This window comes from Papaver somniferum, chromosome 2 (assembly GCF_003573695.1).
Source record: "Papaver somniferum cultivar HN1 chromosome 2, ASM357369v1, whole genome shotgun sequence".
NCBI classification, from domain to species: domain Eukaryota; kingdom Viridiplantae; phylum Streptophyta; class Magnoliopsida; order Ranunculales; family Papaveraceae; genus Papaver; species Papaver somniferum.
Genome location: NC_039359.1, coordinates 137,896,744 through 137,958,691, shown reverse-complemented (window position 1 = coordinate 137,958,691; position 61,948 = coordinate 137,896,744). Strand labels below are relative to the sequence as shown.

Genomic DNA, 61,948 nt, shown 5'->3' with positions numbered 1-61,948 from the left:
GTTTTTATTTATTTATTTTTGTTCTTCTTTACGTTTTTGGGTTTTTGTCTTTTCCTTACAGAATTTGAAATTTGGAGCGAAAGAAAATTTTGCCAAAGCTTTTGGTGAATACTTAAAGACTTGGAGTAAAAGGCAAAGCGAAAGGAGCGAAAGAAGAAGATTTTTTTTATTTTATAAAAAAAGAGAGGAAAAAAAAAGAGACATTTTTATTTTTTTTAGATTTTTATTATTTTTCAGACTTTCCTTTTCTTTTGCACTTTATTTTTGGACTTTGGACTTTAAACTTTGGGACATTATTTTTAAACCCTACGGAAGGGTAGTTTAAATATAAATTGTGTGCAGAGAAGGACGACGATTACGATATCGTCTCGGCCCCTCGGGTTCGTACATTGACATCGGAGTCGGTGGCCCAAGTCAACTACAACGGTTCATCCCCTGTCTGGAACGGGAGGTAAGTTTGTCGAAGGACTTGCGAATCCCCTGTCAGCGAGTTGCCGTCTTCCTTCGTGTGAATATATGTTGAGGAACTGAAAACGGCTACTTTAATTTCCTAGTAAAGGGCAAGGACTGGCCATACAAGATAAGGGTTCGGATTTCATCACCGTTCTCTTCTTGCCCGCCTTAGGAAAACGATACTTAACGCGAACCTAAGCTTTAAAATTTGGAATAGAACGAGACTGATAGGGTAACGAGCTTAATAGGAAAGTCATTCAAAAAATATTGGTTACACTTTTTAGCATACTTCGAAGTTCATGATGGTTTCAGTGAGTTGAATGCGTGACTGCGCCGCCTTGTAATACCGGTGAGACCTTGGGTATCAAAGCTCCACTGAGCTTCCCTCGTCTCGATTCAACTTACTTTGATTCGGATTGATTCCAGAGGGGTTTGCTTAAATTGTAACGAATTCCCTTTTGAAGGTAGCATAAAGTCACACAAAGATCAGAACCAAAAACAAAAGTCTCCAAGTCTTCAATCTTCAAAACTAACCGCTGCAAACAACTTGATTCCACTATTGATCAAAAGAACAGATCAATGTATGTTAACATTGGTTAATCAACAATTTTTTGCCATAAATCTTGAATCACTAGATCTGTGCTAGGAAAATCTTCAACGAATTTGAGTGGCCTTATATCAGAAGAGAATTACCACGGAAATGATCCATCAAAAATACCTACACCGTTAGTTTATAACAAGTAATAAACATCGAACACCAAATAACAATCTAGCTTCCACCAATGGTAAGACTGCATGCTTCTTGATTTTTATGTATGTTATCGGATATCTTAAGTATGTTATCTTTATGACAAATGTACAAAACCTGGAAATAAATATGAATTTGGTTGATAAATTTTAAATCACTTGATAGGCTTATCCATAAGGGGATCCAATTGTTAAAATTCATTGGTCTAACTAACCTCGAAAATCGTATTTTAAAGTTAGAATTTTCCAAGGCATATACACTTCATAAATCCAGGTAACTTAGGCGACCTAGGACTATACTTAACACCCCTCCTCATACAGATCCTTGGGCCAAACAAAAGTCTTAGTGGATCACTCACGAGGAATAAGAAGAACAAGAAAAGAAACAATACCCTTACCGGGTCAAACAATCCCTTAACGGGCCAAACACACCTCGAAAACCGTATTTTAAGGTTAGGATTTTCCAAGACATATACACCTCAAAAACTCAGGGAATTTAGGCGACGTATGACTATACTTAACACCCCTCCTCACACAGAGCCGTGGGACAAAAAACTTAGTCGATGTGTTGGGGGCTATGGAGCTTAGTCTATGTAGGATTATACTTAAACCCCCTCTCACACAGGGGTAGGGGGAAAACAAGAGTCTTAGTGGATCAGTCACTCATGAAGAAGAAGATGAGAAGCAATACCATTACCGGGTCAAACAATCCCTTTACCAAGGGGCCAAACACAATGTCTACACACCACCAGAACAAAAACCTATCTAGTACCATGTTAAAGTCCATGAGATTAACTAAACTCGAAAACCATCTTGCAAGGTTAGGTTGGCCAAGGCATACACAATTCACAAATACAGGGAACTTATTATATGTGGGATTATACTTAACACCAATTACGACATCACTCTTTTACTCGATGTGGTAACGATGAAGAATCTTTTTTTCTTTTTGATGAGAAACAAATCATTGCATTAACTTAAAATAAGTTTACAAACATCAGTTAAAGGTTCTTTCCTCGACAAACTATCTAAAAAAAGAGGAAGAGAAACCCAAATATCTTTCAAACTGAACTTTCTAGCCCGACGTGCAAGCCGGTCTGCTAGTTTGTTCTTAAGACGCTTAATATATACAACTTTGAAACTATTAATTCTCGAAAGGGAAATCCTACATTCCTTTAAAATATCATTGCATCGCCAATCTACTGCACTTTTGCCTTCATTAACAAAATCCACCAATTGTAGGCAATCACTTACAAACAAGACTTTTGAAAGATTCATCTCCAATGCCCAGGAGATAGCCAAACTTAGGGAAGTTCACTCAGCACCAACAACACTTGGAATCCAACCAAAGTCCGCTCTAGACTGTTTTACTCTACCTGCAGTATCACAGAGAATAATACCAACACCCATATTAGAATCCTTGAAAGAACCATCAATAAACATAATATGATCAACATCCTGAAGTGAAGTTTTAACATCCAATCTTCTAGAATTTTTAGTCATAGGAGGAATAATATAAGTATTTATGAGTCTTTTAGCATCCATAATTACTCTGTCAAGATTTATCGAAATATTTCTAAATACTACATCACATCTGATTTTCCATATACACCACATTACTATAGCACCAATGCTTGGCCAACTAACAACATAAGGAGAAACACCCAATATTTTTTCAAACCATTTCAGAAAAATATCTTCAACCCAATCACAATTTGTAACAACTAAATGTTGCAGAGAAAGATCAAACCATATATGAGAAGCTATAGGACACAGGAAAAACAAATACATCACAGATTCAACATCATTTCTACATAATGAGCAGCAGTCATCAATAGCAGGATTATAAAGCATAATAGTATAACTAACTGGTAACATCTGAGCAAAAAATATCCACATGAAGAATTTGATCTTTGGAAGACAATTCAAAGACCAAACTTTCCTCCAGAAAGAAGCTTCCTCCACTGAAATAGACTCATTTGTATAAACCTTGTAAGCTGTCTTAACAGTGAAATCACCATTATTTATATGAGCCCACATAATACTATCTTTTTCATTAAAATTTAATCTTAGAGACCTTATCTTAATAACATCATCAGGAGCAAACAAAGAATTTAGAAGACCAATATTCCAGCTGTGATTCTGAACATCTATAAGTTCACTAACAAAAGTGTAATCATTAAAATTAGGACTAATCGAAACCGGAGGAGAATTACTACAAGGTAACCAAAATGAAGACCATATTTTTGTAGAAGATCCATCATTAATCTTACTCACAATATTATCTTTTAAGAAGACCAAACCCTTAACTATACCTTTCCAAATCCAAGAAGAATTATCAGCTCCTTTATCTATTTCCAACAAGTTTTGGTTACGAAAATATTTATCTTTAAGAAATCTAGAGATTAAATGGTCTGGGTTTCTACAAATTCTCCAGCCCAACTTTGCAATAAACACTCTGTTAGTAGCATGCGAATTTCTAATACCAAGACCACCACAAAGTTTTGATCTACCAATATCATTCCAAGAACGAAAATAAGCAGCTCGTCTTGGGTTTTTCTTCGACCACCAAAAAACTCTCTGAATCAAATCGATTTTAGATGTGATTTTCTTAGGGAAAGGAAAGCAAGTCATATGATAAAAAACTAAACTAGAGAGAACATGTTTAGTCACAACAGTTCTACCAGCACCATTAAGGTTTGTTCTTTAACAATTACTCAATCTAGCGTAGAATTTATCAATATGAAACTGAAAAGTCTTTGTTTTATTTCTTTTTACAAATAAGGGAGTGCCAAGATACTTTTCAGAGCTACTCAGAAATTTAATACCCAGAGTTTTTGAAAGCAACTTAACATGTTTATGATGCATTTTACTGCTAGTAAAAAACCCAGATTTTTCCAAGTTAATGGCTTGACCCGAGGCCTTCGCAAAAGTGTTAATAATCTTCATGAGATTTCTAGCAAAAGATAAAGAAGCTTTTGAAAAAAAGCATGCAGTCATCTGCGAAAAAAGGTGAGAAATCGACGGACTATTTTTCCTCAGTTTAAAACCTTTGATAACTTTATCATTTTCACCTTTCAACAAAACCTGAGATAAATTTTCCATATAAATGATAAAGATGTAAGGAGATAGGAAATCTCCCTGCCTAATCCCTCTAGTAGGATAAAAAACCTCTCCAGGTGAACCATTAAGGAAAACTGAATACGAAACTGTACTTATGCATTGAAAAATCATTTGGCACCAAGCATCCGAAAAACCAATTTTTTTTAAAAACAGAAAGTATGAAAGGCCATTTTAATCTATCGAAAGATTTCGACAGATCTAATTTTATTGCCATAAAACCATTTTTATTATTTTTTTCTCTTCCTATTTTTAAAAGAATGCAAGATTTCATGACTAATAATGATATTATCCTGAATTTGCCTATTTGCAATAAATGCGGATTGAAAAGGAGAAATCAGGGATCAAGAAGAGGTTTTAATCTATTTGTTAAAAATTTTGAAATAATTTTATAAACAATATTAGTTAAACTAATAGGTCGAAAATCATTAGGAGAGGAAGGATTGTTTACCTTAGGTATAAGCGTAATGAAAGAGTGATTTAACTGCTTGAAAAGAAACTTATTGCGAAAGAAAGATTGAACATGGTTTATGACCTCATCTGAAACTTCCTCCCAATTATCTCTGGAAAAACCACCCGAAAAACCATCAGGACCGGGAGACTTCCAAGGAGCCATGTTGTTAACAGTAGAGAGAATTTCTTCTATAGAAGGAATTTCTACTAAATTTGCATTCATATCTTCAATTATAATTGGCTGAACTTCTTTGAGGACTTCTTCAATATCAGCATTACTAGGCAATGAAGAAGTATAAATACATTTAAAATGATTCGTAAGAAGAGAAACAACTTGCTCTTTGCTCTCCAACCAATTACCCTGACCATCTCTTAGAGTATGTATTGTATTATACATATTTCTAAGTTTAACAGTGTTATGAAAGAAATTCGTATTCTTATCATATTGAGTAAAGTAGTCAATTCTCGATTTTTGTTTATAAAAGGAGTTTTCAATCTCATACCAAAAATCCAACTGTTTAGAGTAATTCAAAACATAAGAACCTATCTGAGGAGTATAATGCATAGACTGAAGCTTCTCAATTTCAGAATTTAGCTTATATATAGTATTTTTTATATGACCAAAAGAATTTAAGTTCCAATTGCTGAGATCTTGCTTAAGATTTTTGAGCTTACCCGCAACAATAAAACTTAATAAAACTTGGCGAACCATTAACTCCTTTACTCCAAGACTTAATAAGAACATTTTTAAAGTCGGGACTCAGCTGCTAGCATTTATAAAATTTATACGAAATATGAAGACCTTGTTCCTGATGAAAACACTTTAATAAAATAGGACTATAATCAGAAAAAACCCTTCCTAGGTTAGTAACTCTAGTATGAGGCAGAACAGAGACCCATTTATCATTCATAAAACCCCTATCTAGTTTTTTAAAAATTAATTCAGACGGATTCTTGAACCTACGATTACACCATGTGAATGGATTACCAAAAGAAAAAATTTCATTCATTTTTAACTACGTCAAACTATTTCTAACAAAATCCGGAGCAATGAAATTATCAGGATTACCACCCTGTTTTTCCAAAGCATGCAAAATAAAGTTGAAATCACCTAATAAAATCCAAGGTCTGTTAATATCTTCATACATATGATTTAAATAATTCCATTGATTCCTCATACCCAGAGCATTCAAAGAACCATAGATGAAAGAAACTAAGCAATTTTTGATAACTGGAGTTATGTCACATACAACATGTATCATGTTAAAGGCAGAACCTATCACTTCAATATTTGATTTTGCAAAATAACCTAAAGCTAAACCCTCAAATTTACCAACAGCAAGCACCACATACCACGAATCATAAGGAAGATGATGATTGAACTTATTAAATGTTTCAGTATCTACCATAGTTTCTAAAAGACATATTACATTAGGTTTAAATTTTCTATAAATGTTCAACATATGCAACCATTTTTTATCCGAGCAGCGGCCATTCATGTTCCAACAAATAAATTTCATGGTTCTAAATTAAAGTAAGATGCAAAGCAAGCAGAGTTTTTATGATCTTTTCAAAATAAAGACGGAAACAAAAAACAGTTCAAAGTAACTTCAAGGTTATCAGCAAAAGCAGGCTCAACATCCATAGGGTCCAAAGATTCAACCATCATGAGATTTACTTCATTTTCAAATTCTTCTTTAGTGATAAGAGGCTCAGGAGGCAATACTGCGATAGGAAAAACACCAGAAGAATGATTAACTCTTGACTGCTTGACTCTAAAATCTCCGAAGATTGATTAACAATCACCTCTAAAATAGATAAGTTCTGTGGAAATCACATCTTAAGTATAGCTAAGTTCTGTGGAAGAGATAAAATATAACACCAGAAGTAGAAAAACTGTTTGAGAAGCTGTGGTACACAAAGATGACCAGAAGACATTAGAATTCAAAACTTCCAGTCCAATTCTATTAGTCGTTTCCTGAGAAATCAGTGATTAGCTTACCCAAAAACCATAACTTCACTCCACAGATCGACATACCCTCTACTGAAAAAACAGAACCTAAATCTCTAATAACCAAACATACCAAGTGAAACAAGAATTCCTTAGAATTCTTCAAAATAAACAAGCAATCATAAGCCTAAACACCTTCTAAGTATAATAAACTCTTAATAAATCATCCAAGAAGTATACTAAGTTTAGAATTGAGAAACCAAATCCGTAAAAAAACTACATGAAGTAGTATCTCATAATGCTAAGCATAACATCTCCAAAATCTCTGAAGATTGATTAACAATCACATTAGAAGTATAGGTAAGTTCTGTGGAAGAGTTAAACAAAACACCAGAACTAGAAAATACTGTAAGAGAAGCTGAGGTACACGAAGCTGACCAAAAGACAATAGAATTCAAAATTCCAACCCAATTCTATTAATCTTTATCTGAGAATTCTGAGATTAACTTACTCTTAAACCCTAACTTCACCCCACTAACCGACATACCATCTACTGAAAAACAGAACCCAGTTCTTTAATAGCCAAACATACCAAGTGTAACAAGAATTTTACAAAATAAATAGGCAACCAACAAACTCTATAAATCTAAAGAACATGCAATCAAAAGACTAAACAACTTCTAAGTATAATAAAAAGCTTAATAATGCATCCAAGAAATAGATTAAGTTCAGAACTGAGAAACCAAATCCATAAAAACAAATCCCTATATGAAGTAGGATCTCATAATGCTAAAAATAACATCTCCAGTAACAATCTTCAAAGAGATTTCAAATAACCCAATAAAGCAACTTTGATAGAAGAACATAACCATACCCGGAAGAAGCCTCTATAATTCAAAATGGTCATTTATCACTTTGTCTAATCTCATGATGGTGAAAATCCAAACCCTATGTTGCCGCCTACCTCATCTCATAACCTAATCAGAAAAGAAAAGAAAAGAGTTAGAAATAGAAGAAATCAAGTTTAATCAACAGAAGAACACAGTGTCTAGACACAAAAACAATAAACATAATAATTTGAAATTAAAGATAAAAGGAGAAAATTGAGAATATTGAATTAATAAGACTAGACCATCAGAAAATTAGGGTTTTGAAAATCATAAACATAAAAAAGAAAACAAAGGTTACTACTTAGGACAAATAGATCGATAAGAAGATAAGGATTAAAGGAAAAACATAATTAACAGAGAGGATGAAGGAATCAAGAAAAAAGAACAAGATTTGATCGAAAAAGATGAAAATTTTTGAGATTGACTGAGCCAACGTCGCATGACCAATCGTCCTAAAATCTCTGGCCCTCGATCAAATATCTTCTTACCGATGAAGAATCTATTGATCATATTTTGTTGTGCTGCAAAGTGGCTAGAAGGGTTTGGCAACATATAACTTCTAGTGACAGACATGGGATTGGGTGTTTCCAAATTCTATGTATGATCTTGCTTTTTGTTGGCTCCCTAAATGTCTTTCTCCCCATGGTTGTAAAGTGCGGCTCCTCATTCACGCGGCTGTCTCTTGGGTGCTTTGGAGGCAACGTAATAGCCTAATAGGCGTGCTTTTGGAAAACGATTGTGTGTTTAAAACTAACGATAACTTATATTTTGAAGCAAGAACTTTGATTCTACCTTGGGTGAAGGCTCATGGTCATGCTTTACAGATAATTTTTTCCTTTTCTATCTTAAATTGGGATTCTATTTTCTTGTAATTTATATTTTTTCTCTTTTTTTCTTCTACTTCTTGTGAATGATGTAATTTTTGTACATTCTTTTAAATCTCTAATGAGCTTCAATACAAAAATAAAATAAAAAAAGAACATGGTTAATACTTTAATTGAATGATTGAAATAATTTCAGTGGTCATGACTCATGACTCAAGCTGGTATTCCTCGTGTGTTTCTTTCCAACATAGAAACGTACGAAATGAGGAAATTCTGAAATTTCCCAAAAACAAGATAAAGATCATAATTATACTCTACCACAATCCACAAGATATTTCGTAGTTACAGGATTACACAAGCTTAACTAAGAACGCGTAATTGGGGATATAAATTACTATTCCATCTAATGGTTTTTGGTAAGGTTTTTTTTTTTGGGGGCGAAACTACCATTTAAAAAAAATAAATCTAAATCAAACTTAAATATTCTCCACTCCCTTTCAAATTCTAAATATTCCCACTCACTTTCAAATTCTCTTCTCCTTCTTTTCCGGCTCTTCACTTTGAAAATATTTTTTTTTAATATTCGGAAGTGATGAAGACCGTGCCGGAATTGATGAAGAGCATACCGGAAGTGATGAAGACCACGCCGAAAATGATGAAGACCATGCCAGAAGTGATGAAGACCATGCCGAAATTGATGAAGACCACGCCGAAAATGTTTTTTTTTTTTACATTGCCGATATTGTATTAGTGATGAAAACTATGCCGGAAGTGATGAAGACCATGCCGAAAAATGGTGCTGGCGTGCTCGATAAATAACTTAACAATCCCGACATTGTATATTGGGAAAACCCCATTTTTTGGTATTGATTTTGTCGGCATTTTGTAAGTTGAGAGTACTCATTTTTTAACTAAATTCCTATTAGTACTCATTTTGGAAATAAGACGTTTAAAAAAAACTCTTCCTTTTCTCTCTCTTTTTCTCTCTCCGAAAGAAGGAAAAAAACCCAAGCTTTCTTCAACCTCTTGCTCAGATTTGGTCTTTTTGGACCAGATCTGAGCAAGATATTTTTTTTTTAAAACTTTAGTCATTAGTTAATCAAATAAAACATGTTTTCTATTGTTTTGATGTCTTTCGGCATATTTCTTCTCCATTTGGGGCAATTTTTCTTCGTCATTTTGGACGATTGTCTTTTCGCTTTGCGGACGATTTTTTTAAATCTTCATAGTTGGATCGTGGCTTGCTATTTTCGGTTCAAAAACATCAATAATTCAACACGATATCGCTTTGAATCTATTTTCAACATAAGAGATTAGGGCATCCAGGTTCGTTTGGGTATACAAGATTATGAGCAAAGTACTCCTTTCTTTCGGGAGCATCTCTTATCAAAGAAGAAGAAAATCAGATTAAGAACTTGTTTGTTTGCAGCTGACTCGGCGTCTGAATCTGAGTCAACCCCTGACTCGGACCGAGTCAGCAGTCAGACAATTTGTTTTCCATTTTGAGTCAGATCTGACTCGACCTCTGACTCAGATATAACCCCTGACTCGGACTCATTTGAGTCAGGTAACAAAATATCCCTGACTCATGGGACCAAACCACTGACTCACTTATTTCCGAGTCAGATGAGTCAGATCTGACTCAAAACAAACATATCGACTCAGATCCAGATGAGTCAGGTGATTTCACTCAGATCCAGATGATTCAGATCCAGACGACTCAGATGAGTCAGGAGTAAACAAACATGGTGTAAATGGTCGGGATTGATTCCGGATAATACCATCATTTTCCCTACTACATAAATAAAAATTGACTTGATTTGAATGAATTGAAATATGTTGATTGACCAATTAAAAAAAAAAAAATCCTGTATATGTATTAATAGAAAACCATGGTCCCAACTTGGGACAGTTATAATTAGTAATAAACTCCATGTTTTAATCTTAATAGATTTTTCTTGTCCCACCATAAGGAATTTACCTCCATATATTAATATAATCGACATAATCGGAAAATTATAGATCTTGTTACATCAAAATTTAAGATAAAGAAAAATATGTATCTGTAGTTGTTTAAGAAAAAGATATAATTTTTTGGATTGTTATCACATTTTTTTGATTTGCGTATGCATAAGACCTCGTTACTATGTGCACCTTCTCGTTGAAGTAAAATATTTCCAACTTTTTTTTTTTTTTTTTGGTACATAAAAATGGAAAAACACACCATCTATGACCTACATCAAGAGCAGAAGTGATAAAACTAGGGCAGTGATCAACAGTCCATTTATGTTGGACTTTGTTTTTGATAGCGTATGCAGCAATAAGATGTGTCGTTGCATTAGCAGGCTTTGGGCAAAAATTGAAGGATATTTGTGGAGAAGTTCTTGTCAGCGCTTTTATGTCGTCGATAGTTTTCCGGATTCTCCACGGAGATGATTGAGCTTCTCCTTTCAAGATCTTTACCATCACTTCACAGTCCCCTTCGATTATAACAATCTCAAAATTGAGCCACTTTGCTAATTCTGCAGCAAGTAAGAAACCTTCCGCTTCAGCCACAACAGGGATATTAGACCAACCAAGTTTTGTGCTAGCACCACATAATTTTTCTTCGCTGTCTCTTGTGATTGCAGGACAGGCAAACTGGCCATTTCGAATAGCTGCGTCGACATTTATCTTGATGGCACTGATTGGAGGAGCCAGCTATTCCGATGGGGAGATATTTACGGTTGTTATTTCAGACATGTGTGCAGGCTCGGTCTCCGCGGAATCTGAGAAGTTGTAATAGAGATTAAACCAATAGAAATCCACTGTAAGAATTCCTCGAACATTCACCTATTTGTTGTCAAATACCAGTTCATTCCTTGCCTTCCACAAGGCCCAAGAAGTAGTAGCTCCCATGGCAAAGGAGTATTCATTGTCCTGACATGTAAGCCATTGCTCTACAAGATTACCCAATGTGAGATGATGGTCTTCTTGTAGTCTAAGACCTAGAGGGGAGGCAAACCAAATAGGCTGAGCCGTCGAGCAGTGTAGTAACAGATGGTCGACACTTTCTTCACTGACATTACAGATTCTGCAGTCACTGGAAACACCTTCAACAAATTTTCTGATTCTTTTAAACACCCCAATTCCGTTGTGCAGAGCCTCCACATAAAAGTTTTGATTTTTGGAGCAACTTTCTTAATTTTCCAAAACTTTTTTCAGGGAAATGAAGACTCATTGTGTACAGAGGACTCACCAGCTTGATCAAGGAGGAGTTTTTGGAAAGATTGTGGTGTGAAATCACCATGTTTAGTAAGATGCCATATGAACTTGTTTTCAGCTTCTTTATGGATCTGAATGTTGTTGATTTGTGTAGCTGTAAAAGGGTCGAAGATTTGTTGAAGGAGCTGCAAGTTCCACTTACCAGTTTCAGTGTCTAAAAGCTGGTTAAGTTTAGTAATTTCTGACATGTTCTGCATTTCAAAGGAGGCAGTAAGATCAGGAGCAGTGGGAATCCAAGGATCTGACCTGATGTTAATGTGGAGACTGTTGCCGACTAGCCATAAGCAACCCTTCTTCAAGTGATTTCTCCTTGCAAGCATTGCAGACCAGGCAGTAGAACATTTGTTAGGCTTCTTTGCATCCCAAAAGGACACATTGTTGAGATACTTAGCCTTTAAGATTTTGCACCACAGTGAGTTATCATCATTTAGAAATCTCCATGATAATTTCGCCACTAAAGCTTGATTAAGATCGGTCAGACACCTAAGTCCCATCCCCCTTTTTCTTTTGGTAAATTGAACCATTCCCACTTAAGGAAGTGCATCTTCCTTTCGTCACCTGTGTGTCCCCACAAGAAATTTCTGATGATTTAGGTGAGCTTGTTGAGTACTGTTTTAGGAATGATAGATGTTGCCATGAAGTACACCGGGATGAGTGCAAGAACAACTTGTATCAGGGTTGTTCTTCTTTCATGAGTGAGAGAGTATTTCTTCCAGCCTGCTAAGTGCTAACTTCTCGTCGAATTTATCGATGAGAAAAGAGAAATTTGAAATGTTGTTTCCTTGTTGTAATATATTGACACCCAGGTATTTGTCATCTTTGCTCATTCTTGAAACCCCCAGAATTGTTGTTATCTCATTGCTTCTTTCATCTGACACACTCTTGCTAAAGTGTATAGAAGACTTGTTGTAGTTGACCAGTTGCCCAGAAACATTGTAGTAATGTTGCAGAATCTCGGTGATCGAGTTGATGGTGGTATCATTTGTGTTCCCAAACAACATCACATCATCCCCAAACATAATATGATTTATGGTTGGATCTCTTCTGTTCATCTGATAACCACTGTAGAGCCCGTCTCGTTCCATCCTGTTAATAATGCTAGATAGAGTATGAGAGCAGATGATAAAAAGGTAGGGTGAGAGTGGGCACCCTTGTCTGAGTCCTCTTTCACCATAGAAAAACCCTTCCGGCTGGCCATTTAGCAGAACAAAGTAAGAGGTAGTTTCAATACAACTCAAAATAAGATTATGAATTCTACCAGTTATGCCAAAAATATTAAGTGCATGCTTAAGGAATCTCCAATCTACTCTGTCATAGACTTTGCTCATGTCAAGTTTAAGGGCAAAGGAACCTTGTTTTGATTTAGAAGTGTACATATACTGGAAGATTTCTTTGGCAGTTACTATGTTGTCTAGGATTTGTCTACCGGGGATAAAGGCGGCTTGGGTTTTGTCAATAAGATTATCAAGGAAAGGGATAAGTCTGTTGGTGATGAATTTGGTCACAACTTTATAGAGGACGTTGCATAAAGCAATTGGCCTGTAGTCAGCAACACAAGCAGCATTTTTCTTTTTAGGGATTAATGCTAAGTAAGTGTGATTTAACCCAGGGGTATTGAACAATATCTAAAACAATCTTGCACTAGCTGGGTAACTTCCTGACTTACAATACTCCAACATTTCTTATAAAAAAGGGCTGGAAAACCATCAGGCCCTGAGGATTTTAAGGAGCCCATTTTTTTAATCACATTAAAGACTTCATCATCCGAGGGAATGATGCTTAAAGAGTTGCAATCATTTTGAGAGATAACATTAGAGTTTTCAAGACATATGGGGTTTGGTTTGATATTTGGGTCTTTGGAAAACATGCCGTTGAAGTGAGGAATAAGGATGCTTTTAATTTATCATGCTCAGATGTTCATTCACCCTCACTGTTCTTAATATCATAAATCCTATTTCTACTTCTCCTATGAATAACAGAGACATGGAATACCTGGGTATTTTTTCGGTGGCGGGGATCCATTTCGATTTATTGCCAGAACATTCTATTTCTCTTCTCCAGACTGGCAATCTTCTAACAGATTGCCTTCTCTTCTTCCCTTGTATCAACCAAGTGGTTTGTAATTCCACCAACTTTTGTCTCTCGATTTCAATTTCTATCTTAGTGTCACCGAAAGTGTCTTTGCTCCATTTCATGAGACATTTTCCAAGGGTGTCCAATCTGCTAATCATGTTTCCCGAAGAGTTATCCCATTTATCTTCAATGATATCATTGAACTGAGGATGGTCAGTCCAATAGAACTCAAATTTATAATTTGGTCTTCTTTTGGGAGGTTTCCTCATAGTGTTTAGAATGATGGGTGCATGGTCACTGTCGATTCTAGGAAGGTGTAGCACCGCAGCATCAGGAGAAAGAAGTCTCCATTCGGTGTTGCAAACAACCCTGTCTAATCTTTCAAATATTGGAGTTGATTGGACAGCGTTATTTGACCAAGTGAAAGCAGGTCCAGGAAATCCCAAATCAATCACATCTCTTTCTCTCACCAGATTTCGGAATTCATTGCAGCTGATGTCGGTATTTGGTGAATCGCCATGTTTCTCATAATGGTGCATGAGAATATTTAGATCCCCAATGATGCTCCAGGGATCAGTAATCGCAGCAATTGTGGAAGAGATACTTCTCCATAATGGGTCTCTAGAATGATGAGCTAGAGGTCCATAGATGCAGAGGAGATTCCATCTTGGAGTGGAAAGTTTAGGTTAAATGATGTAGTGGATAAGATTCTGGTTCTTTGTAACAATTCTGAGGTCGACATTGTCTTTCCATAAAACTGCCAACCCACCACTTCTTCCTTGAGATGGAATAAATTCAAAATGTCTGAAGTTCAGAGAGCTGAGAATACTTATATTATTTCTCTCATTGAGTCTAGTTTCAGAGAGAAAGAGGATAGACGGATTGCAGCTGCGCAGGAATGGGTTCAAAGTTAGAGCTGTCGTCTCATTCCCTAATCCACGACAGTTCCAAGATTGTACCAACATTTCCCTTGCGACTTTTGTAGGCAAGTCGCCATAGCCTTTTCTTCAGTACTTAAGTGCAATTTCTTGAGTGGGGGATCATAATCCACTGGACAAGGGTGTCTCTTGCTGCCAGCATGTTGTAGATTGTCAGGTTGATCATACTTCTGCGAAGTTCTTGCCATCCTTTTCCAGTGACGCATTTTCATGGAGTTATCATGATCAGCAGGAGAGGAACATGGGGAGGGGGAGGTTGATTGGTACACTTGAGTTTCTGTTGGTGGGGTGGTAACAGAATTGAGCTGGTTGTGTTCAGGTGGGGTGGTGCTAGAGGGTTTGATGTGTGTTGGTTTGTGAATGGTGTTCTCAGGGTTTTGGACACAGATTTTGGGGTGAATTGATTTGGTGGATTGGGATGATGGGTTTGTAAAGGCTTCCAATTTAGAGCTAGCCGAAGAGATTACGGGATCATCAATAGGAGGATGAGAATTATGGGTATTAATGATGATTGGGTTCTCTTCTGAATTCTCGGTGAGATTTGAAACTGAAGAAGTTAATGCTTTTTCCGTTACCTGGTAATGGGGAGATGGTGGGGAGTGATTGGTAGTAATGATTCTGTGGTTTGGTGGACTGGTTGGTATGACTGCCTGAATGGTCGGTTGGATTATGTTGTTGCAGGTTTCAACATTTTGACTAGTTCTAACAGGGGTTATGGTTTTGGGACGGGAATTGAATTGGCCTAGTTTTGGTTTGTAATTGACATTAATTTCTTCAATAAATCGAGAAAGGTTTGTGTCCTGCATCTTCTCCATGAAAATTTCAGGGGAGTAGAAACCCATCTTCTCAAATTCCTTCGATAATTCCGGACATTGTTTCATAATGTGGCCAAATTTACCACAGAAAAACAAATTTTTGGTAATCTTTCGTACCTGAAACTGACTTTGCACTCCTTCTTTGATGGTAGGGTGAACTTCATCTCCTGCTTTAATGCCTTGGTGATGTCAATTTTGACTCTGGCTTTTGCGAATTTCCCTCATTTAGATTGATCATCTGCAGAAATTGGGTATGGGTCTCCAATTTTGGAGGCAACGAATTCCACAATCTTCACTGTTTGAGCAATTATGGGCAAACCATGAATCTGAACTGTGAAATCCGCATACTTGAATTCGTATTCATTGGGTAATTTTTCTGGATCACATATCTCTCCAATTTGTCGAGCATGTTTAAAGCTTCTTGTCGAATTTTTTTTTGGTATACCTTCCTATATTAATATATGGAGTTTTTACTGTACTTCAAAATTTTTCCTTATGCTCTCACCCAAGGGAAGTGATTATGATTTATACTAATCATTTATCAAAAAATCTAATAACTTAACTAATATTGATTAACACTAAACCTGATTAGTGAAGAGTAGATTAGAAATTAGTTAAAATACATGGATAAAGGGTGACTCTGATTTACTATTTAAATCCCATTTTTATCTTTTTCCTATATCTCCAATAAGTTTTAGTATTCCTAATTGCGCGTTCATAACTAAGTCCTCGTCGGAAATCCAAATTGTTTTTGTTTGATACTTTTATCACGTACTTATTATCCCGAGTCTTTGAAGGGCCGTGCTCGAAAAATGGCCCAGGGCTATCTAGATGATTTTCCAGAGGTTGGTTTTTGGTCATAGAAGAATACCTTGCTTTTTGACGAAAATGGTCTGCCTATGCATGCAACGAGCAGAAAACTAGCAAAGCCATAAAGATTAACCTCTGAGTCTGAGGTTACGAAATCTTCCTTTTCCTTATCTTCCGGGATATAAAGTTGACTCCAAATTAAGTCTTCCAATAACATAACAGTGTCATTATAAATAGTGAACCTCCTTCGAACATTAACTTCATCGTGAAAACTGAAACAGTTCTTTGAAAATCAAGAAACTCAAAAAAATGTCGTTGGTAGCTATGTTGGCATTACTGTTACTTTTATTTCACAATGGTGATGTTTTTGCTTTCAATTCTTCATCTTTAACTTACGAAGAACAGTCACAAATAGCAGTGGAAGTAGAATCTCTTCTAACATGGAAATCAAACCTTGTTAGTCGAACCCAATCTCCACTCGATTCTTGGAAGAGAGGTTCTACTTCTAGTCCATGCAAGTGGTATGGGATCACTTGTAACCACAAGGGAAGTGTCACGAAACTAAGTTTATCAGGTTTACGATTACAAGGTGCGCTTGATAGTTTCAACTTTTCATCATTCGCCAACTTCGTTAGTCTTGATTTGAGCAACAATACTCTCTCTGGGCACATTCCCTCTCAAATTGGTAATCTTTCAAAACTGACTGAACTTAATCTTTCCATGAATTATTTTACCGGTCATATTGTTAGAAAAAACGGCTTTGTTATACCAAATTTGCATGGACTATGTTTTGATCTCTAGACCTATTGTCCACTACTTGTTTTTTCATTTGAATAGATAAAACAATAGTCCCACATAGACTAAAATCTAAAGAGTTTTAGACTTAAATACCATAGAATTGGCTAAAAGGGCATGGCCCTTGGGTCATTAGACTTTTGTGTGAGGGGGGAAGGCCTAGACTAGGGCAAGGTTTCTTTTCCCGTACACGCCGCCGCCGTCCGGTCGGTCGGTCGGGTGTGGCTTTCTTGTCTGCATGTGTTTGTCCTGGCTTTCTTGTTTGTACGTATTTGTTTAGGCAACACTGTTTTTAACCAACACACTGCTCTAAGCCTGACAAAAGCAACACTGTTTTTAACCAAACATTGCCAGTATTTCTGTCATACGCATGGTTTTGTTACATACATTTTCCCTCTCGTTTGTAACGTCTTAAAGACTATTTAAGGGAGGAGTCTTGAGCTCTTTTGATACAGAACAGAGAAACATCTCTTCTTCTGCTCTCCCTCTGCTTTCAGAAAATAAGTTTTCTAGTTTCTATGTTTTTAGCTTTTGCTAACACTGCCAAGCTCTAAGGGTACTCTCTTTGTATGCTACATTGAGGGGTACTCTCTACTGGTATCATCTCTATAGACTTTGTGAGGTATAAAGAGAATATTGCAAATCCTTTGACGAAAGGGTTATCTAGAGAGGTAGTTAAATCCACATCGAAGGGGATGGGACTCAAGCTCATAGAATAAATCTCCATGAAGGACACTCAACCTTGTGAATGGAGCTCCAAGAATAAGGTTCAATGAGATAACTAATATTTGGTGATGTCAAGAGAGCATTATCTTTGTCCCTCCCTATGGTGTAACCGTATGATAGTGCTACCTGCATGTTTTAGGATGATCTGTCAAGATCTTAATGAGTTCCATGACTTTGCTTAAAGCGGAGTGTGGCAGGACACTCTTAATGGACTCACCTATGTGGATGGTGGAAGTGGGGCCGCTTCCTATGAGAATTTGAGCTTTTTCTCTAGAGACATTCATTAAGTCCGGGATTTAGACCACGGCCAAAACGGGCACAACGGCAAGAGCTTGGCAGCTTTGTTTTTCTTTGAGACATCAAAGTGTGGTTGTTATTTCTAAATTGCACTTACTGTTGGCGGTTCAAGACATTGTGTTCACCGTAACAACAAGAAGTTCCGGTAACCTCTCACTAAGTTAAGGTTCAATCTCTGGGACACCTTAGCCTAATGTTGATGTATTATGTTTTCTCGAATTTCGTCGATATGTTTTATCATTCATGTGGGGGATTGTTAGAAAAACGGCTTTGTTATACCAAATTTGCATGGACTATGTTTTGATCTCTAGAGCTATTGCCCACTACTTGTTTTTTCATTTGAATAGATAAAACAATAGTCCAACATAGACTAAAATATAAAGAGTTTTAGACTTAAATACTATAGAATTGGCTAAAAGGGCATGGCCCTTGGGTAATTATACTTTTGTGTGAGGGGGGAAGGCCTAGACTAGGGCAAGGTTGCCTTTCCCGTACGCGTGGTGCTTCGCACAGAAGCACGCACGCCGCCGCCGTCCGTCCGGACGGTCGGGCTTGGGCTTGGGCTCGGGTTCGGGTGTGGGTGTGGGTGTGGGTGCATTAGATCTTATCTTTTTGCTAAAACTTTTGGTACGTGTTTTACACACATGTAGAAGAATCTTCTTATTTGTCTGCACATGTTTGTCTTGGATTTCTTGTCTGTACGTGTTTGTCTTGCCTTCCTTTTCTGCACATGTTTGTCCTGGCTTTCTTGTCTGTACGTATTTGTTTTGGCAACACTGTTTTTAACCAACACACTGCTCTAAGCCTGACAAAAGCAACACTGTTTTTAACCAAACATTACCAGTATTTCTGTCGTACGCATGGTTTTGTTGCATGCATTTTTTCTCTCGTTTGTAACGTCTTAAACACTATTTAAGGGAGGAGTCTTGAGCTCTTTTGATACAGAACAGAGAAACATCTCTTCTTCTTCTCTCCCTCTGCTTTCAGAAAATAAGTTTTCTAGTTTCTCTGTTTTTAGCTTTTGCTAACACTGCCAAGTTCTAAGGGTACTCTCTTTGTATGCTACATTGAGGGGTACTCTCTACTGGTATCATCTCTATAGACTTTGTGAGGTCTAAAGAGAATATTGCAGAACCTTTGACGAAAGGGTTATCTAGAGAGGTAGTTAGATCCACATCGAAGGGGATGGGACTCAAGCTCATAGAATAAATCGCAATGAAGGACACTCAACCTTGTGAATGGAGCTCCAAGAATAAGGTTCAATGAGATAAATAATTTTTGGTGATGTCAAGAGAGCACTATCTTTGTCCCTCCCTATGGTGTAACCGTATGATAGTGCTACCTGCATGTTTTAGGATGATCTGTCAAGATCTTAATGAGTTCCATGACTTTGCTTAAAGCGGAGTGTGGCAGGACACTCTTAATGGACTCACCTATGTGGATGTTGGAAGGGGAACGCTTCCTATGAGAATTTGAGTTTTTTCTCTAGAGACATTCATTAAGTCCGGGATTTAGCCCACGGCCAAAACGGGAACAACGGCAAGAGCTTGGCAGCATTCTTTTTCTTTGAGACATCAAGGTGTGGTTGTTATTTCTGAATTGCACTTACTGTTGGCGGTTCAAGACATTGTGTTCACCGTAACAACAAGCAGTTCCGGTAACCTCTCACTAAGTTAAGGTTCAATCTCTGGGACATCTTAGCCTAATATTGATGTATTATGTTTTCTCGAATTTCGTCGATATGTTTCATCATTCATGTGGGGGATTGTTAGAAAAAACGGCTTTGTTATACCAAATTTGCATGGACTATGTATTGATCTCTAGACCTATTGCCCACTACTTGTTTTTTCATTTGAATACATAAAACAATAGTCCCACATACACTAAAATCTAAAGAGTTTTAGACTTAAATACCATAGAATTGGCTAAAAGGGCATGGCCCTTGGGTCATTAGACTTTTGTGTGAGGGGGGAAGGCCTAGACTAGGGAAAGGTTGCCTTTCCCGTACGCGCGGTGCTTCGCACAGAAGCACGCACGCCGCCGCCGTCCGTCCGGTCGGTCGGTCGGGTTGGGCTCGGGTTCGGGTGTGGGTGTGGGTGTGGGTGCATTAGATCTTATCTTTTTGCTAAAACTTTTGGTACGTGTTTTACACACATGTTTGTCTTGGATTTCTTGTCTGTACGTGTTTGTCTTTCCTTCCTTGTCTGCACATGTTTGCCCTGGCTTTCTTGTCTGTACGTATTTGTTTTGGCAACACTGTTTTTAACCAACACACTGCTCTAAGCCTGACAAAAGCAACACTGTTTTGAACCAAACATTACCAGTATTTCTGTCATACGCATGGTTTTGTTGCATGCATTTTTCCTCTCGTTTGTAACGTCTTACACACTATTTAAGTTAGGAGTCTTGAGCTCTTTTGATACAGAACAGAGAAACATCTCCTCTTCTGCTCTCCCTATGCTTTCAGAAAATAAGTTTTCTAGTTTCTCTGTTTTTAGATTTTGCTAACACTGCCAAGTTCTAAGGGTACTCTCTTTGTATGCTACATTTAGGGGTACTCTCTACTGGTATCATCTCTATAGACTTTGTGAGGTCTAAAGAGAATATTGCAGATCCTTTGACGAAAGGGTTATCTAGAGAGGTAGTTATATCCACATCGAAGGGGATGGGACTCAAGCTCATAGAATAAATCTCCATGAAGGACACTCAACCTTGTGAATGGAGCTCCAAGAATAAGGTTCAATGAGATAACTAATTTTTGGTGATGTCAAGAGAGCACTATCTTTGTCCCTCCCTATGGTGTAACCGTATGATAGTGCTACCTGCATGTTTTAGGATGATCTGTCAAGATCTTAATGAGTTCCATAACTTTGCTTAAAGCGGAGTGTGGCAGGACACTCTTAATGGACTCTCCTATGTGGATGTTGGAAGTGGGGCCGCTTCCTATGAGAATTTGAGCTTTTTCTCTAGAGACATTCATTAAGTCCGGGATTTAGCCCACGGCCAAAACGGGCACAACGGCAAGAGCTTGGCAGCTTTCTTTTTCTTTGAGACATCAAAGTGTGGTTGTTATTTCTGAATTGCACTTACTGTTGGCGGTTCAAGACATTGTGTTCACCGTAACAACAAGCAGTTCCAGTAACCTCTCACTAAGTTAAGGTTCAATCTCTGGGACACCTTAGCCTAATATTGATGTATTATGTTTTCTCGAATTTCGTCGATATGTTTAATCATTCATGTGGGGGATTGTTAGAAAAAACGGCTTTGTTATACCAAATTTGCATGGACTATGTTTTGATCTCTAGACCTATTGCCCACTACTTGTTTTTTCATTTGAATAGATAAAACAATAGTCCCACATGGACTAAAATCTAAAGAGTTTTAGACTTAAATACCATAGAATTGGCTAAAAGGGCATGGCCCTTGGGTCATTAGACTTTTGTGTGAGGGGGGAAGGCCTAGACTAGGGCAAGGTTTCCTTTCCCGTACGCGCGGTGCTTCGCACAGAAGCACGCACGCCGCCGCCGTCCGTCCGGTCGGGCGGGCGGGTCGGGTCGGGCTCGGGCTCGGGTTCGGGTGTGGGTGTGGGTTCATTAGATCTTATCTTTTTGCTAAAACTTTTGGTACGTGTTTGTCTTGGCTTTACTGTCTCCACATGTTTGTATTGGCTTTCTTGTCTGTACGTGTTTGTCTTGCCTTCCTTGTCTGCACATGTTTGTCCTGGATTTCTTGTCTATACGTATTTGTTTTGGCAACACTGTTTTTAACCAACACACTGCTCTGAGCCTGAAAAAAGCAACACTGTTTTTAACCAAACATTACCAGTATTTCTGTCATACGCATGGTTTTGTTGCATGCATTTTTCCTCTCGTTTGTAACGTCTTAAACACTATTTAAGGGAGGAGTCTTGATCTCTTTTGATACAGAACAGAGAATCATCTCTTCTTCTGCTCTCCCTCTGCTTTCAGAAAATATGTTTTCTTGTTTCTCTGTTTTAGCTTTTGCTAATACTGCCAAGTTCTAAGGGTACTCTCTTTGTATGCTACATTGAGGGGTACTATCAGTAGTTGTATCCTGGAGGTGACTCGCCAACTGCTATAGCATCTCGGCGGAGTAGAAGGCGATATTGCCTTTAGGACAGCGTATCGTATACGTGCCTCTACATTTTCTGTGCATCTCCAGCAACATCGGTTTGAGCTAAGTATCTTTACTATATTATGAGTTCTATGTCCAACAATCTAAAGGAAATATCCTCTTTACTATATTTTTTTTAACAACATGGGAAAGAGTACTGTAGACAAACCCCCAAAGTTTAGTGGCAAAGACTTTAAACGATGGAAGTCCAAAATGTTATTCTTCTTAAAAGACCAAAGGCTAGATGAAGTTTCCTTAGAAAGACCCTCAAGAAGGATTCATGACCATGGCTATGAAGATAGACTGGATAGGTGGACTAGGAAGAATTACATGTGAAAAAACCACATTCTTAACTGTCTGGATGACTCCTTGTACGACTTTTATAAGCAAAAGAGAATTTTACTGCTTTTGATTTATGGGAAGCCCTAGAAGAAAAATATCTTGCAGAGGCTGCTGGAAGCAAGAATTTCTTGGTAGCTAGGTTCCTGGAATATAAGATGACTGATGAAAAGCCTGTTGTAGAACAATTCGTCGAACTCCAGCTACTCATCAACAAAATTCTTGCTAAAGGAATGCATATTGATGAATCTCTAAAAGTATCTGCAGTAATTGAAAAGCTACCACCCTCATGGAACGAGTACAAGAGGAGGCTGCGACACAAGAATCGCGAAATCACCATGGTGGAGCTGGGGAAAAAGATCCAGGTGGAGGAACTTTTGTGCTGCAAGGACAAAAGCCAGATGCTGAGCAAAGACATGTCCAACAAATCTCATGTCCTGGACGATAATGCTGCGTCAAAGAAAAAGCACGGAGAATCCAGCAAAAATGGTAAACGTAACAAACAACGTAACTCCAAAGGTAACCATCTTAAGCCAAAGGGTGGTGTCTCCAAAAACACCATCAAAGGCGACAGCTATAACTGTGGGAAAACTGGTCATATGGCCAAAGACTGTAGGGCACCTAAAAAGACCAAAAATGATCCTAAACAGAAAAATAAGGCAAACGTAGTAGATGATTCTGGATATTTTACTGGACATATGCAAGAATCTTATCTCAGAAACCATCTTACATGGGAAAGGTTTTAAATTTGTAGCTGAGTCTAACAAAGTTGTAATCTCTAAAGGTGGTGACTTCGTAGGAAAAGGATATGTCACTGAAAACATGATTAAGCTTAGTGTACTTTCTTTGAACTTGAATGACAATGCATCTTCTTCTGCTTATGTTTGTGACTCCTCACATGTTTGGCATGATAGACTAGGACATGTTAATTTCAAATCCATTGAAAGACTTGCTAAATTAGGATGCATTCCTAAAATAAACTTTGACAGAGGTCATAAATGTGAAATTTGTGTTGAATCTAAATATGCTAGAAAAACCTTCAACAAAAGGGTCGAACGTAGTACAACTCCCCTAGAATTAATCCACTCGGATTTGGGAGATTTGAAATCAACACCAACTAGAGGAGGTAAAAAATGGTACATCACTTTTATAGATGATCACTCAAGATACTGTCAGGTTTATCTTCTTAGAAGTAAAGATGAAGCCTTAGACGCTTTCAAATTATATAAACTTGAAGTAGAAAACCAAAGAGGTGTTACTATTAAAACTCTTAGGTCAGACCGAGGTGGTGAGTATGTGATACCTATAGGAGAATTCTGCAAACTTAATGGCATCATTCATGAAACTAATGCGCCTTCTTCACCTGAGTCGAATGGAGTAGCTGAAAGGAAAAAACGAACACTCATAGATATGGTGAACGCTATGTTAGCTAGTTCAGGGCTACCTTCGAACCTGTGGGGGGAAGCAATTCTCTCTGCATGCTATATCTTGAACCGAGTTCCATTTAAGAAATCCGACAAAACTCCATATGAGTTATGGAAAGGAAGACAACCGTACTATGCATACTTTAAAGTGTGGGGGTGTTTGGCCAAGGTGGCCACTCCTCGTTCCAAGAAAACCAAAATAGGACCTAAAACTGTAGATTGTGTTTTCTAGGATATCTTGAGGACACTAGTGCTTATAAGTTCATGGTAATTGGTGAGAACACCATAATGGAATCCAGAGATGTAGTGTTTTTCGAACACATTTTCCCTTTAGGGTCTGGACCTCATAAAAGGGTCCGCGATGATCTCTCAGATGTTCCTTCGACTAGTCAACCCCCGTCTCTAGATGCTGAAACCGAACCTAGAAGAAGTAAGAGGGTCAGAACCGAGAAAAGTTTTGGTCCAGATTTTGTGACTCTTACGGTAGAGTCTGAACCCCAAACTTATAAGGAAGCTATGACCTCTACGGAAGCTACCTTCTGGGAAGAAGCTTCAAATAATGAGTGGGATTCCATTCAACAAAATGAAACTTGGGACCTTGTAGACTTACCTCCTGGTAGTAAAACCATAGGTTGCAAGTGGGTCTTCAAAAGGAAACTTAGAACAGATGGAACTATAGAAAAACACAAAGCTAGGTTGGTATCTAAGGGGTATAGACAACAGGAAGGATTAGATTTCTTTGATACCTATTCACCGGTCACAAGAATCACTTCTATACGGATGCTGATTGCTATTTCTTCTATTTTTGATTTGCATATACATCAGATGAATGTTAAAACTGCTTTTTTATATGGTGAATTGAATGAAGAAATTTATATGGACCAACCTGAAGGTTTTGTTGTGAAAGGTTATGAAGATAAAGTATGCAAACTGAAAAAATATTTGTATGGTTTAAAACAAGCACCTAAACAGTGGCATGAAAAATTTAATCATGTAATGATATCTAATGGCTTCAAGGTTAATGAATCTGATAAATGTGTTTACATTAAATCTGTGGATGATTCTCATGTTATTGTTTGCCTATATGTTTATGATATGATCATATTAGGTAGTAACCTTGATAGTATTAATACCACTAAAAGCATGCTTAACGAAAACTTTGACATGAATGACTTAGGCCCTGCTGATGTAATCTTAGGGATGAAAATCAGAAAGATGTCTGATGGATATATCCTTAGTCAATCTCATTATGTTGAAACTGTTCTTAAGATATTTAATCATGAAAATGCTAAACCTGCAACTACTCCTTATGATCCCAATTGTAAATTGAAAAAGAACAAGGGTGAGGGTATTTATCAACTTGAGTATTCTCGTGTTATTGGCAGTCTTATGTATTTAATGAACTGTACAAGACCTGATATTGCCTACACTGTGAGTAGATTAAGCAGGTACACTTGCAACCCTGGGCAGGATCACTGGAATGCTCTCTACAGAGTTCTAAGGTACCTGAGAGGAACTTCAAACTATTGCTTAAGTTTTGGGAAGTATCCTGTTGTGCTATAAGGGTACTGTGATGCTAACTGCATATCAGACTCAGATGAGTGCAAATCCACTAGTGGGTACATCTTCACACTTGGTGGTGCGTCTGTGTCATGGAAGTCTTCCAAACAGACATGTATTGCTCGATCCACCATGGAGTCTGAGTTTATAGCCTTGGAGAAAGCTGGGGAGGAACCTGAATGGATACGAGGTTTCCTGGGAGGAATTCCACTCTGGCCCAAGCCTGTGTCTTCGATCGCAATCCACTGTGACAGTCAAGCTGCTATTGGATGCGCAAAGAATAGTGTATACAACGGAAAATCTATACATCTTCAAAGAAGACAAAAGACAGTGAAACAACTACTCTCTACTGGTATCATCTCTATAGACTTTGTGAGGTCTAAAGAGAATATTGCATATCCTTTGACGAAAGGGTTATCTAGAGAGGTAGTTAGATCCACATCGAAGGGGATGGGACTCAAGCTCATAGAATAAATCGCCATGAAGGACACTCAACCTTGTGAATGGAGCTCCAAGAATAAGGTTCAATGAGATAACTAATTTTTGGTGATGTCAAGAGAGCACTATCTTTGTCCATCCCTATGGTGTAACCGTATGATAGTGCTACCTGCATGTTTTAGGATGATCTGTCAAGATCTTAATGAGTTCCATGACTTTGCTTAAAGCGGAGTGTGGCAGGACACTCTTAATGGACTCACCTATGTGGATGTTGGAAGTGGGGCCGCTTCCTATGAGAATTTGAGCTTTTTCTCTAGAGACATTCATTAAGTCCGGGATTTAGCCCACGGCCAAAACGGGCACAACGACAAGAGCTTGGCAGCTTTCTTTTTCTTTGAGACATCAAAGTGTGGTTGTTATTTCTGAATTGCACTTACTGTTGGAGGTTCAAGACATTGTGTTCACCGTAACAACAAGCAGTTCCAGTAACCTCTCACTAAGTTAAGGTTCAATCTCTGGGACACCTTAGCCTAATATTGATGTATTATGTTTTCTCGAATTTCGTCGATATGTTTTACCATTCATGTGGGGGATTGTTAGAAAAAACGGCTTTGTTATACCAAATTTGCATGGACTTTTTTTTGATCTCTAGACCTATTGCCCACTACTTGTTTTTTCATTTGAATAGATAAAACAATAGTCCCACATAGACTAAAATCTAAAGAGTTTTAGACTTAAATACCATAGAATTGGCTTAAAGGGCATGGCCCTTGGGTCATTAGACTTTTGTGTGAGGGGGGAAGGCCTAGACTAGGGTAAGGTTGCCTTTCCCGTACGCGCGGTGCTTCGCACAGAAGCACGCACGCCACCGCCGTCCGTCCGGTCGGTCGGGTCGGGCTCGGGCTCGGGTTCGGGTGTGGGTGTGGGTGTGGGTTCATTAGCTCTTATCTTTTTGCTAAAACTTTTGGTACGTGTTTTACAAACATGTAGAAGAATCTTATTCTTTGTATGCACATGTTTGTCTTGGCTTTCTTGTCTGTACGTGTTTTTCTTGCCTTCCTTGTCTGCACATGTTTGTCTTGGCTTTCTTGTCTGTACGTATTTGTTTTGGCAACACTGTTTTTAACCAACACACTGCTCTAAGCCTGACAAAAGCAACACTGTTTTTAACCAAACATTACCAGTATTTCTGTCATACGCATGGTTTTGTTGCATGCATTTTTCCTCTCGTTTGTAACGTCTTAAACACTATTTAAGGGAGGAGTCTTGAGATCTTTTGATACAGAACAGAGAAACATCTCTTCTTCTTCTCTCCCTATGCTTTCAGAAAAAAAGTTTTCTAGTTTCTTTGTTTTTAGCTTTTGCTAACACTGCCAAGTTCTAAGGGTACTCTCTTTGTATGCTACATTGAGGGGTACTATCAGTAGTTGTATCCTAGAGGTGACTCGCCAACTGCTATAGCATCTCAGCGGAGTAGCAGGCGATATTTCCTTTAGGACAGCGTATCGTATACGTGCCTCTACATTTTCTGTGCATCTCCAGCAACATCGGTTTGAGCTAAGTATATTTACTATATTATTAGTTCTATGTCCAACAATCTAAAGGCGATATCCTCTTTACTATATTTTTTGTAACAACATGGGAAAGAGTACTGTAGACAAACCCCCAAAGTTTAGTGGCAAAGACTTTAAACGATGGCAGTCCAAAATGTTATTCTTCTTAAAAGACCAAAGGCCAGATGAAGTTGCCTTAGAAAGACCCTCAAGAAGGCTTCATGATCGTGGCTATGAAGATAGACTCGATAGGTGGACTAGGAAGAATTACATGTGCAAAAACCACATTCTTAACTGTCTGGATGACTCCTTGTACAACTTTTATAATGCAAAAGAGAATTTTACTGCTTTTGATTTATGGGAAGCCCTAGAAGAAAAATATCTTGCAGAGGCTGCTGGAAGCAAGAAGTTCTTAGTAGCTAGGTTCCTGGAATATAAGATGACTGATGAAAAGCCTGTTATAGAACAATTCGTCGAACTCCAGCTACTCATCAACGAAATTCTTGCTGAAGGAATGCATATTGATGAATCTCTACAAGTATCTGCAGTAATTGAAAAGCTACCACCCTCATGGAACGAGTACAAGAGGAGGCTGCGACACAAGAATCGCGAAATCACCATGGTGGAGCAGGGGAAAAAGATCCAGGTGGAGGAACTTCTGTGCTGCAAGGACAAAAGCCTGATGCTGAGCAAAGACATGTCCAACAAAGCTCATGTCCTGGACGATAATGCTGCGTCAAAGAAAAAGCACGGAGAATCCAGCAAAAATGGTAAACGTAACAAACAACGTAACTCCAAAGGTAACCATCTTAAGCCAATGGGTTGTGTCTCCAAAAACACCATCAAAGGCGACAGCTATAACTGTGGGAAAACTGGTCATATGGCCAAAGACTGTAGGGCACCTAAAAAGACCAAAAATGATCCTAAACTGAAAAATAAGGCAAACGTAGTAGATGATTCTGGTTATTTTACTGGACATATGCAAGAATCTTATCTCAGATACCATCTTACTTGGGAAAGGTTTTAAATTTGTAGCTAAGTCTAACAAAGTTGTAATCTCTAAAGGTGGTGACTTCGTAGGAAAAGGATATGTCACTGAAAACATGATTAAGCTTAGTGTACTTTTTTTGAACTTGAATGACAATGCATCTTCTTCTGCTTATGTTTGTGACTCCTCACATGTTTGGCATGATAGACTAGGACATGTTAATTTCAAATCCATTGAAAGACTTGCTAAATTAGGATGCATTCCTAAAATAAACTTTGACAGAGGTCATAAATGTGAAATTTGTGTTGAATCTAAATATGCTAGAAAACCCTTCAACAAAAGGGTTGAACGTAGTACAACTCCCCTAGAATTAATCCACTCGGATTTGGGAGATTTGAAATCAACACCAACTAGAGGAGGTAAAAAATGGTACATCACTTTTATAGATGATCACTCAAGATACTGTCAGGTTTATCTTCTTAGAAGTAAAGATGAAGCCTTAGACGCTTTCAAATTATATAAACTTGAAGTAGAAAACCAAAGAGGTGTTACTATTAAAACTCTTAGGTCAGACCGAGGCGGTCAGTATGTGATACCTATAGGATAATTCTGCAAACTTAATGACATCATTCATGAAACTACTGCACCTTCTTCAACTGAGTCGAATGGAGTAGCTGAAAGGAAAAACCGAACACTCATAGATATGGTGAACGCTATGTTATCTAGTTCAGGGCTACCTTCGAACCTGTGGGGGGAAGCAATTCTCTCTACATGCTATATCTGGAACCGAGTTCCATTTAAGAAATCCGACAAAACTCCATATGAGTTATGGAAAGGAAGACAACCGTCCTATGCATACTTTAAAGTGTGGGGGTGTTTGGCCAAGGTGGCCACTCCTCGTTCCAAGAAAACCAAAATAGGACCTAAAACTGTAGATTGTGTTTTCCTAGGATATCCTGAGCACACTAGTGCTTATAGGTTCATGGTAATTGGTGAGAACACCATAATGGAATCCAGAGATGCAGTGTTTTTCGAACACATTTTCCCTTTAGGGTCCGGACCTCATAAAAGGGTCCGCGATGATCTCTCAGATGTTCCTTCGATTAGTCAACCCCCGTCTCTAGATGCTGAAACCGAACCTAGAATAAGTAAGAGGGTCAGAACCGAGAAAAGTTTTGGTCCATATTTTTTGACTCTTACGGTAGAGTCTGAACCCCAAACTTATAAGGAAGCTATGACCTCTACGGAAGCTCCCATCTGGGAAGAAGCTTCAAATAATGAGTGGGATTCCATTCAACAAAATGAAACTTGGGACCTTGTAGACTTACCTCCTGGTAGTAAAACCATAGGTTGCAAGTGGGTCTTCAAAAGGAAACTTAGAACAGATGGAACTATAGAAAAACACAAAGCTAGGTTGGTAGCTAAGGGGTATAGACAACAGGAAGGATTAGATTTCTTTGATACCTATTCACCGGTCACAAGGATCACTTATATCCGGATGCTGATTGCTATTGCTTCTATTTTTGATTTGCATATACATCAGATGGATGTTAAAACTGATTTTTTATATGGTGAATTGAATGAAGAAATTTATATGGACCAACCTGAAGGTTTTGTTGTGAAAGGTTATGAAGATAAAGTATGCAAACTGAAAAAATCTTTGTATGGTTTAAAACAAGCACCTAAACAGTGGCATGAAAAATTTAATCATGTAATGATATCTAATGGCTTCAAGGTTAATGAACCTGATAAATGTGTTTACATTAAATCTGTGGATGATTCTCATGTTATTGTTTGCCTATATGTTGATGATATGCTCATATTAGGTAGTAACCTTGATAGTATTAATACCACTAAAAGCATGCTTAACGAAAACTTTGATATGAAAGACTTAGGCCCTGCTGATGTAATCTTAGGGATGAAAATCAGAAAGATGTCTGATGGATATAGCCTTTGTCAATCTCATTATGTTGAAACTGTTCTTAAGAGATTTAATCATGAAAATGCTAAACCTGCAACTACTCCTTATGGTCCCAATTGTAAATTGAAAAAGAACAAGGGTGAGGGTATTTATCAACTTGAGTATTCTCGTGTTATTGGCAGTCTTATGTATTTAATGAACTGTACAAGACCTGATATTGCCTAAACTGTGAGTAGATTAAGAAGGTACACTTTCAACCCTGGGCAGGATCACTGGAATGCTCTCTACAGAGTTCTAAGGTACCTGAGAGGAACTTCAAACTATTGGTTAAGTTTTGGGAAGTATCCTGCTGTGCTAGAATGGTACTGTGATGCTAACTGGATATCAGACTCAGATGAGTGCAAATCCACTAGTGGGTACATCTTCACACTTGGTGGTGCATCTGTGTCATGGAAGTCTTCCAAACAGACATGTATTGCTCGATCCACCATGGAGTCTGAGTTTATAGCCTTGGAGAAAGCTGAGGAGGAAGATGAATGGATACGAGGTTTCCTGGGAGGAATTCCACTCTGGCCCAAGCCCGTGTCTTCGATCGCAATCCACTGTGGCAGTCAAGATGCTATTGGATGCGCAAAGAATAGTGTATACAACAGAAAATCTATACATCTTCAAAGAAGACACAAGACAGTGAAACAACTACTCTCTACTGGTATCATCTCTATAGACTTTGTGAGGTCTAAAGAGAATATTGCAGATCCTTTGACGAAAGGGTTATCTAGAGAGGCAGTTAGATCCACATCGAAGGGGATGAGACTCAAGCTCATAGAATAAATCGCCATGAAGGACACTCAACCTTGTGAATGGAGCTCCAAGAATAAGGTTCAATGAGATAACTAATTTTTGGTGATGTCAAGAGAGAACTATCTTTGTCCCTCCCTATGGTGTAACCGTATGATAGTGCTATCTGCATGTTTTAGGATGATCTGTCAAGATCTTAATGAGTTCCATGACTTTGCTTAAAGGGGAGTGTGGCAGGACACTCTTAATGGACTCACCTATGTGGATGTTGGAAGTGGGGCCGCTTCCTATGAGAATTTGAACTTTTTCACTAGAGACATTCATTAAGTCTGGGATTTAGCCCACGGCCAAAACGGGCACAACGGAAAGAGCTTGGGAGCTTTATTTTTCTTTGAGACATCAAAGTGTGGTTGTTATTTCTGAATTGCAATTACTGTTGGCGGTTCAAGACATTGTGTTCACCGTAACAACAAGCAGTTCCGGTAACCTCTCACTAAGTTAAGGTTCAATCTCTGGGACACCTTAGCCTAATATTGATGTATTATGTTTTCTCGAATTTCGTCGATATGTTTTACCATTCATGTGGGGGATTGTTAGAAAAAACGGCTTTGTTATACCAAATTTGCATGGACTATGTTTTGATCTCTAGACCTATTGCCCACTACTTGTTTTTTCATTTGAATAGATAAAACAATAGTCCCACATAGACTAAAATATAAAGAGTTTTAGACTTAAATACCATAGAATTGGCTAAAAGGGAATGGCCCTTGGGTCATTAGACTTTTGTGTGAGGGGGGAAGGCCTATACTAGGGCGAGGTTGCCTTTCCCGTATGCGCGGTGCTTCGCACAGAAGCACGCACGCCGCCGCTATCCATCCGGTCGGTCGGGTCGGGTCGGGATCGGGCTCGGGTTCGGGTGTGGGTGTGGATGTGGGTTCATTAGATCTTGTCTTTTTGCTAAAACTTTTGGTACGTGTTTTACACACATGTAGAAGAATCTTCTTCTTTGTCTGCACATGTTTGTCTTGGATTTCTTGTCTGTACGTGTTTGTCTTTCCTTCCTTGTCTGCACATGTTTGTCCAGGCTTTCTTGTCTGTACGTATTTGTTTTGGCAACACTGTTTTTAACCAACACACTGCTCTAAGCCTGACAAAAGCAACACTGTTTTTAACCAAACATTACCAGTATTTCTGTCATACGCATGGTTTTGTTGCATGCATTTTTCCTCTCGTTTGTAACGTCTTAAACACTATTTAAGGGAGGAGTCTTGAGATCTTTTGATACAGAACAGAGAAACATCTCTTCTTCTGATCTCCCTCTGCTTTTAGAAATTTTTTTTTTCTAGTTTCTCTGTTTTTAGCTTTTGCTAACACTGCCAAGTTCTAAGGGTACTCTCTTTGTATGCTACATTGAGGGGTACTATCAGTAGTTGTATCCTGGAGGTGACTCGCCAACTGCTATAGCATCTCAGCGGAGTAGCAGGCGATATTTCCTTTAGGACAGCGTATCGTATACGTGCCTCTACATTTTCTGTGCATCTCCAGCAACATCGGTTTGAGCTAAGTATCTTTACTATATTATTAGTTCTATGTCCAACAATCTAAAGGCGATATCCTCTTTACTATATTTTTTGTAACAACATGGGAAAGAGTAATGTAGACAAACCCCCAAAGTTTAGTGGCAAAGACTTTAAACGATGGCAGTCCAAAATGTTATTCTTCTTAAAAGACCAAAGGCTAGATGAAGTTGCCTTAGAAAGACCCTCAAGAAGGCTTCATGATCGTGGCTATGAAGATAGACTCGATAGGTGGACTAGGAAGAATTACATGTGCAAAAACCACATTCTTAACTGTCTGGATGACTCCTTGTACAACTTTTATAATGCAAAAGAGAATTTTACTGCTTTTGATTTATGGGAAGCCCTAGAAGAAAAATATCTTGCAGAGGCTGCTGGAAGCAAGAAGTTCTTGGTAGCTAGGTTCCTGGAATATAAGATGACTGATGAAAAGCCTGTTGTAGAACAATTCGTCGATCTCCAGCTACTCATTAACGAAATTCTTGCTGAAGGAATGCATATTGATGAATCTCTACAAGTATCTGCAGTAATTGAAAAGCTACCACCCTCATGGAACGAGTACAAGAGGAGGATGCGACACAAGAATCGCGAAATCACCATGGTGGAGCTGGGGAAAAAGATCCAGGTGGAGGAACTTCTGTGCTGCAAGGACAAAAGCCAGATGCTGAGCAAAGACATGTCCAACAAAGCTCATGTCATGGACGATAATGCTGCGTCAAAGAAAAAGCACGGAGAATCCAGCAAAAATGGTAAACGTAACAAACAACGTAACTCCAAAGGTAACCATCTTAAGCCAAAGGGTGGTGTCTCCAAAAACACCATCAAAGGCGACTGCTATAACTGTGGGAAAACTGGTCATATGACCAAAGACTGTAGGGAACCTAAAAAGACCAAAAATGATCCTAAACAGAAAAATAAGGCAAACGTAGTAGATGATTCTGGATATTTTACTGGACATATGCAAGAATCTTATCTCAGAAACCATCTTACTTGGGAAAGGTTTTAAATTTGTAGATGAGTCTAACAAAGTGGTAATCTCTAAAGGTGGTGACTTCGTAGGAAAGGGATATGTCACTGAAAACATGATTAAGCTTAGTGTACTTTCTTTGAACTTGAATGACAATGCATCTTCTTCTGCTTATGTTTGTGACTCCTCACATGTTTGGCATGATAGACTAGGACATGTTAATTTCGAATCCATTGAAAGACTTGCTAAATTAGGATGCATTCCTAAAATAAACTTTGACAGAGGTCATAAATGTGAAATTTATGTTGAATCTAAATATGCTAGAAAACCCTTCAACAAAAGGGTTGAACGTAGTACAACTCCCCTAGAATTAATCCACTCGGATTTGGGAGATTTGAAATCAACACCAACTAGAGGAGGTAAAAAATGGTACATCACTTTTATAGATGATCACTCAAGATACTGTCAGGTTTATCTTCTTAGAAGTAAAGATGAAGCCTTAGACGCTTTCAAATTATATAAACTTGAAGTAGAAAACCAAAGAGGTGTTACTATTAAAACTCTTAGGTCAGACCGAGGCGGTGAGTATGTGATACCTATAGGAGAATTCTGCAAACTTAATGGCATCATTCATGAAACTACTGCACCTTCTTCACCTGAGTCGAATGGAGTAGCTGAAAGGAAAAACCGAACACTCATAGATATGGTGAACGCTATGTTAGCTAGTTCAGGGCTACCTTCGAACCTGTGGGGGGAAGCAATTCTCTCTGCATGCTATATCTTGAACCGAGTTCCATTTAAGAAATCCGACAAAACTCCATATGAGTTATGGAAAGGAAGACAACCGTCCTATGCATACTTTAAAGTGTGGGGGTGTTTGTCCAAGGTGGCCACTCCTCGTTCCAAGAAAACCAAAATAGGACCTAAAACTGTAGATTGTGTTTTCCTAGGATATCCTGAGCACACTAGTGCTTATAGGTTCATGGTAATTGGTGAGAACACCATAATGGAATCCAGAGATGCAGTGTTTTTCGAACACATTTTCCCTTTAGGGTCTGGACCTCATAAAAGGGTCAGCGATGATCTCTCAGATGTTCCTTCGACTAGTCAACCCCCGTCTCTAGATGCTGAAACCGAACCTAGAAGAAGTAAGAGGGTCAGAACCGAGAAAAGTTTTGGTCCAGATTTTGTGACTCTTACGGTAGAGTCTGAACCCCAAACTTATAAGGAAGCTATGACCTCTACGGAAGCTACCTTCTGGGAAGAAGCTTAAAATAATGAGTGGGATTCCATTCAACAAAATGAAACTTGGGACTTTGTAGACTTACCTCCTGGTAGTAAAACCATAGGTTGCAAGTGGGTCTTCAAAAGGAAACTTAGAACAGATGGAACTATAGAAAAACACAAATCTAGGTTGGTAGCTAAGGGGTATAGACAACATGAAGGATTAGATTTCTTTGATAACTATTCACCGGTCACAAGAATCACTTCTATCCGGATGCTGATTGCTATTGCTTCTATTTTTGATTTGCATATACATCAGATGGATGTTAAAACTGCTTTTTTATATGGTGAATTGAATGAAGAAATTTATATGGACCAACCTGAAGGTTTTGTTGTGAAAGGTTATGAAGATAAAGTATGCAAACTGAAAAAATCTTTGTATGGTTTAAAAGAAGCACCTAAACAGTGGCATGAAAAATTTAATCATGTAATGATATCTAATGACTTCAAGGTTAATGAATCTGATAAATGTGTTTACATTAAGTCTGTGGATGATTCTCATGTTATTGTTTGCCTATATGTTGATGATATGCTCATATTAGGTAGTAACCTTGATAGTATTAATACCACTAAAAGCATGCTTAACGAAAACTTTGACATGAAAGACTTAGGCCCTGCTGATGTAATCTTAGGGATGAAAATCAGAAAGATGTCTGATGGATATATCCTTAGTCAATCTCATTATGTTGAAACTGTTCTTAAGAGATTTAATCATGAAAATGCTAAACCTGCAACTACTCCTTATGATCCCAATTGTAAATTGAAAAAGAACAAGGGTGAGGGTATTTATCAACTTGAGTATTCTCGTGTTATTGGCAGTCTTATGTATTTAATGAACTGTACAAGACCTGATATTTCCTACACTGTGAGTAGATTAAGCAGGTACACTTGCAACCCTGGGCATGATCACTGTAATGCTCTCTACAGAGTTCTAAGGTACCTGAGAGGAACTTCAAACTATTGCTTAAGTTTTGGGAAGTATCCTGCTGTGCTAGAAGGGTACTGTGATGTGGTAGGCTTTGAAAGGGGACAGAAAATAAGAGCAAGAGGAAGCCTACTTGTTAACCGCAAGTGCACGGTGTCGATTGTAGCTTGTGAAAGAACGGGTCATTTCCACAGGGACTAGGGTGTATAGTTGAAGTTTTTAATCTAGTTATCTAAATTAACAAGGCAGTAAGTAAAGCAATGAGATAACAGTGACAGAGAACAAAGAAACAGTGAAACAAAGACAAAGAAACCAAGGTTGTGAGCCAAGGGCAGTGATGGAAGCTAAGGGATAAGGTGAGAACTAAGGCTTCAATTCCACCCCTAGCTGCATATAATTATCTAAGATGATATACTAGTCTTATCCTATCACAGCGATGCGTTAATCTCAGCTATCATATGTCAATCCCCTAGCATTACTTGTCTTTCTAAGGTACAAGCAATCTAAGATTATACTACATTCAGTTCATATAGCCTTTTCGGAAATTAAAACATGCTTGTCATCAAACTGTCATGGACAAGAAGTGCTCATACAATAGGGTTATATTTATCTAGAGTTTCATCTCTGCCTTAGTAGTAGAATTAAAACATGATGAAGTTCTTAAACATGTTGTTTGTCAGACAACAATGTATAAAACTATCCTACTGATGCTAACATAAGAACATAACATGAACATGAGCTTAATGAAAATTGTAACAATCACACAATCACATTCAAAACATGTTGGACTTCTGAACAACAAATATTTAACAGTGCATTTGAATTGAAAATTGTGGAACTGAAAGATTGACAAACCCTAAAACTAACAGTTCATGGAAATGTAAATTACAAAATAAAACCTAAACTATTCCTATTGATGCTCTGGCTAATCCAGGCATACCTTCTACAACACCCACACATCCCTATTTATAGTTGCAACATAAAAATATCAAAATCCCCAAAAATTAGGGTTTCACCTAAATCGAAATTAAATCATACCAACTCTCTGAAATTTGATTTTGATTTCGACCCATCCCTCTTGTGCGTCTCCTACATCTCCTGTTGCTTCCAATTTCATCTTTAACCTAACCTATTTCATCAACCCCTAAAACTAGGGTTTCAAAGAGAAAAAGATCGAGAGGTTGATGTAATAGGTAGATAGAGTGATGGGTGTTGGTTGTTAGAGTGATATGATGAAGGTGGTGGCGGTATGGAAGGTGCAGACGGAGTTGGTGGTGGCAGTGGAGTAGTTGCAGGGGGAGTGGGAGGAAGAAGATGGGTTCGATGGAAAAAAGGAGGGGAGTGTTTGGCGATGGGTATAGGTGTAGGTTGTTACAGTGTGAAGCGGGTGTAGCCAATTCGATGTCCAGCGAAGCTGAGCCGTGGGATGCGGAAATGATAGATAGATCTAACGGCTACAAGTGAATAGGCTGGTATCGACCGTCGGATGCCTGATACAACGAAACTGACGGCTCAAGATGGGGTTAGGTGATGTAGTGTTAGACAGGAGCTTCAGACTTTGATGTACTGACAATGCTGCGACCGTAGGATGCTGAGATGATCCAATCTGACGGCTAGAAAGGGAAACGGGTATGGATATAGGAAATGGGTTTGGGTAAGGGTTTTGGACCTTGGGTATGCCAAGCCCATATCTTCTTTAAGAACAATTCTTCCTTGTTAAGCCCATTTCTAGCCTTTTGGTCTTGTGCACAACATTCCTCGCGGCTTCCTTGCGTAATTCCTCTCGGCTTCCACCATTTTTCTGCTCTTTTCGCTCCGTAATTCCATCCAAACTTTATTTAGAACCTAAAAATACAAAATTAATTAAGAAAAGTATTTATTCTTGAAAACAATGAAAATACAGAATATGGGATAAAATGGAGAATTAGAGCACAAAAGATGAGTTAATTGCCAAGAAAAAGATATAGAAATATGCACTTTTTAGCACTCATCATGATGTTAACTGGATATCAGACTCAGATGAGTGCAAATCCACTAGTGGGTACATCTTCACACTTGGTGGTGCGTCTGTGTCATGGAAGTCTTCCAAACAGACATGTATTGCTCGATCCACCATGGAGTCTGAGTTTATAGCCTTGGAGAAAGCTGAGGAGGAAGCTGAATGGATACGAGGTTTCCTGGGAGGAATTCCACTCTGGCCCAAGCCTGTGTCTTCGATCGCAATCCACTGTGAAAGTCAAGCTGCTATTGGATGCGCAAAGAATAGTGTATACAACGGAAAATCTATACATCTTCAAAGAAGACACAAGACAGTGAAACAACTACTCTCTACTGGTATCATCTCTATAGACTTTGTGAGGTCTAAAGAGAATATTGCAGATCCTTTGACGAAAGGGTTATCTAGAGAGGCAGTTAGATCCACATCGAAGGGGATGGGACTCAAGCTCATAGAATAAATCGCCATGAAGGACACTCAACCTTGTGAATGGAGCTCCAAGAATAAGGTTCAATGAGATAACTAATTTTTGGTGATGTCAAGAGAGCACTATCTTTGTCCCTCCCTATGGTGTAACCGTATGATAGTGCTACCTGCATGTTTTAGGATGATCTGTCAAGATCTTAATGAGTTCCATGACTTTGCTTAAAGCGGAGTGTGGCAGGACACTCTTAATGGACTCACCTATGTGGATGTTGGAAATGGGGCCGTTTCCTATGAGAATTTGAGCTTTTTCTCTAGAGACATTCATTAAGTCCGGGATTTAGCCCACGACCAAAACGGGCACAACGGCAAGAGCTTGGCAGCTTTCTTTTTCTTTGAGACATCAAAGTGTGGTTGTTATTTCTGAATTGCACTTGCTGTTGGCGGTTCAAGACATTGTGTTCACCGTAACAACAAGCAGTTCCGGTAACCTCTCACTAAGTTAAGGTTCAATCTCTGGGACACCTTAGCCTAATATTGATGTATTATGTTTTCTCGAATTTCGTCGATATGTTTTATCATTCATGTGAGGGATTGTTAGAAAAAACGGCTTTGTTATACCAAATTTGCATGGACTATGTTTTGATCTCTAGACCTATTGCCCACTACTTGTTTTTTCATTTGAATAGATAAAATAATAGTCCCACATAGACCTAAATTTAAAGAGTTTTAGACTTAAATACCTTAGAATTGGCTAAAAGGGCATGGCCCTTGGGTCATTAGATTTTTGTGTGAGGGGGGAAGGCATAGACTAGGGGAAGGTTGCCTTTCCCGTACGCCCGGTGCTTCGCACAGAAGCACGCACGCCGCCGCCATCCGTCCGGTCGGTCGGGTCGGGTCGGGCTCGGGTTCGTGTTCGGGTGTGGGTGTGGGTGTGGGTTCATTAGATCTTATCTTTTTGCTAAAACTTTTGGTACGTGTTTTGCACACATGTAGAAGAATCTTCTTCTTTGTCTGCACATGTTTGTCTTGGCTTTCTTGTCTGTACGTGTTTGTCTTGCCTTCCTTGTCTGCACATGTTTGTCTTGGCTTTATTGTCTGTACGTATTTGTTTTGGCAACACTGTTTTTAACCAACACACTTCTCTAAGCCTGACAAAAGCAACACTGTTTTTAACCAAACATTACCAGTATTTCTGTCATACGCATGGTTTTGTTGCATGCATTTTTCTTCTCGTTTGTAACGTCTTAAACACTATTTAAGGGAGGAGTCTTGAGATCTTTTGATACAGAACAGAGAAACATCTCTTCTTCTGTTCTCCCTCTGCTTTCAGAAAATAAGTTTTCTAGTTTCTTTGTTTTTAGCTTTTGCTAACACTGCCAAGTTCTAAGGGTACTCTCTTTGTATGCTACATTGAGGGGTACTATCAGTAGTTGTATCCTGGAGATGACTCGCCAACTGCTATAGCATCTCAGCGGAGTAGCAGGCGATATTGCCTTTAGGACAGCGTATCGTATACGTGCCTCTACATTTTCTGTGCATCTCCAGCAACATCGGTTTGAGCTAAGTATGTTCTTCTCGGTTACATTATTAGTTTTATGTCCCACACATATTCCAGTAGAAATTTGTTTTCTTACAAATCTGCAAACTTTACGCATTTCTGAGAATCAAATTAGTGGATCCATCCCTCAGGAAATAGGTAATTTGCGTTTACTCACTGGTATAGGGTTCTATACAAACAATCTTACTGGTCCGATTCCTACTTCTATATACAATCTGACCAACTTGATCTATTTTCTCACTTTACGAAAATAGCCTTTCTGGTATCATTCCTCACGAAATCGGAAGGTTAGCAGCATCTTTAAATTTTTGGTATTGTACGATAATAATCTCAGGGGTGCGATCCCAACTTCTTTATGTAATTTGACTAACCTAAGCGCTATAAATTTTAATGGTAATCAATTATCTGGTATCATTCCTCGAGATATCGGAAAACTAAAGCTTCTTAGGGTATTTGGGTTGAATAGTAATAATCTTATCGGTTTTATTCCTGTTTCTTTGTGTAACTTGAGTAGTCTAAAAGGTTTATGTCTGTTTCAAAATCAACTTTCTGGTGCTATTCCTAGAGATATCGGAAGATTAAAGTATCTTAATGACTTTGAAGTGTCTAGAAACAATCTCAGTGGTCCAATTCCTACTTCTATATGTAACTTCAGTAACAATCATAGACTAATCCTTTATCAAAATCAACTTTCTGGTCCAATTCCTCGAGATATTGGAAGACTTGTGTCTACTATAAGTCGCTTAACTTTGAGCAGAAATAATCTCAATGGTCCAATTCCTTTTTCTTTGTTCAACCTCAGCAAATTAAATGGCCTAGTTCTCCATTCTAATCAACTTTCTGGATCTATTCCTCCAGAATTAGGAACGCTAAAATAACTTAAAGTCATTTCACTGTCGGAAAATAATCTTGTTGGTCAAATCCCTACTTCTATATGTAATCTGAGCAATCTAAACGGTTTATATCTGTTTCAAAATCAACTTTCTGGTGCCATTCCACAAGAAATCGGAAGGCTAAGGCTTCTTATTGATTTTTCACTATCTGGAAACAATCTTGTTGGTTCGATTCATATCTCTTTGTGCAATTAAACCGCTGGCATATTACCCACCTTGCAAAACCTCGATTTTCATGATAACAAGCTTAATGGACCAATACCCAAACAACTTGGAGAGTGTTCCAATTTAGTTTACCTGGATTTGAGTAGTAACGGTTTTAACGAAAGCATTCCATATCAGATTGAGAACTTGATTTCGTTGCAAAGCATGATGAATCTTAGTCGAAATGAACTTAGAGGAGAGATTCCGTCTGATTTTGGAAAATTGGACAAACTAGAAACATTAGATTTGTCCCACAACAAGCTTTCTGGTTCAGTTCCTTCTTCATTTGATAAAATGTTTAGCTTGCTTGACTACAGTCAATATTTCATATAATGAATTGAGTGGTCCTATTCCTAACATTAAAGCTTTTGAGGATGCTTCTTATGATGCGCTGAAGAATAACAAGGGTCTATGTGGTAATAACTCTGTTTTAAAACCATGTAACTCCTCTGTCATGAATGGAAGAAAAGAAGCCAACAAGCCCAAAACTAATCTTCTGGTGATGATCCTGGTTCCTGTGTTTGGTTCTTTGTTTCTTTTATTCGCATTTCTTGCCATTTTTTTCCAATTTCGGAAAAGATCAATAAGAAATGCCGAGCAAACGGGACAAACTAGAGGTACCAGTGCTGGAACAAATTTATTTTCGATATGGAATTACGATGGCAAGTTGGTGTTTGAAGATATAATTGAAGCGACGGAGGATTTTGATGCGAAGTATTGCATTGGCGTGGGAGGATATGGCAGCGTTTACAAAGCCGAGATATCAACAGGGCAAGTTGTTGCTGTGAAGAAGCTACACTCATCAAACGAAGGTTCAGAAAAAATTGATCTTAAATCTTTCGAAAGCGAAGTTCATGCACTGACAGAAATTCGACATAGGAATATTGTAAAACTTTTTGGTTTCTGTTCTAGTTTAGAACGAGGAATTTCATTTTTAGTTTATGAGTTCGTTGAAAGAGGGAGTTTGAAAAGTGTTTTGAGTGATGGGGAACAAGCAGTGGAGTTCGATTGGATAAAGAGGATAAGGTTCATTAAGGGAGTAGCTAATATACTTGCTTACATGCACCATGATTGCATACCGGCATTAATCCACAGGGACATATCTAGCAACAATGTTTTGTTGGATACTGAATACGAAGCTCTCGTTTCTGATTTTGGTGCTGCTAGGATTCTAAAGCCAGATTCATCCAATTGGACTTCGCTTGCAGGAACCTACGGATATATTGCTCAGGTGCAATCCTACTCGCAAATTTAATAGCTAATAATAATACTGTTTCTATTTACTGAAACACAGATATTAGGAAATAATATATATGAGAGTCTATATATGAGATATATTGCTCATATATATTATTTCCTAATAACAGACAATTTTTTTATCTTATTTCCCTTATTAATAAATATATTTTGTTACTGCAGAGCTCGCTTACACAATGAAGGTAACCGAGAAGTGTGACGTTTATAGCTTTGGGGTAGTCATGTTAGAAGTACTGATGGGCAGACATCCGTCTGAAATCATCACATTACTATCTAATGTTCTCCTCCCATCATCGTCTTCGACTATCAATACTGACTAGAGCTGGTAAACGGGCGGGCCGGGGCTGGCTTATTACGGGTTATACGGGTTCGGGTTAACACGGGCCAAAACTTGCGGGTCGATATTCTTCAGGGTGGTCATTTCTTCAACCCGCACCCGTAACGGGTAAAGCTTGCGGGTTCACGGGTTACCAGACTTGTTTAGTTAAAATCAAAATTAAAGCTCAATTTTAATTAAAAATAAAATGAGTACAGATTACATCTTTTTGCAATTGCAACATCTAAAACAATAAACCTAGTTTACTCCAGAAGCGAAATTAAAGCTTAATTTTAAAGGAAGACAACAATGGGGCTTTCTAATCATTCATCTAATCCCCAGCTTCAACAGCATTCCACTTTCATTTCATTCATAGATCCAAGACCAACTCTTTCTTCCCTGTTTTTTCTTTCTACAATACAATCACAATCTCTTCCAATTCCTCCCTTCAATTCACCAAAAACAAAATTCAAAAAAAAATCACCAAAATTGAACATAAATAGACAGTGATTTGCAAAAATTGAAACCTTGAGCAACTTACTCTTTAGCACCCTTTTTTTTTTCTGACAACTAAAACCACAACAAAAATCAAAACCTAGAAAAAAAATTCAATTTGAAACTAAAATTGAAAAAGAGGGGTCAAAATTACGGCATACCCTTTTAACATTCTCTTCTTTTATCTTCTCAAATCTCAATTAACTGCAACAACACATTAAATCAAATGAATCAGATCAAATCCTAGAAAACTAATCAAACCCCTAAACAATAATCAAACCAAATCCCCAAATCAAACTACCGATCTAACAGGATTACGGGAACTTCTTCTTCTTCAACTTCTGGCTCTTCATTCTTAACCTTTATAGTAGCTCTCTTTGTGTTCTTCACTGCATGTTTCCTCTTCTTCACCTTCTTCTCAATTTATGGATTATTTTCTGGTTTTAAGTAACCAAATACCACCAGCAACAAACCCATCTCAACTTCGATTACAGTCACTAGATTTATATCCAGTGAATCATTGAATCATTCGCATCTTTTCTTCAGCAACACACGAGAAAGGACAAAAGAAATATTCTCTTCTTATCAATTAATTCGACCAACAAGAAAAGAAACTTAGCAACAACAGCTGATACTTAATCAACAGCCGGACAAATGATGGAGGTGGTGAGGAGGCACAGCCACAGAAGAAGATAATATGGGGAGAAGAAAGAAAAGAAAGAGGAAGAAGAAATGAAAAGATATCTGTCTGCTCGGATTTTTGATGTTTTTATACCTTAAACGTAGAGATATGATTAACCCTAGATAATCCAACGGCGATAATGAAATGTAGTTTATTAATTATTATTATACACGGGTTAACAGGTTTACCCGCGGGTTTACGGGTCGGGCACGGGTTAACTCGTTTTCCCACAAACCACCAATTCTCTAACCCGAACCCGGATTGTTTATAACCCAGCCAAGCCGGGTTCGGGTTTTCACGGGTCGGACACGGATTAATTCGCGGGTTTCGGCTTGTTTGCCGGCTCTAATACTGACGGGCAAAAAATAGGGCTGAAAGATATCTTGGACAGGTGCATTGGAGAGACAACGGACGTAGTAAAGAAAGAAATAATGTACTTTGTGAAGGCTGGATTTTCATGTTTACGTGGTGATCCACATACTACACCAACTATGCAAGAAGTATCGGTGGAGCTATCTTTAATGTCAACTTCGAGTAGGCCATCTTTTGCGAAGTCCTTTGAAACGATTGCACTAGAAGACCTATTGAGTATTGATAACGTCTTAAAAATAATGATGCTGTACCGAAATCATCTTTCTATCAATAATATTACTTCTTGATTCGTGGGATGCACACAGGAAAAGCGGTACAAAATAGCATAAAAATCTAATAAGAAATAACCGTGGGATAAACTATTAAGGCAGGTTGAAATCTTGTATTCCTAGGTTGCTTTGCAAGGTAGATATACAAAGACATTTGATAATGTGAAGTGGAATAACTTCGGTTGTGGTCATAATATGGGCGGATCCTTACACGAAATGATGTCTGGTTTAGTTGGTCTTGATGGCGGTGAATTTTCTTTGATTTCACAGCTGGGTTCAATAATTGATTCAAAATTCTATTACTGTTTAGTTCCTTCTTATAATGCAAAGTTGTTGTCCAATCAATCACAGATGTATCTTCCAATGTGCGTTGGCATAGGCAAATGTAGTAGAAGAAATAAAGACATTGTTATAGATAAATGAAGATACATTAGTTGTTAATTTGAATGGAATGAAATGCGGTGCTTAGACCACCGACTTCATTTTGTACGTGACTATTCAAGCGTCCCAACGGGTCCTAAATGACTGGACCTAACTGTAAACATACAAAACCTGTTACTATCACCGGTCGACATGCACATACACGTCCACTGGATATCTCGAATCTTATCTAGCCAAGGGACTGTTATGACACTCTAAAAATTAAAACTTATATTTCAGAGCTTAGATATTTGATAAAATAATATATTAATATTCTCACATGGGCCTAATAAAAATAGATGCATGGTCCTATATTTTCTTCCACATGATTCCTGGAACGTGCATGTTATTAATCAGCATTGCTGGATACTTATATAAGTAGGCACCATTTGTTGCGGAAGGTTGCAAATAATCTCCTCAATTTACTTGCAAGTCGAGTAACCATGGCAACCACAACCCATTTCTATCTTGTCTTCACTCTTTTTCTTTCTGTTTCAATTTCTGTTCGGGGTAATGGTTTTAGTGTTAATCTAATTCATCGTGATTCTCCTCAATCTCCGTTCTATAACCCCTTAGACGCCTTATCTGATCGAATGCAAAAGGCTGCTCGTCGTTCAATCAACCGTGCAAACCACTTAAAGAAATTGTCATCATCAACCTATTCTGCTAACTACGCGGATGGTACAATTAGTACAAGTTCGTGTGTTGTTGGTATTGATTACGTAATGAATATTTCAGTTGGAACTCCACCGCGTAATGTACTCGTCATTGACGATACCGGTAGTGATCTTACATGGGTTCAATGTGAACCATGTGAAGTTTGTTATACACAAATATCTCCAGTCTTTAATCCCAAAACATCTTCGACTTACAAAGATGTTCCTTGTGCTTCAGGAACTTGCAAAAGACTTGTTGAGGAACGTAAGGACACTTGTGAAAATAATCTTTGTGAGTATTTTGCCAGTTATGAAGATGGTGATAATAGTACTGGAAACCTCGCACTTGAAACTCTAACATTTGCTTCAACAAATGGTCGATCAGTTCAACTTCCAAACATTGCCTTTGGTTGTGGTCATAATATGGGTGGATCCTTGAACGAAATGGTGTCTGGGTTAGTTGGTCTTGGCGGCGGTGAGTTTTCCTTGATTTCGCAGTTGGGCTCAAAAATTGAGTCAAAATTCTCGTACTGTTTAGTTCCTCTATATAGTGTTTCAAGTAAGTTCATATTTGGTAGTAATGCTGAAATGACAGGAAAAGATGTTGTTTCAACTCCATTAATATCAGAACCATCACGAAAAACATTTTATTATCTAAAACTTGAAGGTATTAGTGTTAATAAAAACATGGTTCCGTTCAGAAGCAGCGCATCCTCAACAACGGAAGACGATTACATTATAATCGATTCTGGAACTACTTTCACATATCTTCCACAAGAAATGTATTCAGAACTTGAATCTGAAATTAAGAAAGCGATCAATGTTGAACCCATTATTGGTCCTACAGGACTCGATTTATGTTACCCATTCGATGGATCCATGAGATTTCCGGATGTAACTGTTCATTTTACCAATGCGGACATTAAACTTGAGCGGGAGAATTATTTTGTTCCTGTTGGCAACAATGTTGTTTGTTTAACTTTCGCTCCTTCGGATTTTGGTGCATATATTTATGGGAGCTTATCTCAGATCAATTTCCTTATTGAATACGCTCTTGAGGAGAAGAAGGTTTATTTCAAGCCAACTGATTGCACCAAGCAGGGCTAATTAATATTTCGTTACACGGTTGTACGTCATTACTAGATATCTTATTATTTTGTTGCTCAGAAGACCATAAAATATTGTTTATGGAGGAGGCTCTCATACTCGAGGTAAGATGTTAGAATTTCTGTGATTCCGCGATAAACTATAAGCTTGGTGTGTGTTTTAGAGTTTTCCTGCGTGAGATTTGTAAGTTGTCATTGTGTGGGTGTTATTAATTGCATTATGTGGCTGATAGTTACGTGTTGCAGTGTCTTTTTTTCTTCTTTTTGTTTTCAATGGAACTTGTTATAATTGTCCTTTGTTGTGATTTAATGTATGCTGTTTGACACCTGATGTTTTTCACTAGATGACATGGATTTTGTACCAGTTCGAGTGTGCCATGTGCTGTGTTGGACATGGATCCCATGAGCCCATGACACATTTTAACTGGTACGAAAGCCTTGACACATTTAGGTCAGGTGTCTAACGGTAACACATGCCAATAATGTAAGTTTTTTAGAACTTCAAAGTTTAGAGTACCTACTTAGCCAGAAGGTTTGACAATTGAAATCCTCCTATCGATGGTGCGCCAATACAGATTTTCAACTCATATTCTCACTGGGTGTTTGATCAGATAAAATGTCTAACTACATATCTGTTCATGGTATTGGTAAGATGGTAGTTAAGTCTCATATAATTGGGTTATCTGTTGTACCAATTCTAGTACTGGACAATCATTTCATGACTTTCATCAGTTCTTGCAAATCCTTCAAGTTCCACATCAAATACTGACTCTAGCTAAAAATGGGTGGGCACCATTTAATGAAGGAGAACATGGAGTGGAACACACAGGTTATGTGATAACTGATGTTGGACAGTCGACAACCATCGAGACACTCAGAAGAATGATTATTGATCGAGTCAGGTACTGAATCAGATTCAGATTCCGAGTTAGCGGAAAAATAGGTTGTAGCCTCACCTTGTTCAACTTAGTCGAGGCCCTCCCCCATGCGGCCATGCTGCAAATTTTGTATGTAGAAAAATTTGTTGTAAAGGATAAATTAGACTTCCACAACTCTAAGCAAATCCAGAGGGACATATTTACAGGTAAGGATGTCTCTCTACCATATCATTTGAGTCCAAATCTTTTTTCCTATGTTCTAGTATTCTCCTTCGAAGTTGTATCAAATGAGTTTCGGAGATAAAAGATCTCCCAGTTACTACTCCGACAAGATAACCAGTTCTTCATAGTAGTATTTGGAAGAAGATCTAACACTTAGTCTTATCAGCGTATACATTGATTATGGAGGTGATGGTGCCATCTGAGTACAACAACGAAAAAGGGGATACTTCCGGCAAAATTATTAGAATAATTCGGAAAATTGTATAATGACCAAGAAAAAAGAATCCGTAAATACTAATCTGTTACTATTATATGTGGCATGATTAAATCACAAAGCTCTAAATCCTGACCTCAAAGATGAAAGAGATTATTATTTCAGGAACAACATAACGAGATATATATCTAGGTAGCTTAGTTATAATGATATATTTATTTAGCGTTGCGTGGTGCAATCAGTTGGCTTGAAAGAAACCTTCTTCTCCTTCAGAGCATATTCAACAAGGAAATTGATCGGAGCTACGTTTCCATAAAGGTAAGGTCTCTTGGAGGTAAAGAAACATAAACAAATAACACTCCGGCCAACAGAAACAAAATAATTCCCCAAGTTAAGTTTGATATCCGCATCCGTAAAATGAACAGTAACCTCCGGAAATGTCATAGAATCGTCGAACGGGTAACTTTTTGGATAAAAATTAACCACCACTTGCTGGTACATATCAACACAAGCTTCAGTAAGAGCTTCTTCATCAAGATCGATCGCCTCAGATAATACTTCCAGTAATTTGCAAGCCAAATATGTTTCTGTCACTTCTTTCCACCCCTCTGGCTTGTCGGGTCATCTCGAGTAGTCCCTGTTCCTAATTGAGTACGTAAAAGTGAGTTACAATTTCACGTCAATCTTGAACAGCATGTCCCTGTAATTCATTTTCATTAACTGAAAGGCTTCTTCCGAGCATTGATGGTGCACATTTAGCTGGAAATGGTTCTCTGGCGACTGTCTTTCTTGAAAGATCAGATCTCAGAATGCTCGTCAAATTTTTCAACTGTGTTTTCGGCAGCCACTGGCTCCGTGTTTGTACTAGCATTGTCTTCCTCATTATATCTGTCAACACTGTCTAGAAAGATTCCAATCAACCATATAGCTGCTGCTACACCAAAGATAGACGTGAGAATAAGAGCAGTCGTCCTCCAATTGTGGATTTGATCTTGGATACGTCCAACAAGTGGTGAAGAAGGAACGTCACCAAAGATATGGATAGCTACTGTAGAGATCGCCAGAGAGATTGGTCTTAAACTAGGCTTGACGCTATGAAGACAAATAAAGGTCACTGGTGCTTGTGCAGCAAAGAGAAACAACTGGCCCAATACGAAAAATGCTAAGAAACCATACATGCTTTTGAAACAAAAGGCACCAAAACAGCATGCGCCTCCAAGAGCTGTTGTTGCAGTAAGAAGCTTAAACCCGTTCTTGATTGAGCAATTTATGCGATCAAAGAGATAAGCGCCAGCCAGCGTTCCACATGTTCCACAGAAAACCGTAATCACCCCAAAAAACATATCAGGATTAGTCATATGATAAATATCGGCACCAGCCTTCGGCCCCCAATACGAATAAGCCCCTATTACGAAGGTATATGCTACGTAGCCCAGAACGCTAACGACATACACCTTTTCAAACAACAGGACTTTTATGTCTTTCCAAATCATGTCCTTGCAAAATCTTGAAATCCGTTTGATTGTGCGCTTTGACAGACATGTTTTCCTTGAGATCTTGTTATTGGACAACCCTCCTCCAGATGAGACGTAGACAACATCTTTCCCCTGCTCAGAAACTTCTGTAATTTTAACCTCGTGCAGTTCAATTTGCACAGATGTTGTTAACGTTGCTTCGCCAGATTCGAAACCTTTTAACTGCAAAGGCTCCATGAAAAAGCATAAAAAGACGAACGGGAGCATTAGAATTGCTTCTCCAAAGAAAGCACAACGCCAGTTAAGATGACTAGCGACAAATCCACCATAAACATACCCGAATGCAATTCCAACTGGTATACACATGTAAAAGAGCCCAAGACAGAACGTTTTCCTTGCGACAGGAGCATTGTCATCGATAAAAGGAGCCGCCAGACTCATGAACGAAGCCTCGCCAACACCAACTAACATCCGACAAACAACAATATTCCAAAAATTAGATGTAACGCCACAGCAAGCTGTAGCAATGGTCCAAATCAATAATCCAACTCCAATTAACCTAAAGGGTTTGTTGTAATTCTTTGCAAAGGATGCAAATATTGGTGAGGCTACGAGAAGTCCAACCATGAACGCAGTAGACAATGCACCATCCTGGAAATTTGTCAGGTTGAAAGCTCCTTGAATTCCCTTACCAGCAATACACTCACCACTTGCGTTGCATACCTTAGGCGTTCCGTTAACACCAGTACTTGCAATAACTCCCCGATCAACATAATTCAACAAATTCATCAAACAAAAAATCAAAAGCAACACTTTTGGTGAGCACCAAGTAGTTTTTTTCTTCGGATATGCACATTCTTTACCTGAATTGGTGGTACCTAATGCGGATTCTGTATTTTCGGAAACAACCATTACAGAAATACTTTCAGATTCTTCTGAGACAGAAGGTTCTGCCATCTATCGAATAAAAATTAACAAAACCTATAACGCTGCGGCTTTTTATAGGCATCAACATATGGGAGAGTCTCGAGGGGAATAGGAAACCGACTTGGAATTTAACTTATCTAAGTATGGAAAGAAAAACTCCCAACCAAAATATGGAAAGTGAAAGTGACCAACATATGGTGCAAATTTCAGTGTTTTCTTCCGTAGAGTCTGCAGAAAAGTGACCAACCAAAAGAAAAGACCATAAAATATTGCTCTTTGACTACCAACAAGGCTAGTTCAGCTGTTTATGGAGCAGGCTCTCATACTCGAGGTAAGATGTTAGAATTTCTGTGATTCCGCGATAAACTATAAGCTTGGTGTGAGTGTTTTAGAGTTTTCCTGTGTGAGATTTGTAAGTTGTCATTGTGTGGGTGTTATTAATTGCATTATGTGGCTGATAGTTACGCGTTGCAATATGTCTTTTTTTCTTCTTTTTGTTTTCAATGGAACTTGTTATAATTGTCCTTTGTTGTGATTTAATGTATGCTGTTTGACACCTGATGTTTTTCACAAGATGACATGGATTTTGTACCAGTTCAAGTGTGCCATGTGCTGTGTTGGACATGGATCCCATGAGCCCATGATACATTTTAACTGGTACGAAAGCCTTGACACATTAGGTCAGGTGTCTAACGGCAAGACATGCCAATAATGTATGCTTTTTAGAGCTTCCAAGTTTAGAGTACGTACTTAGCCAGAAGGTTTGACAATTGAAATCCTCCTATCGATGGTGCGCCAATACAGATTTTCAACACATATTCTCACTGGGTGTTTGATCAGATAAAATGTCTAACTACATGTCTGTTCATGGTAGTGGTAAGATGGTAGTTAAGTCTCATATAATTGGGTTATCTGTTGTACCAATTCTAGTACTGGACAATCATTTCATGACTTTCATCAGTTCTTGCAAACCCTTCAAGTTCCACATCAAATACTGACTCTAGCTAAAAATGGGTGGGCACCATTTAATGAAGGAGAACATGGAGTGGAACACACAGGTTATGTGATAACTGATGTTGGACAGTCGACAACCATCGGGACACTCAGAAGAATGATTATTGATCGAGTCAGGTACTGAATCAGATTCAGATTCCGAGTTAGTGAAAAAAAACAGGTTGTAGCCTCACCTTGTTCAACTTAGTCGAGGCCCTCCCCCATGCGGCCATGCTGCAAATTTTGTACGTTGAAAATTTTGTTGTAAAGGATAAATTAGACTTCCACAACTCTAAGCAAATCCAGAGGGACATATTTACAGGTAAGGATGTCTCTCTCCCATATCATTTGAGTCCAAATCTTCCTATGTTCTGTTTATTCTCCTTCGAAGTTGTATCAAATGAGTTTCGGAGAAAAAAGATCTCCCAGTTACTATTTGGAAGAAGATCTAACACTTACTAGTATATACATTGATTATGGATTTTTTTTCTTTTTTGAAGCATAATGATTATGGAGGTGATGAAGCCATCCGAGTACAACAATAAAAAAGGAGATATTTCCGACAAAATTATTAGAATTTTGTGTTGCAAAGACGAAAACAACATAATTGGGAGAATTGTATAATGACCAAGAAAAAGGAATCCGTAAATAATAATCTGTTACTATTATGTGGCACGGAATAAATCACCAAGACGTGTATACATGATTATCAGACACAAAGAGCAATTATTAATACTCACACATTGATAATCTACGAAGCTCATACAGATATACTTAAAGCACTCATGCATAGGCGAAATTATTGGAAGTACAGAAGCTCCAAATTCTGACCTCAAAGATGAGAGCATTATCTTCTCCTAAAGGAAATTTTTATTTCAGGAACAACATAACGAGATATATATATCTAGGTAGCTTAGTTATAACTAAACATTTAATTAGCCCTGCTTGGTGCAATCAGTTGGCTTGAAAGAAACCTTATTCTCCGTCAGAGCATATTCAACAAGGAAATTGATCTGAGCTACGTTTCCATAAAGGTAAGGTGGTGTCTTGGAAGGAAAGAAAGATAAACAAATAACACCCCCGCCAACAGGAACAAAATAATTCCCCGCGTCAAGTTTGATATCCGCATCCGTAAAATGAACAGTAACCTCTGGAAATGTCATAGAATCGTCGAATGGGTAACATAAATTGAACCCATTAGGACCAACAGTGGGTTCAACTTGAATCGCTTTCTTAATTTCTGATTCAATTTCTGAATACATTTCTTGTGGAAGAAATGTGAATGTGGTTCCAGAATCGATTATAATGTAGTTGTCTTCTTGGAAGGCTTCAGTGTCCTTTGTTGAGGATGTATCACTTATGAATGGAACCTTGTTTTCATTAACACTAATTGCTTCAAGTGCTAGATAATAGAATGTTTTTTGGAACGGATCTGATATTAGTGGAGTGGAGAGAACATCTTTTCCGGTCATTTCAGCATTACTGCCAAAAATGAACTTACTTGAGACATCATGAGAAGGAACTAAACAGTAAGAGAATTTTGAATCAATTTTTGAACCCAACTGCGAAATCAAAGAAAGTTCACCGCCACCAAGACCAACTAAACCAGACCCTTTTTCGTTAAAGTGTCCTGTTGCAGTGTTATGACCACAACCAAATGCAATATTCGGAAGTTGAATTGAGCGACCACTTGTTGAATCAAATGTTAGAGTTTCAAATGCAAGATTTCCCATACTGTAAGAACCATCTCCATAACGGACAAAATACCGACAAAGTGTATTTTCACAAGTGTAACGGTCCTCGCGAAGTCTTTCACAAGTTCCTGAAGAACAAGGAACATCTTTGTAGCTTGAAGAAGTTTTGGGATCAAAGAGTGGAGAATCTTGTTTGTAACAATTTTCACAAGGTTTACACTGAACCCATGTAACATCACTACCGGTATCGGCAATGGCAAATACATTACGAGGAGGAGTTCCTAGAGAAATATTCATTACGAATTCAATACCAATAGCACTCAAACTTGTACTGATTGTATCATCATCCTGGTTAGATGACATTGATGAATAATAAGTCGATGATGATAATTTCTTAAAGTGGTTGGCACGATTAATTGAACGATGAACAGCCTTTTGCATACGATCAGATAAAGTGTCTAAAGGGTTGTAGAATGGAGATTGAGGAGAATCACGATGAATTAAATTAACACTGAAACCACTACCCCGAACAGATGAGATTGAAACAGAAAGAAAAAGTATAAAGAGAAAAGAGAAATGGGTGGGGGTTGCCATGGTTACTGTGTTTAAAGGGATTGAAGAGAATATTTGTGATATTGCGGAACAACGGCCCCCATTTATAGAAATATCATGTGTTTAGGACTGCTGATTAACATGTATGTTCGATGAAGTATCTTTGCTAGATTAGATTCGAGATTTCTAGTGGACGTGTATATGCATGCAGTCTATCGATGATAGAAACAGGTATTTCATGCGTACAATTTGGTCTACTCATTTAGAACCCGTTAAAGGGATACTTGAAAAATCGTGTAAAACAAATAACGCTGAGACCCATAAACACTCGACCACAAGACCTTCAACGTACAAAATGGGGCCTGTTTTTTATTCTCTTGCTCTCTTTTCCGTTAACAGTACAAAATGGGACCACAAGACCTGTTTTAAATTTTATTAGAATGTCTACTCTAGTACAGTAGGAGAATGAGTTACCAGAAATGTAAGAAGGGTTGAACGAAATTTTGTAACATACATTAAACTCATGCAAACTGAGATTACTATTAAATTTTAAGTAAAATAAAAATGAACCTGAATTAAATCTAACTGAATGAGCAGCCGATAGAGCACGATTAAGTAGGATGCAGGGAAAGAATGCAACACAAACATCAAATTCACTATTGGATTTTGGTATGTGCATGTACCTATAAGTTTAAACATTATAGGTGGTGTCTCGACGTTGATATAAACCTTTAATCTATAGGGATTTTTGGGTAATAGACTTGTCTATATGGACTTCTGGCTAGGAAACCTCATTCCGTATAATTGTAAAATACAACTTCAATATTTAAGAACTTCATTTATATCTTCTCAGATATAAGTTGGATTTTTATAAACTTTATATATTAATAAAGCCCTTTGAATATCTGTCCACGCGTTCAAACAGTATCAGTATCACCATATTTTTTAGTGTATTTATTTCTCTCACAAATTTATATATGTATCCCGCCGCTAAAAGGTTAAGCAAATTTGAAGGGCGCGCAATTTAAAAAGTACATGTTCTAAAACATGCAACACGTACAAGTGGTATCTACTTGACGAGCGGTTCTAAGGAATAGGATAATGCATCGGAACCATCTTGTAGAACGAGTTGGTATCTATTTGCTCGTGATAGCAACTGCTAAGTATATGTATTAGAAAGAACGAAACCTGCATAAGATACCCATTCTCACACGTAAAGGAGAAGAAAATTTCGTATATTGGGTTATCGTATTTGGAATGGTCTTTGTACTATTGTTTCCAACGAATGGACAAATTGATAATGGAAGTTTTAACATTGAAGTGAAAACGTCTGAAAAATGACTACCGTAAAGACTCGAGACCCTATAAACACTCGTCGCTCGACCACATGACCCTATAAACACTCGACCACTGTACCACATGGCCTTTTCGACGTACAACATGGGGTCTGTTTTTTATTTTGTTCTCTTGCAGCCTCTATTTCATAAAACGCTATTATTGGGGCGTCACACTCCAATAGAGGGGTTTCACTTGAATTCTTAATGTCCAAAAAAGTGGTTATGGGATATTCATACAAAATGTCTAAATTATCCTTTAACTAGAAGTGATTTTACATCCAGGTTTGGATTAATTCCAACCGTAGAAGCTCATTTTACGTCCAGGTTTCTTTTAATTCCAACCGTAGAATTCGATTTTACGTCCAGTTTTCTTTTAATTCCAACCGTAGAAGTGATTTTACGTCCAGGTTTGGATTATTTCCAATCGTAGAAGTGACTTTACGTCCAGGTTTGGATTAATTCCAACCATAGAATTTTATTTGCATGTAGTTTTACGTCCAGGTTTGAATTAGTTCCAACCATAGAAGCTCATTTTACGTCCAGGTTCCTTTTAATTCCAACAGTAGAAGTGATTTTACGTCCAGGTTTGGAATATTCCTACCATAGAAGTGATTTTAAGTCCAGGTTTGGAATATTTCCAACCGTAGAAGTTTATTTTACGACCAGTTTTTCTTCCCACAAAAACTGTCCCAGAATTCACCAAGTATACAACAAAATTCATTAATTTAATTTTTATCTAATTAAATTAAATTAAAATTAACTAAATAAAGGTGGTTTAGTCATTACAAAATTATTTGATATAAGGGATTTTTGATATTACTTATGGGTGACCCGTTTTTGTCCTATTAGGTGACGCCCCTCTAATGGAATGTGACGCCCCGTTTTTGTAATGGCTATTATTGGGGCGTCACATTCCATTAGAGGGGCGTCACCTATAGGACAAAAACGGGTCACCCATAAATAATATCAAAAAACCCTTATCTCAAATAATATTGTAATGACTAAACAACCCTTATTTAGTTAATTTTTATTTAATTTAATTACATAAAAATTAAATTAATGAATTTTGTTGTATACTTGGTGAATTCTGAGACAAAGTTTTTGTGGGAAGAAAAACTGATCGTAAAATAAACTTCTACGGTTGGAAATATTCCAAACCTGGACTTAAAATCACTTCTATGGTAGGAATATTCCAAACCTGGACGTAAAATCACTTCTACGGTTGGAATTAAAAGGAACCTGGACGTAAAATGAGCTTCTACGGTTGGAACTAATTCAAACCTGGACGTAAAACTACATGCAAATAAAATTCTACGGTTGGAATTAATTCAAACCTGGACGTAAAATCACTTCTACGGTTGGAAATAATCCAAACCCGGACGTAAAATCACTTCTACTGTTGGAATTAAAAGAAAACTGGACGTAAAATAGGATTCTACGGTTGGAATTAAAAGAAACCTGGACGTAAAATGAGCTTCTACGGTTGGAACTAATCCAAACCTGGACGTAAAATTACATGCAAATAAAATTCTACGGTTGAAATTAATCCAAACCTGGACGTAAAATCACTTCTAGTTAAAGGGTAATCTAGACATTATGTATATGTGTTAGGATATTCCATAACCACTTTTTTTGACATTAAGAATCCAAGTGAAGCCCCTCTATTGGAGTGTGACGCCCCGATAATAGCCTTCTAAATATAACCCATGATTTTATTAATTATAACCCAAAAAGTTTAAGCTCAAACGAAAAATCAAAGTCACCAAATAAATTCTAACTTTTTTTATTACTAATAATCCTACTTCTTCTCCAAATAAAAATATATACTAGAATATGTGCATCCAACTCAAAACCAATTGATAATGAGTGGAGTGGCCCTAAAGATTATAAACGCAGGATATTAGATTGCCCAGATGATGTGGGACTAATAATTTCAACACGCCCCCTCACGTGTAGCCTCATTGGATCTAACACGTGGACAATTAAATCGGGTGATGCACAGTAAAGGCCCGGTCAAATAATTCGTCGCAAAGAGCCTCCTCTGATACCATATTAGAATATGTGCATCCAACTCAAAACCAGCAATGAATGAAGTGGCCCTAAAGATTAGAAGCCGCATGATCTTAGATTGCTCAGATAATGCGGGACTAATAATCTCAACAATATAAACCCTAACTTTTCTTTTGATCCAAATTAAATTATGTTTCAATTTATTTCTAATTGTTATCTCTCATTATGATTTCAATCATGACAACATTAGGTTGAGTATTGTTAAAAATCATCAATTATGCCACAAATCATGAAAATTATTTAGTCGCGTTTGAAAGCTTGACGCATTTTATAATTGCGTGCAATTACAGACTTAGAAAGCCGGTACGTCCCGCTATATTTGGCGAAAGACAACTTTGATAGCAACTCAGGCTGCCGTTTTTGCTTTTCTAGCTTTGATTTTTCCATATTTGACAATTATAATGATGACAATGTGAATGTTAAAATTACATTCTTTAAAAGTGGGTGCACATAAATTAAGGTTTTACCTATTTCCTATCTCCGTTTTCCCTAAATCACATCCTAACTACACAAGTTAGATTTTGTATAACTCTATTTAAGGTGGGTAATTAAAACTCATCCTATTAGATTCATCTCCATCACCGTTGTCTTCTTTCTTCCCCTTGCTCTATCTAATACTAAATCTACCTACTAACACCCACCGTCACTACTACTGATATATTCGCATCACATCCACCGTCACTACTGCTAATATATTCGCATCACATCCAAATCATGGCCAAATAATCATTTAATACCAAAAACGAAAAGAACCGAGAACTATGATCAATCATGAAATTAGTGTATATGATCACATACCTTTTTTCTTTCTCTTTTGGATTTTCCTATCGATGCCATGGAAACCGTGTATATGAACTAAAATTGAGATGTTTAGGAATATATAATTTAACTTTTCATCATAATCAGGAGTATATAATTTAAGTTTTCATCATAATCAATTAGGTTTCATTGTAATCAAGTCCAAATTTAAGAATTCTTATTACTCCGTCCGTACCACGTATACAGGCGGCGAGAAAAAATTCTCTTAGATTAAGAAAACCACATTGGATTCATTATTTTTTATGTTTTTTCATGTTTTATTCCTTGTCCTATTAATAACCCAATTATCTATATAACGCGCGCGTTAGAACTCCAAGCTTGTCGCTGTCGGTGTAAAATAGGCCCAACAAAACAAATTAGTTAAATAAACCCCAAAATACTAGAACTGTCCAAAATAACCTTTTCTTTTTCAGTTAAAAAACTAACAAAGCCTCGATCTCATCGTTTCTCCTTTTCTTTTTTTCTCTTTACTCTGCTACTCAGAAACCAAATCAAAAGATCTGTGAAATCAAGTGATAAACAAGTGAAACCAAATCAAAATTGACGCAAATAATGACCTAAAATCAAAAGAGTGGAAACCAAATCATAAAAACTAGTAAAAATGGTGAAGAAAAATGAAGAACAAGGAAGAAGAAAGATGAATTGCTCCGTAAAACGATCAAAAATACTCCAAAAGGTAAATTAAATCTTTTATTTCATGTTCTTCTTAATTTATTAAACGTTTGAATTGAAATGGATCGAAGTTTTATCTGTTTCGTTTCATCCTTTTTGTACTTGTTCTTCGTAAACTAGATTAGAATGGGTTTTTAATTTCTTGAACTCATGTGTATCGGAAGATTGTAATAACTCTAGTAGAATTTGGTTGCAGTATGCTCAGATTTTATTTTGACAAATTTGGTTACACCAAAATTAATTCTGTTGATGTGTAGTTTGTTTTTGCTTATTTTGATGAAACCATTGTTGGTTCCATTGTTTTCAATTTTGACAAATTTGGTTCCAAAATTCTGTTGATGTGTAGATTAAATTGTTAGGTTTCATAAGTTAGTTTGAATTATGTTGTTGCTAATTTATGATCATTTTGATGAAACCAAAAATGATTTCTCAATTCTTCACTATGTCATATATGGTTCCATCAGTATTGTGTTGGTGGTGTTGGTGAAATCTGGTCATTTTGATGAAACCATTTTGGATTTCATCATTCTTCCCTTTGTCGAATTCTACCTATAAAGTGTTGATTTATTATGTGGTGTTGATTAATTTCGGTTCTCCTGATGAAACCAAAAATAGTTTCTTCATTTCTCACTTTGTCGAATTTGGTTCCGCCGATACCGGTTTGGTGGTGTTTATTGTATTTTTGGTTAATTTCAGTTTCGTTTTGCAGGAAAAAAACGTGACGATACATTTAGGTGTTCATTGACACATTTGTGTGTGGAGACTCCTAAGATAACGGCTTTGATAGAGAATAAAAGAGAGCACATGAAGGCCCTTAGAGCATGCCCATTTTGGAATTTCTACAGGCCATTCTTTGACGGTAAGATGAAGGAAGAGGAATTGAATAATAAAATGGAAGCCGTGAAGATTGTCTTAAGAATATTTGATAAGAAAACTCCACGTTCAGTACCATATTGTTTCAAGCTGAAAAGAATGAAGAAGCTGACATTGCAGACCATTCCCGAGCACTTTTCTGTAACTTTTATAGTTACCTGTAAACAATGTTTATCATGGTGTATCATGGTGTATGAATGGTTTCAATTAGACTTACACTCAACTTCCTGTAAACAATGTTTTTAATGGTTTCAAATATGTTTAAGCGAAACCATATTGGCGCAGAATGTTATGCAAGTCTGTTTCATATTGGCGCAGAATGTTATGCAAAGTCTGGTTTTTGATGAAACTGATTTAAGATTTTTCGTGTGGTTGTAGTAATAAAGGTTCAAACTCTCGGACTTGTGAAGGTAATGGATTTTTAGATTTATAAAAATTATATACACAAAGATATTAACAATGGTGCAAGAGGTACTGGGGTTTAGGATTCCACCGAATTCATTTCTTAAGTTTCAAATAATGATTCTTTTAACAATTATAGCTCAGTAAATATATAAAATATATTGACTCTTATTTTTGCCAAGATAAATTCTCCAAATATTAGATGTAAATGTTAAGCATGAGGCATCAAATCATCTAAGCTAAGCATGCCGCATCAAATCAAATGACAACTAATTTTTTCAAATCATAATTTCAATTAAAATTAGTGCAAAAGTCATGAGAAGAATTAAATATAATTACCCAAGTGTGAAACAAGGCTTTCTCCATCACCCCAGTGTTGGGGTTTAGCTCCTCATATTAATCATAATCTCAAAATACATGTATTAAGCTCAAAAAGTTGATTAAAGGGAGTAAAACAAGTGAACAGAAAAATTGCAACAGAAATAACTGTTGCAAAGGCGCTGTTCACTGTTACAAAAGGAAGAACGATAAAAAGATAAACTGTTGTTGTAGCGTTTTAAGACCCACACTACGACCCACGAGCCGCTGTCGCTGTCACTGTTGAAGAACGACTGCTCTGGCAGGTCCGTTCTTCGTGTTCTTCAGGCGTGTTAATGGCAGCAGCAGCAGCAGCAGGTAACTTCTCTGCAACTCCTCCTGCGCCTCTCTGCTCGCCTCCAAACCTCCCCAAAACTCTCGACCGCCCTCTATAGTACTCCCAGGTAACATATTTATACACCTACAGCTCGTTGAATCTCCCTCAATTACTCCATATAATCTTCATTACTCGGCAGTAAAGAAAAATATTCTTGGGAATATTTTCTTTCCATTCTTGCTCTGGTACGCATAGATTTCCATCCTGGTCACTCTAGAAGTGTTTAAACACGACCCACAACGTTGCTAGAGCCCTCATGCATGAGAAGAACACGCTCAAATCTTCTCCAATCCCGTGTCCAACCCGTGTTTCCCTGTTTTGCTTCCGTGAACTGTCCAGCTAATTATGGCCAAATTTGATCGAACCAAAAGCCCAAAACGTGTTTTATAGGACATAACACAACTTCCTACCAAAAATCAGCCATTGAATCGCCCTAGAACACGTTCAAAAATTCAAACAAACATCTGCCAGTTGATATATTTTTTTCCCGCCAAAATTCAGTTTTTGAAATGAAGAAGATGGTGTCCCCCTATCCAAACTGGGGGTGCGAATAGCAATTGGGGAGGAAATAGTAATTTTGGGGTGGAACTAGTAATTTTTCTGGATTCCTCCGGCACATTTCTGGGACGCTTCCGGTGCATTTCGAGGGTGCCTTTAGTACTCTATCCTCGGGTGTAAAACACCACTTTTTGAGCCAATATCGCCGCAAGAGCTTATTTCTCTAAAAATTCCTACAAAGACATAAAAGAACACAATAAATACAAAATTGAGCACTAGCAATACATACAATAGAGACATATTAGACACATAAATGCGTCTATCAACACCCCCAAACTTATTATTTGCTAGTCCTCGAGCAAAATTTATTCTTGAAAAGTGACCGAGTTAATCTCGGGTGGGTTTATCAGAGGTGTACCCACAAAAACCAATACTCCAGACCCTAGCTATCTACCCAGAACCTTGGAAAGCACTAAAGAACCTCCTTGGTTGGCATACAATTATTGACTCTAAGAGGAAGAACCCTGATGCGAAATTCCAATTGTTGTACTCGAGTTTGCACTCAAGCATACTAAAATTCATATAAGTGACAGAGCTCTACTAAGATAGTTTCACGATGGACATCATACTCGGAGTCAGACTAATCACATGAAAAGATTAAGAAGATGGAAAGAAAAATGTAGATGGTTGAAAAGCGAACGGTGTTTCCCATATCTGTCTAAAGGCCTCTGCCAAGATGAACCTAACCTAAATGACTGAGATACCGGTCTGACTAATATTAACACACTGGCATATACAAGGGAACCAGTAGTTAATAACTTAAATCTAGATCAACAAACTGGCAAATACAAGGGAACCAGCAGTTGACTACACATAACAATAACCTTTTTTTTTTTTTTTTTTTAATTTAACGG

The 61,948-nt window shown here is 37.7% G+C and overlaps 5 protein-coding genes across 7 annotated transcripts; 2 read left to right on the top strand and 3 right to left on the bottom strand.

The window, feature by feature from the left end:
• Window positions 1-10,605: 10,605 nt before the first annotated feature.
• LOC113349241 lies at window positions 10,606-15,887 on the bottom strand. 3 transcript variants are annotated; one of them, XR_003360032.1, is made up of 3 exons: window positions 13,695-15,887; window positions 11,949-12,788; window positions 10,606-11,827 (listed from the first exon to the last, which is right to left on the bottom strand). XR_003360032.1 is itself a non-coding variant. In XM_026593173.1 (2 exons), the coding sequence occupies exons 1-2, from the start codon at window positions 14,312-14,314 to the stop codon at window positions 12,751-12,753; spliced, it is 762 nt and encodes a 253-aa protein (XP_026448958.1). In that variant the 5' UTR covers window positions 14,315-15,887; the 3' UTR covers window positions 10,606-12,750. The 3 variants fall into 3 exon arrangements, 2 of the variants coding, with proteins under 2 accessions (XP_026448958.1, XP_026448957.1); XM_026593173.1 differs by having other exon boundaries at window positions 10,606-12,892; XM_026593172.1 differs by having other exon boundaries at window positions 10,606-12,788.
• A 760-nt stretch (window positions 15,888-16,647) lies between these two features.
• Window positions 16,648-42,396, top strand: LOC113352045 (MDIS1-interacting receptor like kinase 2-like). The gene is made up of 3 exons (XM_026595925.1): window positions 16,648-16,859; window positions 40,379-40,689; window positions 41,444-42,396. Exons 1-3 carry the CDS (start codon window positions 16,648-16,650, stop codon window positions 42,394-42,396), a joined length of 1,476 nt encoding a protein of 491 aa, XP_026451710.1.
• A 2,953-nt stretch (window positions 42,397-45,349) lies between these two features.
• Window positions 45,350-47,255, top strand: LOC113349240 (aspartic proteinase CDR1-like). Its single transcript, XM_026593171.1, has 2 exons — window positions 45,350-45,732; window positions 45,847-47,255. The coding sequence occupies exons 1-2, from the start codon at window positions 45,396-45,398 to the stop codon at window positions 46,713-46,715; spliced, it is 1,206 nt and encodes a 401-aa protein (XP_026448956.1). The 5' UTR covers window positions 45,350-45,395; the 3' UTR covers window positions 46,716-47,255.
• A 1,273-nt stretch (window positions 47,256-48,528) lies between these two features.
• LOC113352044 (probable sphingolipid transporter spinster homolog 2) lies at window positions 48,529-50,460 on the bottom strand. The gene has a single exon (XM_026595924.1). The coding sequence runs from the start codon at window positions 50,458-50,460 to the stop codon at window positions 48,826-48,828; it is 1,635 nt and encodes a 544-aa protein (XP_026451709.1). The 3' UTR covers window positions 48,529-48,825.
• Window positions 50,461-52,061: 1,601 nt separating this feature from the next.
• LOC113349239 (aspartic proteinase CDR1-like) lies at window positions 52,062-53,760 on the bottom strand. Its single transcript, XM_026593170.1, has one exon. The coding sequence runs from the start codon at window positions 53,709-53,711 to the stop codon at window positions 52,359-52,361; it is 1,353 nt and encodes a 450-aa protein (XP_026448955.1). The 5' UTR covers window positions 53,712-53,760; the 3' UTR covers window positions 52,062-52,358.
• Between the last annotated feature and the right edge of the window lie 8,188 nt (window positions 53,761-61,948).

What these genes read in the sequence shown, in the direction of transcription:
- LOC113352044 (XM_026595924.1), bottom strand. Translation starts at nt 50,460, where the DNA reads ATGGCAGAACCTTCTGTCTCAGAAGAATCTGAAAGTATTTCTGTAATG.
- LOC113349240 (XM_026593171.1), top strand. Translation starts at nt 45,396, where the DNA reads ATGGCAACCACAACCCATTTCTATCTTGTCTTCACTCTTTTTCTTTCT. An exon ending in ACTCGTCATTGACGATACCG is followed by an intron (nt 45,733 to 45,846) that starts GTAGTGATCTTA and finishes CTTGTGCTTCAG; the next exon opens with GAACTTGCAAAAGACTTGTT.
- LOC113349241 (XM_026593172.1), bottom strand. Translation starts at nt 14,314, where the DNA reads ATGCACCATTATGAGAAACATGGCGATTCACCAAATACCGACATCAGC. An exon ending in GCCACCGAAAAAATACCCAG is followed by an intron (nt 12,789 to 13,694) that starts GTATTCCATGTC and finishes CATTATTAACAG; the next exon opens with GATGGAACGAGACGGGCTCT.
- LOC113349239 (XM_026593170.1), bottom strand. Translation starts at nt 53,711, where the DNA reads ATGGCAACCCCCACCCATTTCTCTTTTCTCTTTATACTTTTTCTTTCT.
- LOC113352045 (XM_026595925.1), top strand. Translation starts at nt 16,648, where the DNA reads ATGTCGTTGGTAGCTATGTTGGCATTACTGTTACTTTTATTTCACAAT. An exon ending in ACTTCTAGTCCATGCAAGTG is followed by an intron (nt 16,860 to 40,378) that starts GTATGGGATCAC and finishes TAATAATCTCAG; the next exon opens with GGGTGCGATCCCAACTTCTT. An exon ending in TCCAATTCCTACTTCTATAT is followed by an intron (nt 40,690 to 41,443) that starts GTAACTTCAGTA and finishes TAAAATGTTTAG; the next exon opens with CTTGCTTGACTACAGTCAAT.